This window comes from Phragmites australis, chromosome 3 (genome assembly GCF_958298935.1).
Source record: "Phragmites australis chromosome 3, lpPhrAust1.1, whole genome shotgun sequence".
In the NCBI taxonomy this organism is placed as follows: domain Eukaryota; kingdom Viridiplantae; phylum Streptophyta; class Magnoliopsida; order Poales; family Poaceae; genus Phragmites; species Phragmites australis.
This window is the reverse complement of record NC_084923.1, coordinates 9,757,840-9,829,928: the sequence shown is the minus strand read 5'-3', so window position 1 is coordinate 9,829,928 and position 72,089 is coordinate 9,757,840. Positions and strand designations below refer to the sequence as shown.

The 72,089-nt window shown below is 42.7% G+C and overlaps 4 protein-coding genes and 1 pseudogene across 4 annotated transcripts; 3 read left to right on the top strand and 2 right to left on the bottom strand.

Annotated features, from left to right (window-relative positions):
* Window positions 1–7,627: 7,627 nt before the first annotated feature.
* LOC133910959 (proline-rich protein 4-like) lies at window positions 7,628–9,110 on the top strand. The gene is made up of 2 exons (XM_062353197.1): window positions 7,628–7,842; window positions 8,319–9,110. Exons 1-2 carry the CDS (start codon window positions 7,680–7,682, stop codon window positions 8,912–8,914), a joined length of 759 nt encoding a protein of 252 aa, XP_062209181.1. The 5' UTR covers window positions 7,628–7,679; the 3' UTR covers window positions 8,915–9,110.
* A 2,341-nt stretch (window positions 9,111–11,451) lies between these two features.
* On the bottom strand, window positions 11,452–18,778 carry LOC133910481 (probable 4-hydroxy-tetrahydrodipicolinate reductase 2, chloroplastic; annotated as a pseudogene).
* Window positions 18,674–19,657, top strand: LOC133912036 (chaperone protein dnaJ 11, chloroplastic-like). Its single transcript, XM_062354572.1, has one exon. The coding sequence runs from the start codon at window positions 18,815–18,817 to the stop codon at window positions 19,289–19,291; it is 477 nt and encodes a 158-aa protein (XP_062210556.1). The 5' UTR covers window positions 18,674–18,814; the 3' UTR covers window positions 19,292–19,657.
* A 24,329-nt stretch (window positions 19,658–43,986) lies between these two features.
* Window positions 43,987–46,459, top strand: LOC133912034 (uncharacterized). The gene has a single exon (XM_062354570.1). The coding sequence runs from the start codon at window positions 44,358–44,360 to the stop codon at window positions 46,269–46,271; it is 1,914 nt and encodes a 637-aa protein (XP_062210554.1). The 5' UTR covers window positions 43,987–44,357; the 3' UTR covers window positions 46,272–46,459.
* An 18,063-nt stretch (window positions 46,460–64,522) lies between these two features.
* LOC133910958 (auxin transporter-like protein 2) lies at window positions 64,523–69,408 on the bottom strand. The gene is made up of 7 exons (XM_062353196.1): window positions 69,049–69,408; window positions 68,746–68,931; window positions 68,511–68,623; window positions 68,119–68,302; window positions 67,872–67,969; window positions 66,534–66,999; window positions 64,523–65,070 (listed from the first exon to the last, which is right to left on the bottom strand). The coding sequence occupies exons 1-7, from the start codon at window positions 69,226–69,228 to the stop codon at window positions 64,732–64,734; spliced, it is 1,566 nt and encodes a 521-aa protein (XP_062209180.1). The 5' UTR covers window positions 69,229–69,408; the 3' UTR covers window positions 64,523–64,731.
* Between the last annotated feature and the right edge of the window lie 2,681 nt (window positions 69,409–72,089).

Here is a 72,089-nt window from a genome sequence, read left to right as displayed (position 1 = left end):
TTGTAAACTTTTGTACTTTGTAACCTTAATAATCATGTACGAAGTTTGACTGTGATACTATAAATATTATAATATGTGTATGAGCTACTTAATCCAGGGACTGGTACTGGAGGCACAGGAGAACCCAGGTTTGGGGTCCTTACACAAGGTTACTCAGGGAGACAAAATGAGAGGGTATATATAGGCTAGAGGTCCAAAATTAGATATTGCCCAACCACCTATATTTTTCGTGAATGCCGGATGATCCGGACCATCCGATGTGAATCCTCCACCCAAAACTAGTCGTCACTGCACTGAATCCTCCGATGTAGCCTCCGACACATATAACGAACCATCCGGCGTGTATGAGTCCAACTTCCATTGTACCGAAAGAAATTCCTCTGGACTTTACTCCGCCGACGCCTCTCATATATGTGTTGAACCATCTGACGTGTATAAATCCATTTTCCACTCAATAGAAAAATATTATGAACTTTACTCCAGTGAAGTATCTGGTGTATACGCCAGACCATCCGACCTGTACAAGCTTGAAGTTCATCTTCTAAAATATACTCCGGTGTAGCCAACCTCACACCATCGGATCATACGGCGTGAACAAGAGTGCCAAAATAAAAGCACCGACGTGTATAAATACCTCAGCGCCGGACCATCCGGTGTATAGAGTTTTTTCAGAACATGTCTGATTTAAGCTTCTTTTAAGTCATATATTCCCTTCAAGTCATTCATGGATTTCTCTGAGCCACCTAGTGCTAGAATTTCATAAGTGTGCATCTAACTAAATCTAGACTCAATTAAATCAAGTTACTGCCCTTAGCTCCTCTTTATAGTATGATCAAACAACAAAAAAAAGCCTATACTACTCTAAGGGTCCTTCATCTCCTTGTGACACTTAGAACAAAAAAAGTCCTTAATCTTGATGTTCACATTATTTGATCACTCAATTATTCAATTAAAGGACAAGATCACACAACAACATTGTAAACTAATCTTTTAATTATCTTTCAAAATAAACTTGTTAGTTACAATGATATAGTTATCAGTAATCACTAAAACACTTATCACTTATCTAATGGGCTAGATGCTACAGACCGAATGCAAGGAACGAGTGCATCATTGCCGGAAGGGAGAGAGAACATCAAAGTCGTGTGGAGAAAAAGAATACTAAGTTTGAATCAAACTCAAGTGACAACACAATGATGCCCTATGAAGATGCCTGATAGAGGCGAAGTTGCGAAGACCTACTCATGAAATAATATACACTGCTATCTGAAGACCGTCAGTTCCTCTTCTTCGTTTGTTTGGATCTGATAACAAAAGGAAGAAAGAAAGGGGAAATGCAATGAATAAGAAGAAAAAGACCAAGCATCAGACGTGCATGTGATGGGAGAGAATATGCATGTATGCATTCACGCGTGGATGCATGCAAAAGCATGAAGCTGCTGGCATGTGCACGGAAAGATGCGTAAACGCATTCACGTTTGCATGTTCATGAGTGTCAACAAGGAATAAGAAAAGTTGCGACAATCAGATGAAGGCTGCGAGAGGCAAGTTGGCTGGAGAGAAATCCATTGGCAAAAGTGCAAGAGAAGAAGACGATCCCAATGAAACCCAAATCTTTCTAGGAGCATCTGAGAGTGGCAAGTTCGAGCTGGAGATGGACGACGGGGCATCCTATAGGTCTCGACATGGAGAAGCCTCCTCCAGCGATGAACAATGACGGCTTTGCTCAGGTCGGTGCCAGTAGCAAGCTGACAACCATACATCACTCCATCTACCACTAACCGTAAGATTAAGGCAGTTCTTACATCAGTCACATGCACATGTATCACACTCTTCGGTTCGTAGACTCTACTAATTATTCCAGTTGTGCAAACTATGAGTGGTTATTCCATATGCTTGGTATTAGTTTTTGTATATTTTTTAATTGAAGGAGATACTATACCAAAAATATATTGTAGCAAGGCTAGTTGCGCAATTGTACGGGCCAATTTGCTAGTTATCTTAATATTTGTCCTAAAAAAGAAGACATCACGTTCGATCTCAAGGTCACGAAATTAACATATTAATCCAAAAAAAGAAAAGATATAGACAACTCATTGTTATGAGCATCTAACGGTTTAGATTTAGACAAATTCCTTATTTGCTATCAAAATTTTTGAATCTTCCCTCCATGATATAATTTTTTTTATCCTTTCTTATTTGCCATCGATTTTATCTTTATTTTCTTCCTCGCCACTCCATGAGTCCTCCATCAGTTCTTACTATGAAGAACACTGTTCATGTTTACTGTTCATAGGCCGTGGTCACGTTGGCCACTGTTTGCAATTATTGTTCAAGCGGCTACTATTTATGATATGATAAAAAATACTGTTCATACCTTTCTATTAAAAAAGAGTGATTTTCTGTTTCTCTAAAACTTTTAGAATTGTTTTTACATGTTCTGTAATCTATTTGCAACCTATTTTAATTAGATTCACCAAAAAACTTATATAGAATTTAAACTAAATTCTCCATAAAAACTACTTTTTGACTTCTAACAATTGTTAGGGCCTCAAATAAAATCATAAAATCTGGTAAAGTTCATTAATATTCTTATTATGTGATGGACTAATTTTTAAAATTATTTTCAGCCCTAGTTTATACATGAAAAAGTGAAATCTTTTGTAATGCTCCGTAAAATACATATAAATGGAGCATTATTTCACCGTATAACCTATGATTGGAAATATTTTAGAAATTATTCCATCACATAAGAAGAATATTAGTGAACTTTTTTAGACCTTTTGGGTTTTATTTGAGACTCTAACAATTGTTAGAAGTTATAAAAATAGTCTTTTTAGGAGAATTTTAGTTTAAATTATATATAGGTTTTTTGGTAAATATAAATAAAATGGCTTGCACATGGATTATGGAACATGTATAATTTTTTTTAGGATTTTTAGAGAAACAGAATAACACTAATTTTTTGAGAAACGGAAGATGGTTGTGCACTATGAACAATACCCGGGAACAATAACCGGGAACTGTGTTTTCGGATAGGAGAACTGCCGGAGGACTTACCGAGGGAAAGAAAGATAAAATTGATGCCAGATAATGAAGGGTAAATTTTTTGATGGCATAGAGGGAAGACTCAAAAAAATTTATGGCAAATAAGAAATTTGTCCTCTAGATTTAACCAAAAAGCCCATATTAAATATGATTAATAAATAGTTAAAATCAGAATTAAAATTTATAAAAAATTAGTAGTTTGATTTCCGTATGATTTGAGAAGCAAAATATCTAAATAAAAAATCCAAATAAAATAAAATAAATAATAATTGAAATTAGGGTTAGAATAAAAAAATAAGGAAGGTCTATATTTCAACGGTGTAGATTTAGTCATATAAAGTCCACCCAATCCGTCTAGGTTACAATTTGATGTGAGCAAATGGCTAAAAATTATCATGTTAATAGGTAGGAAGAAAGAAAGATCTACGCTATTGATTGTCACGGGCCTTTAGTATAACGGTGTGGATTCTGCGTAAGGTTTTACAAATTTAAATAGAAAACAACAGATAAGGAGTCCTAACCTTTACACGACATGATTTGTTATAGATACAGATAAAGTCTGTTTGGAAACTTGTTTTTACAGGAGCAAATAACTGCGTTGTATCCGCATACGAACCGCCCTTCAATTCCCGTACAGGAAGAAACCAAGCGGTGCCCAGCGTCCCATGAACGTAGGAGGTGGCAAGAGGTCGTTAGCCGTCCGCCAAGGTGCCATGGCAGGCGTGACCGCGGATCGTGTGGCCAGGTGTGACCGCGAATCATATGGATCACGAAGTAGGCAGGGGCAGGACGAGAGCGGCGCACGGGTGGCGAAGGCAAAGCAGGCGTGCGCGGTGAGTGGGCGGCGAGGGGAGGGCAGGCTCTCGCGGCGCGGCGGCGCAGAACTGGAGGCTGGCGATGTAGACAGCGGCAGGGCAACAACGCGTGGGTGACGAAAGCAAAGCAGGCGCGTGCGGTGAGTAGGTGTAGAGGGGAGGGAAGGCACACGCGGCGCGAGGGCACAGAACGGGTGGCCGGCAGCCTAGGCAGCGGCAGGGCACCCGCGCGGGTGGAAAAGCCATGGTAGGCGCGCGCGGTGAGTGGGCAGCGAGGGCAGAGCTGGCGCTCACAGCGCGGTGGCGCGGGCAGTCGCGCACAGGCGGCGCGCAGAGGAGCAGGATAAACCGTGACACCGCTGGTCAGCAAGCCTAAGGTAGGTTAGCTAATTTGCTTGCCTTCACAATTTGACTTTGTCCGGAGACTTCAATTGGCTCTAGTTCATAAGAAGATGAAATCAATCTGTAACTCATGACTAGAATATTAAGTTGCCCCCCAAGTCCTGGCTATGTCACTGCATGGTGCACTCTAGCTCTGGAGAGCCGCGCTTGCGAGACAGAACGAGCGAGTCGGGCGGCGTCAATGTTCCTGTTGGATCCTTGGCTCGGCCATCTGAACCAAGATGGCCTTAGGTTGGAGTGTGCGTGCAGGCTACGCCGTCCTTCCGGGATTTAAACTGCCTGAAAGTAAAGGCAAAGCTGGGCTGGGTCCGCGGAACGTGGGCAGAAGCGTTGCAACATCTGGCCACAGAAGAGATCATACAAAGCTTTCTAGGAACGTTTTGTACATGGGACATAATCTGGAAAAGACGGCCGGAAATCCATACTCTGATAGCCGTAGGCCGTCGCGGTTTGTTGCCAACTCACTGCAGCAGCGATGTCTTATTGCGGCCATTTTGTTGTCATCATCGACCTTGCTTTAAGCGAATAAAGCAAGACGGAAAGACCAGAGGGACGTATCATAAGCGTTTGATATCAGAAGATGAGGTACCTGCCTCGGTTGTAGCATAAATCTCTCTTGGCATCGATGCACAGATTAACAGGATTTCAGATTGGAGTACTTGATGGCCGTGAAAGCAAATTGTGAAGGAAAACATATGTCGATTTTTGTCAGATAATTTTTTTTTTTTGAGATGGTTGAATGCCTATTATATTTTATTTTCATCTTTGTATCGATTGTTCAAATCGGAAGCAAATGTGTCCAAATAGATATGTAAACACATTTACAAGGCCTACCATGATCAATCACTACCTTTTGTTAACAGTTCAATTGAGTTATGCTTGATTAGATAAGTTTTCTAGATACTAATACACTAAATTCCTTCAGTTGTGAGCATAAAATTGGTACCTAAAAATTAATATTAGTGGATAGCAAGTCAACATTACAAATTTTAAGAGGAATGCAATTTACCAGCAGACAAACATAATATAAAGCTCAGTAAAACTGAGTTTAATTGTGTATTAAAAATCTCAATTTTGAGTGTATCTTTAATTTTTTTCATTCATCAATTGTGTGCCACTGCCCTCATAATTTTCTCATCCATTGTGTGCCATTGCCGTCAACTTTGGGTTGATGACAGTGGCACATAGATGATGAAAAATTGAATTGGTGGCATATGAGAGATCAACACTTATCCGGTGCAAATGAAGAATCACTCAATGGCACGTAGAGAATTATCTTATTAACATTAGGTTGTTAAATTAGGGAATATAAGCTTAAATAAAATTAATAATAATTTATATTAGGGTTAGAATAGAAAAAAGATATATCCATATCAAATATAGTCTTAGAAAAAAATTAAATTATTATACAAATCAAATACCTAAATAAAGAGTCCATGTAAAATACATTTAATAAGTAGCTAAAATTCATAATAAAAGATAATGAGTTTTTTTTTCAAAATTTATATTAAGATAATAGCTTAAGAAGCATCGTGTAGTTCAAGTTCGTCGTATCAAGCAGACAACACGTAAGTTCACAAGACGCAGGTAAGGCAAATCTATTCTGATTTTAGTTGGATCGTCTACACCTAATATACGATTTTGGCAGTTGATCAAAATGTATACGAATCAAACCATTAAATGTGTACAGTTTCGGTACAATCCTGGAGCATAAATAATTTTCTCTTCCACTAACATAATTTTATCTCTTCTTCTAATTTTATGTGTTTTGTAACTAAATGACACTAACCTCATAAAAAAGCTAAAGAGACTCATTTTTAATCAAAGGTTATTGTAATAAAATATTACAATGAAGCTAACCACGCTAATAGCGAGGGAGTTCAAAATGATTAAAGCTAGGGAGCCACAATGGGGGAGCTCAAAATGAAGCTGCATCATTTAGCTAGGGAGTTTTTTTACGTCTCTCATCTCGGTACAGTTTGTAGTATCTGAACATGCACGCAAACACATACATATTTCTCATACACGCATACCTATTCACACACCATATGCATATATCTAGACATATAGACTATACACACGCATACCTATTCACACACCATATGCATATATCTAGACATATAGACTATACACAGAGACAGTAGTATCTCTAAGGAGATCGACGGAATCATCCAAGACTCCATAGACGACGGGCATGTCATAGTCTCATTGTAACTTCATGCTTAAGAGGCCTGTAGCGGAATTAATTATGAGGATATACTCAGATGAGGCCCGAGTTCGATGCTAGGGATCGAACCCGAATAGCAGCTCTCACACCTGCCCCTGGCTCGTTCTCATTTAGCTACGGAGTTTGTTCAATGGGCTGACATGTTTGTCCTCTCTTGTTTTTCTCTCTTTGATTATTTCCTTCACCGCTTCACGGACTGCGACCAATTCCTGCAGTACTCCACGACAGTGTGAACCTTCCCTTTCAGCGACTCTCCAATGGCGACTCTACGAGATTGCTTCAATCAAACGTACCTTAGCAATTCATAGCACTCACCAATTCACAGTTGTTGGACGTGCAGTCACGAACCAAAATGTTAAACGGCCATTATGTGCCTAGCATGTTCGCTTAACTGCCCACTATACATGGCACTGTCACCTCTTATTTCCATCGATGCTTTTCAATTAACTCGAGCAATCGTACGTACTGCATGGTGCATGCCGGTCGATATTGTTTTCGTGCTCCATCGGTCATGGCACGCACATGGTTGCTGCAATCCACCTCTCCTCTCTCATCATGCATAAACCATGCGCCGTGCGAGGTTTATGAGCCACCCTAACAGATGAAGCACACCACATTAGTGAACTGTACCGTTGGTCACTTCAAATTTCAAACACCGACGAACAGATTTCGAAGTGAGGCATGATATATGGGGGGAAAAGGAATGAAATATTATTCGTAGCAATTTTTGTTAAATGATAATGTGTACATGTGAGTGACAGAAATTGTCGCCTGTTTTTCGAGCTTACATCTGATAACATTTTCTAGCACAAACCTGAACCTCGATTCAGTTTCTCTGTCAGCACAAGTTCTTCAACACTAGCTACAGCGATGCAAAGTTGGGCGTAATTGCAATACAGCTCGGTGGTACGAAAAAGTAGCATCACGGACGAAATGATCAAATCAGTACTGAAACTCCATTGGAAATTTGCAAAGCCATTGAATCGCTGTAAACCTTGAGCTGGTCTCATGAACACTAACCAGTACTTGTGACTTGTCCCTCCACACTTCAATAGCCGCGAGCCGGCCATGGTGTCACCCCCGACACTATATATACGGGTGCACCCAGCTCCTTCTCTCCATCCAAATTCACAAGTGTTTCTTCATTGGACATCTGATACCTCCTGCCAAACAAGCAGGGCTCCAGCATGGGGACTCGTCGGTTTCCTCAAGCCCCGGTTCTCGTCGGTGCTTTCGTTGCGCTCTTGGCCGTCGGCCTCGATGCGGCGGCGGCGGCGCCCGTCGTGGTTGGCTCGGTGAAGTGCTTGGACTGCTCCCCAAACGATGTTAATGCTGAAGATGCTTTCAAAGGTACGTGAACTGCTTGCTTACATTCTACAGTTCTGTTGCGGCCACGAAAACTCGACCTGACTAGAGCTGGCTACTTCCTTTGTAAGAAATTCTGTGGTAATTGGTAACAAAATGAAGACTTTGGACTAATAAAATGTCAGAATTTTTTTAACTAAAAGTTCTTCATGAGTAACTCGAATGATCTATTCTAATCTTAGTATAAATGTGCAACAAGAAACAATATCTTGCAGTCTTCAGTCTTCAACAAACTAGAATAACCCAAATTAAATAGCTTCTATTTCTAGATTCTTGCTAAATACTACGCCGTTTCGGTGAGAATTGACGCCCATTAGATATAGCAAAATATGGGCCAAAACAGGCTGCAAAAGGGCCCAATTACTGTCTGAAGCAGGTTCGACTACGCTTAGCAATACTAGAGACGGCCCAAAGTATGGCCAGCCGCAACACTGAATTTTTGGTCCCTTGGCGCTTTGCAGGCCTCCAGGTAGCCATCAAGTGCAAATCCAGCGCCGACGATACCTACGAGACGAAGGCGCTCGGCCCCCTCGACGACACCGGGGTCTTCAGCATCCCTCTGGCCGCCGAACTACTCCGCGACGACGGGGCGCTGGACCGTGACTGCTTCGCTCAGCTCCACACCACGCCCGACACGCCGTGCGTCGGTCAGGCGCCGCCCAGGATCGTGCCGGTCGGGCCAAGCCAAGAAGGCGCCACCACCAGCAGCGGCACCACCTACCTCGCGGCCGCGGCCGACACGGTCTTCTCGCCCGTCGCGTGCAAGTGCGGCAAGTTCAAGAAGAAGCACTTCATGTTTGGCCCGCCGCCGCCGCCGCCCAAGCCGGAAACCCCGAAGCCGCCGACGCCGACGCCGACATATGGTCCCCCCACGCCCACTCCCGTGCCGGAGCCCAAGCCTCAGCCTCAGCCGGAGCCGGAGCCGGAGCCGTTCTTCCACAAGCACCCGAAGATGAAGTTCATGCACAAGAAGAAGCCGTGCCCGCCGCTCGTCGACGATGACACGACTCGGCCTGCAGATGGCGGGCAGGGCAAGGTCCCCAAGAAGCTGAACTAGGGTGCGCATGCATGAAGGCATCGAGTGCTAAGAAGTTGACGCCTCGATGGTGTTTCTGTTGTTCCGTGATGATGTCGTTGCATCATCGGTGATAGTTTGGTCTCGTTCGTGCCGTATGTTGTGGTGGCTTTGGTGTTTCAGTTCGTTGGCTATTGTCTGTGACTTGTGAAATAAAGATTGTGATATCTAAAACAAAGCTTTGCTTTTGGGGATCAACGCTGATGGTTTGTTGGGTTCTAATTCATTCAATTTTACTGGGTTTCAGTGAAGATGAAGTGCTAGTCTCATGAGAAGTACTTCAATTCATTACCGTCACTGACCCGCAGCTTTCAAGAAGCTCTTCCCGTTCTTCAAGAAAAAAAGCCATTCCTCTTCAAGTTCCCTTTCTTCCCTCCTGTCGCGCAGGGAAGCAAGCACTGGGAAGCAGAAAACCGACAAGGAAGAGTTTTCAATATTTCAAACAACTTCTTTTCAGCTAAGAATATGATGATGAATACTAGATAATTATCATATCTAGGTATTTCAGAATTTTCTATAATTATCGAGACATATCTCTAACTTTAAGAAGGAAATTTCTAAATGAAAGTAAACTACCTGTAGGCACCTAAGTCATCCCATAAACAGTAAGATTTATCTCCAAGAACAGAAAGTAGGACTCCAGAATACGTATGACATCCTCATATATATATATATATATATATATATATATATATATATATATATATATATATATACGGAGCCAGGGGCCCTGTGGAACACAAGTCGAACAAGAGCTAATAAAAGTCGAAGAAGTCGCTCAAACCTTTCGACAAACTAAAATACACCCAAAGCCAAACAAGGAAGTCGCCGATTAGGTTTAAATCTATCTAGACTAATCACATATCCCCATGTAACATGCTCATATCAATACAAGACAAATATTTTGTAGGGTTATTATTCTCAAGGAGACTCGAACCTGTATAAAACCTCACGTGTGTTCTCATATGATTCGTCTACTCAAAGCATCCCCTACCTCTTCAACAAGTTCATTAGATCGGCGGTTCACAAATTGTCGACAGAATATTTCCAATATCTCTTTCCTAGTGGTTATACGACACTTGAATGAAAAGTCAGGACTTGATGAAATCAACAAAGAACTCATGCTCAACCATTGTAAAATGGTATTCATGCATAACCATTGCCAAATAGAACTTCTTCAGACTAACATCAGGATCATACTTAAAATTTTGAACAACCGCATTGCTACCTTCACTCGTCATAACTTGGAGTAGTTGCCGCCCTTGCTATATGGAGTGCTTTGATAGCAAATGATTCCAAAGAGACTTCATGCCTTTGGTGGACTCACCGAGAGTTTTGAAAACACACTTATTGCATTTTGCCCAAATTTATTTCTCTATCTCACCATCATCTCTCTTGTGTGTCACTGTGGACTTGGTGAAGTATTCCTAAACCTTGGAGGTACACTTTTTCTGTTTCTCTATTGCAGGCTCTACTTCTATAGTGCAAGTCCCACCATCTCCAGTTTCTTCAACATAACGACCCCTAACAATTGTGGTTGTCTCCTTCACCACCAGATCACGGGAGTTTGGCTACATTGGCTTCGGCGCCGATTAACCCATGCCAACGGCTGTAGTAGTAGCAGCTGGGGATGCTCCTGTACATGCACATACATTCCCACTTGCAACCTAATTCCTAAATCAAATAAATAGAAAGAAAAACAATCCAATAAATAGACCACGAATTGCTCTTGCTCACACTGGCCGGCGTCACGGGCTCACGGCGAGGTCAATGTTGCGGCCTGGGAGGGCTTCAAGACGAGGTCAAGGCTGGGACGACGACATGACGAGGTCGAGGCCAAACGACGCATGTGGCGAGTAGAAGGGCTTCACGGTGGCTCCATTCAGTAGCGAGGATTAAGGAGTGAGGAGTCTTGGGCTCTTGGTGGCAAGGATCAGGGGAGCTGACAGTGACAGGTGGGATGGCGACGCGAAATTGTTTAGATTGGGGATTAACTTGGTGGGTAGGGTTAAGTGTTAAGCGAGCGGTGGGCGAGGCATCGGATACTTCTTCCGATATCCATCAGATGTATCCGTTAATTTATCGAATATTCGATATAGATATTTGACATATACCAAGCTTCCCATATCCAGCTTCGAAATCCAGAGTCAGGTATCTAAAATCCAATCTGATATTCAAGATTTCTTTCGAATATCCGACATCCAAAATCTAATTAGCATCCAAAACAGGCGATTGGGCTGTCGGAAAAACACTGGCCACAATACAAACAGGGGCATCATTGCGCAGTTGTGGCATAACATATTGGCGCCAGGAGGCACAAGGTTGCCGGCCCCTGCTCCCTGCACATTGCCATCACTACATCAGCATCTCGAACTCCCCACCCACGGCTGTTCAAGCCATTGGATAAAGAACCATCTGCAACGATTTTCAGAAGTTCACGGGTACGAGGTTGCCATTTGGCCTGAAAAAAAAAATACAGTACAGTGCGCTTATATTTATGAACTGGTAATCACTTGACTTCATTGCACGTAGCCTTCTCTCAGGATGTCATCCATATCATAGATTCTCTTAGAATCCTTTGATTGAACCTACATTATAAAAATACGGGTAAGATACCAGGAGTATCCGTAACTCGGTACCATTACAAAAATAGCCAAATATTGCAGCATCAATATTCCCTTCAGTGTAGATTGAACGGCCACAAACATTGTGCTGGAACTCAAATGAAACACTGAAAGGAGAACATGACATAATCAACAGAAGCGTAAAATAACTTGCTCGAAATTGCTCTGATGTAAGTATTACATTTAACAAACCTATAAAAATAGCCATGATTTAATAGAATTGCTTTGTTGTAGTAAGTGTCATCATTTCTCAGGAGATTGGTTCTTACCTATCATCAGGAGAAGTGAGATGGTACAAATGGAATGCATGCCCTTCAATGTGCTCTTCAGGGACACCCACCATCCCAAGCTGCTGCTCAGGATCCCTAATCTTAACTATCTGCTAGCATAGGAGGCAACAAACATCATTTAATAAGAACTCTTTTTTTCTTTTGAGGAGAACATGTAATAGAGTACAAAACATAGCTTTCAGTAGTTGGGCGAGTACCGCTGTTCACTTGCAACGATTCGCAACAGCCAGGGAGTTGGTAACAAGATAGGGGAAAAACATCAGTAAACCAAATTAAACAGCATGCTAAGAGAACTACTTTGAAAAATGAAACTTGGATTCGTACTTTGTAAAATAATGGTAACATGTTCTTCATGGAAACCCACATAGTTCTTTTCATTCAGTTATGTATATATTATATACTAGTAGTGGCAGCATTCAAAGACATCATCAGGCATTGGTTGAGGAGAATTGACACCCATCAACCACATCTACCATCAGAACCATCTGCCGACCAGGAGGATGCAACAGAGGTAAATGCAAAAACTTTATTGAAGGCAAGATACTACAAAGATACACCTATATACAATTACCAGATATTTGTTATCAAAAAGAGTTCAACCATTTGAGTGGAGTGGCAACAATATTTCTTATTGTTTAACTTTTTATGAACATATAGCAATAAGATGCATGTATGACCACATGGACAAGACTAAGCTTCAGAAGATATCCTAGTTAAGTTCTAGCTGTAACAACATTTTTTGTCAAATTTTATGGTAGTTCAGAGTTATTACACCGCAATAGCCTCATATCAACAGAGTCATCCAAGAATGTAGATATCAGTTATTATTATTAGTTTAATATCTGGAGCCTTAAATCTGAATAGTCAAGAGTTCATGAGAAGACCAACAATAGTTACATGGAAGACATCTTGTTCCATGAAAATATTTATGTAGTTTAACTGCTTTGATGTGCTTTTCAGAGCACAAATAGCTATTTTCTCAATAAGATGAATACCACATATAAATTCTCAATCATAAAAGTATAAGGCATACCTGGTTCATGTCATATGACACCTAATTTCTCAAAACAAGCAATTACATCTTTAGCTGTACCAAATGTGCCCCGCTTGCCAGCTTGATGGGATTCTAAAACCTGCAAAGAAAAATCCTGACACTCTGAATTGAAAATATGATTGATGGTGAGTCCAAAGATCATAATTCAGCCACTAAAAATGTCTTTGGCCTCATAATCTAAAAATAAGTCCGAGGCCAGACAACTAATTGCAAAACCTGCAAAGCAGCTTATATAACTGAGCATTTTCTCTAAGACATATGTTCAAGGTAAACAGATGACATGCTGCTGGTTCTAGTAGAAGCTTAAATCCTTAAACACAATCAAAGCACTTCCTTCCTGAACCTCAAATTCCTAAATATTCAAGGTAGAATGGTACCTCTAAATTATAGCCTGAAAAGGCCCCGGGAAACTGCTTGGCCATGATTTTCATTGCAGCAACAAATGCAACCACCTGATCAAGAATGATAGGAAATGATACAAGTCGTCCATGTTTTCAACATCTTGAAGTATAATAATAACAGTGTTAAACTTGGTTTAACTAGATAATTCTATTTTTGTCATACCTGTTTGCCCATCTGTGGAGATATAAGTGCACAGTTTTGGGAATCTTGCACTGACTTGTAGTGTAATTGCTTGTCCCCACCAGTTGTGCCCATCACAAATGACAAACCGAGCTTGCAATAGAGATCAGCATTAACTGCATAATGCAAGAGTATTTTTATGTTATGAATCAGAAGAATAAGGATTAAGTACACTCTTGAAGACAAAGCAACAGAAGCACAAAAGAAAAAAAGATCAAACATCTGTAATTTGCTTGGATGTTTTTTCCTTGGCAATGGAGGTAAACGCAAGAAATCAAGGCTCAGCTAGATCAAACCCATTTTACTAGTTTAGATATTCTATGTGAAATATGACAAGAAAAAACAATATTGTTCTTATTGTAGTTTTGTCATGTAAGAACTGAAATGTAATCATTAATGTAAACCTAACAAAAAATATGGCATAAAAGTTCCTGCATATATATTTTAAAGTGAACGCAGCAGCTACGCGATACTAGACAAACGCAAGCATGTTTAGCACGAACTTGCAAGAAGACTTATAAATGAATTCCTGAAACTGCAATCTCATGATAGCATTAGAAAATGTGATGATAGTTTATACTAAGTATTTATCTAGCATATTGTGAAAATCACATGATTAAACTGTTTACAGTTCACAGAATCAGGTGATGTGTAGTCCACAACAATGACATCTGGGAATTCATCTATGACAGATGAAAGAACATCTTCTCTTGCAGAGGGACCATATATCCGAACGTCTGTATGACAATTTGTATTGTTCTATCTAGCTTCTCTCTAGTACTGAATGAAACAGGAACTAGGTGAAGACCCCTAGAAGCAGCTGCCTCAGCAACAGTTACCCCCATTTTCCCAGTGCAGCCATTCACCTACATAATGGAACAAGTGAAAAAACTAAATATTAAAATAATCAGGTCCCTTCAATTAAGCAAGATAGCCTAAGTACAAATCTGAACAGCTATTCTAGTACAAAAATGCATCCAATTGAAGAGCTACAACATTGACATTGAACATGCATCTAAAATTGTATTACTTAATGTAAGAACTGAGAAGCGTTGAAAAGTTTAGATGATAAGACTGCTGTAATATGAGGCTAAAATATTTTATTTCCTCTTCTAAAGTATGAAGTTCTTTCATTAAAGAAAAGTGGATAGAAACTACCGGTGTAAAATATTAACCAAGTTGGCCACCATTCCCCATTTAAATAATTACACATGGACATAGTTGATCAGCTATGCTTATGTCTTCAGATTGTTTTTTCTTTTCAACTGCAGTTTATTTAATCATTGCATCAAATTCTTATACAGTTCTTATACTTCCGATGACCCAGACATATCACTATCAGCATAAGATAATGTTGAGCAGGATTGTCCTTGAGAAAAAGAAAATTCTTGGGACCTATGTCACTTGCACTTGCTTTATGATCACAACGGCAAGCGCGATATCCAAAGAACCCTTCTTTGCAGCAAGGAAACCCAGCTTCGTATTTGACCAAGTCTTTTGCCTCAATGTGTATCAAGTAAAATCAAGCTTGTATAGAGGGACTAGCATGTGTAGGTGTGTTGTGCAAGCGGGGTTGTGTGTATTGGAGTGTGCTTTCTCAGTTGAATTCTCTTTAAAAAAGAGTGACAGAAAATCAAAAGGAGAAGTAACTGATGATAAACCTTTTCCTCGAATTGGGATATCCTCCCATTTCCATTGTTACACGTAAAGTATTACAGACTAAACAAGAAAAGATGATATACACGTAATCAAACATTTTTTCATGAATACTAAAACATTATATCTCCAGAAAGATATGCATGGCTGAAGAGACTGTCCTACAACATGTACACCTCATGAGCAGGGCACATTTGATCAGGCACTAGGCCTAAGCAAAGTTATCTTTCGGATATCCTAGAGCGCAAAAGACACGTATGAATGCAAACAAAAATTGGCTTCAATCGTCTGATTGCCCCCAAAAGGCCGTCCAAGCTACCGGCGTGGCCTAAGACAACGGCCAACCCCGCGGTGGCATTACGTCGAACACAAGGGTACTAGGTCGAAACCATTATGCAGAATAGCAGAGGCGATGGGTTTCCAGAGCAGCATTTGGTCAAACTGGTTAGTGGCATAGCAGGGACGGCCAGCTTAATGCCTACTAGAATCGGAAAGGAGACGCTCGCCGGCGGCGCAACGTTCAATGGGGCGGCCGCAGGAGCCGCCGCGCTAACACGCTGCGGCGCGGCGACTCCACCAAGGCGGTCCCGTCTCAGACACGGTGAGGGGCGCGAGAAGGTGCTGTGGGGTGGCCGCGAGGAGAGTGTCTCGTAGGCCCAGCTCCGGTGGCGGCGGATGGTTCCGAGCACGGCGCGGCTTGCTGGGTGGATACCGGACAGGACCTACAAAAACTACAGATCAATCATCTCGAGCGGAACCGTGCGCTTTCTGGCTTGGGCTGGAACGGCGACCCAGTGGGAGTACGCTGTGCAGCGTTCAGATCGACTGTGGAGTGTGGATGTGGTTGAGATCACGGTTCACCTTACCGAATTCCGACGGTAACCAAAATTCGTGATTACCATAGTTACTGGTCGAAAGTTAAAAAAAATCGGACAAAACTCATTTGTCAAAATTTGAAATTTGAAAAAAAAAATTGCGATTTTAGCCGTTGGACCGGTTACCGAGCGGTTTTTGCGATTTATCGAGCGGTTTTCTCGAATTTTTCGTATCATTAGTAATCTCTCGGTTTTCTCGATTTTCAGTGAAGTTCAACAAAAAAATCCAAAAATTATCTCAATTTTGTAAAATTAATAACTGATTCATCTGAGCTTCAAATTAAGTAAAATAAATTTTGTTGGTTTCCTTGTAACATGATCTACATGATAAAAGTATTTATGCGTATAAAAAATTCAAAATTTTCTGTGAGAAATTGTATTTGTTAAACCAAGTTAAATGCATAGTTTACTCTTTACTAATCTAAAAATCATGAAACTAATTTTGTTAGTCTTCTTACATGATCCTATGTCTTTTAAAAATACATGAACTCATGAATTAGTTATTTTACATGCATGATTTTGTAAATGTGTTGCGACTAGATTAATTCATAACTGATCCATCACACCTCAAAAATTAGTGAAACCACTTTTGTTAGTTTATTTATACTATTATTTAAGTAGGAAAAATAATAGTAGACATGAAAAAGTTAATTACAGTGCTGTTTCTTAACATATTCACTTTATGCTTGTGAACTTTGTAAAAATCATAAAGAAATTAATAAAACTCTAAATAAAGTTAAATTAATTTTAAAGATCCTCTTAAGATATGTTTTAAAAAAAAATATGTGTTTGCATCTTAAACTTTTCCTTAACATGAGTTAATAACTGAGCCGCACGTTTCAATTTTTTTCATTTTTTTCAAACTTCCTCCCTATAGAATATGATGCAAACGATATTATTTTTAAATTTTTTTTTATAAAAGGTCATATAATTGTGTCTAGTTTTTTTTTAAGATTTTTTGATTTTTTTTTGAATTTTTTTCCGAAATTTTTGAATTCAAATTCGATTACCGTTCGGTTTCTGAAACCGGACCGGACCGAGAAGGTCGGTTATCACGATTTTTGCCCGGTTACCATCGGTTTTTTTAAGTCCTGGTTGAGATCGAGCATCAGCTCCGCAACGTTATTGGCATGCGACCGAGCCCGCCCCGCTCAACGCATGTACTCACACGTCGTTTTAGGTCTGTTTGGCAGAGTTTTTTTATTTAAAATTTTTTAAAGTGATTTTTTAGGAAGTGATTCTGTGGTTGAAAATAATTTTTTGAATAATCTATATGGAGGAAATAATTATGTGCAGAAGTAAATTAGAAGCTATTTTTTTCAGCTCTCTAACTTCTAATTTATTTCAGATAGTCACTCATACGGATTTTACTCAGAAAATTAAAAGCTGTTGTTTGACAGAATTTTTCTAATCGTAGCCGAACAGACCTTTAGATTAAATCTTGAGCACATTCACTCCGGGGACTAGATCTTGGATATACTGTGGATATTCGTGTTCAGTTGTACTTATATGTTGCTCACGAATTAGATTATGGATGTGATTAACGGGTTGCCAGCTAACACACTGATGGAGGTGTTTTATCAAAAAAATCCCAAAGAAATGGTATAGATTTCGTACAAAGTAGAGAGACAAAGCAAAAGTCTAGATTACTAGGTACTACATCACTTTCAATGTATAATCTTAAAATGTGACGATATGCGTAGATTGGAACGAAGACACACTATCCTTTGTACATGATTTACATGCAAAACAAGATATTAAGTAGTTGATCGCTAAGTATATGTTAGATGGGGTTTTTCCGAATTCAATCAGGCTACTAAGTCTTAAGGTCGATTGTGACAACCAGCTACACTTCCACTAGACCTAAGCAAAACGAGGGTGGGGGCAAAGCTCCATTCCTTTTGGCCCTAGAATCTCTCTCCAATCTCCAAGAGAACGCACTTAGCTCAGCGATAGTGCTCTCATGTGTGAAGTACCTGTTATTTGTGGAGTCTTAAATAATTCCATCGATCTCATTAGAGACGTGATTATCTAAATTGTATATACTGTGCAGATTTGTGTGTATGCATAAGTGTGAGTATATAAGTATATATGTTTAGATACTATTATTGTACACAGTTGAGAGATATATAAAAAAAATCTTTCTCTCCAAACTGACCTATTGTACCGATAAAAAAAAAACTTGACCTGTTGTACTTAGTCTGCCCGTTTCAATGCATCCCTTCCATCTTTCAAGATGACAACTTGGCCAGATTGTCATTTGAAGTATACAAAGCGATGAACCACAAATCGATGATTATCTAAAAGAGACAAACGATTGAATGATTGGTGACGCTAGCTGAAAAAAAATGTCATTCTTCCCTAACTTATTCCAGCGTCAGAACGGATCATGCATTCCTCGAACCAGACCCATTCAGATTCAGACCCCATTGGCCCCTTTGTCTCACAATCCGATCCGTTCATCATCCGTGCTAGTCCGAGAGTTGAGATCCCGTCCCTCGATCTCGGTTGCACTAAAGTCAACCAGCGCAGCGGCCCCCATAGAGATTTTTTTTAGGGAAACCAATAGAGAAGTGAAACCAACAGTTGCAGCCAATAGGAGCAGGCCACAGAGAAGCGTTGACCAGCACACAGCCCACGGAGGAAAGCAACCCAGTTGAAATAAAAAGGCCCGGGCCGGCTGCGAGCGAGCCAACCCGCCTCTCAGAATCTTCTTCCACTGCGCAGCTCATCAGCTCGGCCGAATCCCAATCCTTCCTCTCCATCCCAGCACAGCAGCACTCCACCACGGCACCACCAGCATGATCTCCCCGCGCCCCACACTCTCCTCCGGCTTCTCTGCCTTCCGCCCTGGCACGTCATCCTCCCCGGCCGCGTCGCCGCCCCCGTCCCCGCGCCTCCACGCCCCGCCGCCGCTCTCCGCCTCCTTCTCCTCCTCCTCATCCACCGTCGCCGCCGCGGCGGCCGACCACGCGGCCAACTCCTTCTACGACGTCCTCGGACTCCGCCCGGGAGCCAGCGCGCGGGAGATCAAGGCCGCGTACCGCCGCCTGGCCCTCGCCGTCCACCCTGACGCCGCCCCGCACCCCGCCTCCGCCGAGGACTTCATCCGTGTCCACGCCGCCTACTCCACGCTCTCCGACCCCGACAAGCGTGCCGACTACGACCGCCGCCGCCTCCTCTCCGCCGCTGCCGGCCGCCGCCGCGCGACGCTCGGCCGCTCGCCCTCGTTCCCGGCGCACCACCGCCGGACCTGGGAGACGGACCAGTGCTGGTGACCACCCATGACGTGATAGCGCGCTTCTTCGCTGCGGAATCTCCGACGTGTGCGCGCGTGGAGCGGCCCCTCGCTGTCTCCGGGGGCCACGGAACCTTCCCAATTGGCTGGAAAAACAAAGATCACCGCGGCCACTGGGCTCACTTGTGGCCGGGTGGAAACGCATAGTCCTGCACGCCTCGCTGCGACCTGTAAAAAAGTTAAGATCGTATGATGTGTGACGTCCTTTGTTTGGATTATGGATGTGTATGTATGACTTAGCGTGGTGATGTGATGTGATAGGAGGATATGTTAACTTAATACTGCTGGATCACTGGAGATATGCCTGATGGCCACACTGATAATGTAGTCGAGGTTTGAGAAGAAAGCGATTTTTCTGTCTCTTCTGCATACTCTTCCTCTCGAATATTGGGTGTGTCTGTGGTGCTTGCGGACGTGGTGGACAATGAAATTATCTGTTTTTTTTTCATACTCTTGTTGTGTGGTGGATGAAGACGTGGTGCGCAGTTTGTGGACGCTGAATCCTTCCGGAGTTTCGGGGACAAAATTGCTTATTTTTTTTCCTGGAGAGAATGGGTCTGGAATTCTGGATCCATCTTCCAAGTCGTCCCACGAGCGGCTCAAATGTATAAAACTTCATCGAATCAGTTTGATTCCTTTGCTCGTTTGTGTCTCCATGTACTGAATTCTGCAGTTTTGCAGTGTTGCGTGTGATGTGTGTGATTTTTACTATTTTATAATAGGTTATTATGGACGAATTTTAAATCTTATTATATATGGATATATGTTATATCTCTGTAAAAGTGTATGTGATATCAACCGTATTACATACAGTTTCAAAACTATATGTAATACACTTACATACAGACGAATTCTATAGATAATCGTCTGTGTGTTATAAGTATCACAAACAGTTTTTTGTTGACAATAGTCTGTAAGCAGTAAGAGTCACATATAGTGTTATTTAATTGTCTGTGTTAATTATCATAGACATAGTTTTAAAAAGAACCATATATGTCTCCATTTCGCCTATAAGCAAATTTGCTTTCTGATTGCATAATAGTCGTATAGATATGCACTTTATGATTTATAAATTAAACATATTGGTATATTATTAAAAACACCGGTCATATATTGTTCAGAACACAAAACACATGTATTTACATAAAGGTTAAGAACATTACGCAGATACACATCACGTATTGTTTAGAACATATAAACTTAGCTAGCTACATATAATCCCTAGCTATACATAAATAGTCAATTGACGCAATCTTCCAAAAGAATGAAATAATTGACATTATGGCAACGCCATCTTCTAAAAAGACGAAAAGTGATCGAAAAACTTGGACCGATCGACACCGGCTGTCAAAAAGATGCGACGATAGACATCATCTTAACCTTCTGCGTTTCAACACAATGTCAACCCAAGCAGTATCTTCAATGAACAGCTTGCAGTCTTTCGGATCTGACTGCACATTGACTATCTTACGCATGAGTCAGAACTAGACTGCGTTGTTATCAAATTACCAGCCATGATTCAGCAAAAAATGGGCATCCAAGCCTGTCTTGCAGTTGACGAAAATATTTCCATTGTGACGAACAGCAATAAAGAAAGTTTCATTTAGTAAAACATAATAGAGAATGCGGTTGACGATATACATAGGATCGATGGAGGAGACCTTCACAATAGTGAAGAAGATGAAGTCCACTCGGCCGAAGTTGACACCAAGAATTTGCGCCATCGAAGCTGCCATAGGAACAACCCCATCTTGTCACCTTCTAATTGTCGTGAACTGTGGCACTGTAGATCTACAACGGAAACAAGGTTGTACTATCAGTTACATAGATCGAAGCAATAAAAACCTAACAAACTCTAACTAAACCGCAAAGGAGACCATACGATACTCATCTCGGTACAGTGAAACACTTGGATATGGCGAGTGAGGAAGAATAACACTTCTAGTCGCCTTATATTGAGGGGAGACGAGGGGCTGTGTGTGTGGAAAGCCAAAAGAGATAGGAGAGACGGGTGTTTAAATTTAAAATAGTTCGCGGGTCTTTAAATGCAGACGATTTTCATTAAATTTGTCTATGTCTAACATATAGACATAGACGGATATAACAAGAAATCGTCAGTGACAATATCACAGATGATATTTTTTAAACGTCGTATATATCATTATGATACAAACAAACGAATTTATGAAAACCGCCCGAGTTCCGTCACACTGTGATGACTGTCTTATTGCAGACATATCTGTCTTATCAACCGTTTAAGAATATCTTATCAGTGATGGATCTTAAAAAACCATCTATGACATATCATCTGCTATCAACAGTTCTATGATAGTGATTGTTGGAGAAAAAATTGATACTTCTAGTAGTTATTTAGTATAATCTAGGTGACATTGTTTGGATCCTTGTTTCTTTAGACGGACAATTATCGCTCGTACAGGCTAATCCATTAGTATTGATGTGGATACTGCAGTAATTTTAATAATAAAAAATAGTTTTTAGCATCTACATTATAAGATCATGCCCAATGGATTTTTTCGTGATCTAGAATCTCTTCGCGAAGGGATTTTCGTTCCCTTCAGTGCTCAAACAATTTTCCTTCACGGTTTCTTTTATGAAAAGATTTTCAAGATCATTCTCTCCAGAATGAGATTTTATCTCTATTTTTTTACGAATCTATTTGAAAAAAAATTATTAAAGATGAGAGAAAATAAAAGGAATAGAAATGAGAAAGAAAATTAAAAAGAGAATGAAATAAATGGAAAATAGTTAGGATGCTCTAACTCTGCAGGATGAGATAGGCCAATCACGGATCTGTTTCGTTCTTATCAGCACCCAGTTGAGCAGTCACTGTCTCACCTCATTTTCTGAAGCGCAACAGGGACGACATATCTTGATTTTGTGTGATGATAAGTGGATCCCACAGAGGCACAGAGTCCGCATCCGTCCATAAAAAAATTATGGATCCAATCCAAAACAAGCAAATATCAGATGGAACCTTTTCCGGGCAAGTATGGGCCGTAAATTGGTCGGTGACGTGTGATAGTTGAGATACGTTTTTGTAGGGGGTTTTTTAGTAAGGAATGTATTTCATTAAACATATGAAATTGTTTCTATCTTCTGCATTTTGCAACGCATTTGGCCGGATATTATTATAAAGTTTTTGCTAGTTGTGAACTCCGAATGACTATTAAGTGGTTAGATCATATTCAGCAGATACTTAAAATCTATTCCTTATAACACTATTATAGCATCCCTAACACTATTATAATATCCTCTACTTTTTAATCTCCAACAGATACTATATTTCCTACCTTCTATTACTCTCCTCCTCCTCTTAGACCCACATGTCAACCTCAGCAAACAGTAATAAGTGGTGCTGCTTCCATCCATATTTTTGCCGGGCGCTAGACCAAAGCAGCTTCACTGTAGACCTCGATGCTGAATCTCTGGAGCGAATTGCCACTCGCTTCGATCGACAAAAATACTCCCATACTGCCAGCACAGTGATTTATGGAAACCGTTTCTGATGAAGCATCGACTTCCAGAAAATTTGTGGCCCAAGTACAGCCCATTTACGTCGTTACACATTATGAGCCAAACATTAGTCATCACAACTTTGTTTCGCCAGAGAAGGGAACTTAATAGGCCGTAGTTCTCTCTAAAAAGAAAGGGTGTGGCCCATCCACTGCCTTGATCCCCAGCCGCGGTTTGATGGTGCGGCGCCTGCACTTCTCCCGTGAAAATATCTCGGAAACACCGCTCCGTGCTCCGGCCATGCAAAACTTGTTGACACGGCGGCGCAGGAGGGAGGCGTCGCTTCGTCACGGGAGCCGATCGCGATCCGGAACCGAAAGGCGGCATCCGTCCGTGCGGCTCTGCCGGTCAGGTTTCTTAGACATCCGTCAAGCCAGATCCTCGGCAACCAATCCGCCCCTTCGCCAGCCAGGCGATCACACGACCAAAACCTTTTCGCTCGGTTCACGTCGCCACCAGACAGAGCAGAATTAAGAACAGTTGTATGAGTGCATCCCGAGGCGATTAAGATTTCCGTGAGCTGTGACAGGCAAAAAGGCTGCGACCCCCCAGCTGGTGAGGCAGCCTTCCAGCTCCAGACCAGGGAATTTTCCTCGCCCACTACTTTCACAACAAGGAGTTGTATCATGGCACTGCATTTGTGATATGGGGGACCACTTCTCTCTGCAGCGATAACAGAGACCGCGGGAACTAATGGAGCATAATATGCCAAGAGCCAGGTTCACACCCTGCTCCTAGATGGAGAAACAGAACATGCCATAAATGCATGCATCCTTGAGCGTCGTTAGCTTTCGGCGTTGCCCAGCGCTTTTATTTGGATATTCGTATATATTATTTTAATCTGATATTAATTTGCTCATAGATGGAGAAACAGAACATGCCATGAATTCAAGTTTCTTTTACAGCCTATCTAGCGGATGTAAGCTCTTGTATCTTAATTTACTTATCAGTATCATAAAATCATCTTAATATAAGTAACAAATTACAATTTCAACTCTTATCTCTATTCATACGATTTTAGATTCTGTTAAATAAATATAAACTCAGTTCAGTCTATTCATAGATATACAACCAACCAAATACTATTCTTTTCAATAAATATAACTCTACTCAATTTATTTCACTTAGCCTGCATATACAGTTTATTCAGACAAAATTATATACAGACAACAAGTCACACCCCATGTAAATCTTATCGTCCTTATTCATTGCTAGGCTGCTAGCCACTACGCGTGTAGCTATGGCTTGTGATTGCTGAACGCTGAGTGAACTATGATCCGACAAACAGCACGTACCAGAAGCCGTTCGTTGCACGAGGACGCACGACATGTGGTTGTTGGACGAACTGATCAACACTCTTGGTTGCTGGAGCTCAGTTCGTAGCGTCTTGAGAGAGAAGTTTGTTCTTAGCTGACCATTATTTGGTTTGGTTATAGATTAGCATGGGCCGAGGTTAGTGTGTGGATGTTCTCTATACGCCACTATTAAATTCATGTAAGCAAAGATATTGCTTCCACTGTTGATGAGGAATGTCCCTATAAAAATAAGGCCGGGTTTGCGAGGAATATAGATATAAGGTGTAAGATATTTTGCAGCACAGCTCCCTGCCACATAGTAATGAGAAATCAGGCAGCAAATGCTGGGGAGAATATTTTGTGCTGGTGCTGTAGATTGTTTCTAATCACTAGAAGCTGTGGGCGCGCCACTCTCTCTCGGTCAGGCTGGGTTGCTATTTCACGCATACCTAGGTAGCAGGATACATGGGTGTTCATTTACATAGGCAGCCAAATGACATGTCGTTAAGCATTGCTTTTCTTTATACCAAATTCAATGATGAACCAATTCATTAGTGAGTGCTTGCCAGAAGTTGTTGAAACCTTAGTGCAGAAGGCATTGAAACCTTAGTGCAGAAGGCTTAGGTTTACACACAAATCAAAGGTTCTAAACAAAATCTTCCTCCAAAGCATCATCTTAGGGAGAAAAGACTAAAGCCAAAAAAAAAAGCGCATCAAACAACAGCTGCCTTCAGCACAAACATACAACTAACTAAAAGAAGCCGCGGTGGTGGATTGAGGAGGAATGCACACATCTTGCAAAGGTAATCAAGAACCACTTGTTCAAATCTCCATCTCCTGCTGAGGACTTTGCTGATCTGGGCGCCGTGGAACCGGTCTCAGTCAACTCACTGGTGAGGCGTTGTGATCGAGACCCAGAGGTCTGGCCGGCGATCTCTTCGACTGGGGTGGCAGGTCCGCCACCGCCATGGTTGGGGTTGGGGGAAAACCTAGCAAAATCATACTGAAAGGGGACGAGCTCTCCAAGGGGCCCAGCCCAGCCCAATGGGCCCTAACGCTCATAACATTTTGATATTCCTTCATAGATATTTTCTTCCACTCCTCTTATCTGGCGCCACACACCTGGGTCTGGGTTTCCAAAGCCAGTAAACATATTGGGAAGGGTTTCCAGCGAAGAACGTAGAGGTCAGGCGATTTGGCGCTGACGCGAGGAAGGTGAAGGTCGTTGATCTCCATCCACCTCTCCCGACTTCGTTTGCCCAAGTGGTGAAGGAAGGATCCACGGCTTGCCATTCGGATCAAGATCAAGGGAGATCTTGGGGGAAGAGGAGGCCGGAGGAGTCTTGGACGGAGGAAGACGATCTCCTTGGAGAGGATCTTTGAAGGGAGCGCGATCTTTGTCACAAGCTACAAAGGAACTTTGTCATGCATAACGAAAAGGGGAGCTCTCGAACCCACGCGTGGGAGGACCACCACTCCCGGGGCCATGGTGGCCGTGGGGGCGGACCCAGTGACCCCATACCTCATCCCGATCATGGATCAGGGGCCAGAAACCACAAATCTGAAAGGGGGTTTGGTGGTCCACAGGGCAAGCTCGAGGTGAAGCAAGAAGGGAGAACCTCCGAATGGCAACAAGGAGGGCAATAGCAATGGGGTCAGAACCGCTAAGGCTACAAAGATAAACAACCTAAACCAACTAAACCCATAGAAAAGACTTGCAGCTTTAGGTGCGAATAGGAGGGCCATCACCAAGCAGACTGCACCAATGAGCCAGTCTGCTACAAGTGCAAGTAGACTGGCCACATGGCGGTGGATTGTGCAACTGGGTTTGGAAGGAGCGGAAAAATCCAAATGTATGGATTTGCCACTCATAATCTTGGCTTCTATTCTATCCATATCTCAATAGAGAAAGCTCAGGTGTTTCAAACTATTGGTTTGTTGTCCGTCCTCATGGGTGAGGCGAAAGTGGAGAAGATTGAAGTTGAATTGAAGCATTTGATTGATCCAAAATGGGAGTGGGGAGTCAGGGAGTTAGATATGAATGAATTCACGGTGGTGTTCCCTAACAAGGAGTCCCTGATAACCTTTTCTAGGTTTAACTCTGTGGAATTGACCCTCCATAACTTGAAGGTCAAGATCATTACTCATAGGAAGGACCCAAATATTACTGATCTTTCCAAACATACATGGATCAAAATCTATGGGATACCTGCCTTTACTAAGGATGATGAATCAGTCAAGGAGATCACTGCTCTAGTGGTTGAGCCTGTCGTGGTGGATGTGCTCAGCTTGCTCAAAAATGATCCTGTTAGGGTCAAAGTGTTGTGGAGGATCCCTTACAAGATAAGGAATTTTATTGAAATTTTTTCAATGGGGAAGGGCATCTAATTAGATATATAATGGAAGGTTTCGATGATAAAACCTCTGCTGATGGCCCTTCTAACAAACCAGATGATGACAAAAGGTTTGGTGATGACAAAGGCTCTGATGATGACATCCTGAGTGATTTTAATGATGAGGCTAGTTAGGGTGATCTAGGAAGAAAGGCTTTAGGAGATAAACACAAGAATCAGACTGCTAGGATACATAGGCCTATGAAAAAAGGGAAATAAGTGTCTTGGGAGGTTACCCTTCCTCCAATAAGCTAGAAAGATATCACATCCAATGCCTCGTTCGACCTAGTCATCAGAAAACTGGAAATATATAGTGATGTGGAGGTGGAAGAGAGCCAGATAGGAATGCTCAACCAATCAATCAACTCCAATGGTGGTGACCTTCTGTGCCAGTTGACCCATGATATGGAGGATCACACTGTTTCTACAGGCATTTCCTTTAGCTAGGACATAGGACTAGTTTGTGCCATAGAGGGACATACCTTACCTGATTAAGGACTTCTCGAGGAACAAAACATCATGGTGACTGAGCTTGGACATCGAGTCCCACCCTCACAGCAAGCTGATGTTCCTCAAGGAATGACTCTTGTCCACAATAGTGAGGGACCCTACACGGGGGCCAGGCTGTACATACTTCTGGGAGACCATGTAATGCCCAGGCCTCTGATGAACTTCAACCTTATGAGGATATGGAGGTAGGGGAAGAGAACTTTGACAACCTTTCACAAATCAGCTCCAAGTCTAAGGAGGATGATAATGCCCAAGGGTGGGTGCCTGTCCTCAAAACTCACAAGATCAGGACCTACAAGAGGAGGGGCCTAGCAGTTGCTACCAGGGCAAGTACCAGGATCTCTAGGGATGGAGTTTCCATTCAGGCCAAAGCCATGAAGATAGCCCAGCACAAGAACTCGACTGCAGGTACTTCCTCCACCCTTAACCGGTTTACTATTCTTAGTAATACCCCAAATGATTGTATTGTCAATGTTATCTTTGGGTTAGGTCTAGTTACTGATAATATGGATACTCAAATAGAAGCTATTAAAGCTGAGAAACTAGCTAGAGCTAAAATTACAGAGGCTAATTATAAATCCTTCATTCAAAAACAAACTGAGAAGGAAGTGACAAGGGTGGAGGACATTGAACAAGATATGACCAAGGAAGTCATTGACAACTTGGCTAGAGGTTTTGAAGCCCCTAACATAGTAACAGAGGAGATCACAGGCGGTGGCCCTGAACAAAAAGAAGGGAGAGGCAAGACAAAGAAGAAGCATAAATGAGGAGATCACATGGAATGCTAGGGGGCTAGATAAGTCAGTTAGGAGTAAGCAGATTAAGGACTATATTTTGCAGGAGAGATTGGATATCATAGATATCCAGGAAACTGTGAAGAGAGATTTCATAGGGAAGGAGCTCAGATAAATTGTTGGCAATGAAAGCTTTGCTTGGAGTGTGCTTCCTGCCTCTGACCACTCTAGGGGGATTCTGGTTGGGGTTAAGGAGGACCTTTTGGAACTAGAGTACTGTTCTATCCACCAATTTTGTATACACATTACTGTGAGGATAAGGATCACTAACCTTAGATGGGAATTCATCACTGTCTATGACCCTGCAGATCACAACACATCAAAGGATTTTATCTGTGAATTGGAGGGCATCTGTAATAAGGTGGATCTTCCAGTTCTACTGGTAGGTGATTTCAATCTCATCAGGGAGTCTAAGGACAAAAATAATGACAACATAGATAAGAACCTCTTAGACCTCTTTAATAGCATCATTGGAAAATTCCACCTAAAGGAAGTGAAAAGGGTTGGCTCCAAGTACACCTAGACTAACAAGCAGGTTAACCCATTTATGGTGAACCTTGATAGATTTTTTATATCCAGTGATTGGGAGCAGCATTTTCCCCTGTGTTAGGCATGGAGCCTAATTAGAATCAGCTCTGACCACACACTGATTTGCTTGGACTCAGGGGAGTCTGGGGTTCAAAGGTGCAACTATTTCGCCTTCGAAAGAAAGTGGCTCCTGGTTGGTAACCTCAATGAGCTGGTGTGTGAGAGGTGGTTGGAAAAGAAAGCTAGAAGATTTGTTAATGGCTACTTTATGGATCTGTGGCATGACAGCCTATGTGACACCAAAAAATTGATGGGATGGTGGCATAGGCAACAGGTTGGTGAACAGAACAACATCAAACTTGATATGTTGAGATGCTGGATGGGAAAGCAGACTCTGAAGGTCTGTCTTCGGTCGAATGGAAGAATAGATACAAGTTACAAGAAATTCTTGAGAGAATCCTCTCCATGAAGGAAATTTTTTGGAGACAAAAATATGGAAAGACCTTGGTAAGAGAGGGTGACAACAACATAAGATTTTTTCATCGGTTAGTAAATGGGAGGAGGAGGAAGAACCTGATCTTGTCTATGAAGACTGATTAGGGCCAAATCAACTCTCAAGACCAAATCAGGAAGCACATTTATGACTTAAGGAATGTTTCAGGGACCAAATCAGGGCCAAATCAATTCTTAAGACCAAATCAACTCTCAAGACCAAATCAGGGAGCACATTTATGACTTCTACAAGAATCTATTTGGGAATGACTCAAGATGTGGATTCAATCTTGAGGAATCTTTCTGGGACAACCAGAACATCATTTCAGATGAGGCCAAGAACTCTCTGACCAAACCCTTCTCTGATAAATAAATTGAAACTGCCTTCAGAGAGATGAAAGAGGACTCTGCCCCTGGGCCTAATGGTTTCACTTCCACTTTCTTTATGGTTTTTTTTGGGACTATGTCAAAGAGGATATCCGTGCCATATTTAGTGACCTTCATGCTGGTAAATTAGATCTGAAAAGGCTGAATTATGGGGTTATAACTTTAATACCAAAGGTCAAGAAGGCCAACACAATCAAGCAGTACATACCAATATGTCATCTCAATATGGATTACAAAGGTTTCACCAAGATGCTTAATAATAGACTGACCCCAATAGCTAAGGAGGTGACTAGTCCCAGTCAAACTGTTTTTATCAAGGGAAGGAACATTCTAGAGGGTGTGGTGATTCTTCATGAAATAATTCATGAGCTAAGAAGAACAAAACAACAAGGACTGTTGATTAAAATTGACTTTAAGAAGACCTATGACAAGATAAAATGGAGTTACTTGTAAGGAGTCATGAAAGGGAAAGGATTCCCCCCTAAGTGGATAGAATGGGTCATGCAATCTGTCGAGGGGGGCAGAGTCTGAATAAATATTAATGGTTAGAGGGGGCCTTTTTTTAGAATATACCAAGGGCTCAGACAGGGGATCCCTTATCCCTCTTGCTCTTTAATATTGTTGTAGATGTGTTTAGTGCCCTGATGGACAGAGCAATATCCAAAGGTTTGCTCAGGGGGGTTACAATCCACTTAATTCTTGGAGGGATCACTCATGTTCAATATACATATGACACCATTTTGATGATTGATGGTTCTGACAACTCTATTCTCAACCTCAAAATTATGCTTTATTTCTTTGAATGGTTGTCTGGCCTTAAAATCAACTTTCACAAAAGTGAGATCTTTGCTTTTGGGATGGAGCAGTCTAAGAAGGAAAGGGTTACAAACATGCTTTACTGCAAGCTATGACAGCTCCCTCTGAAATACATGGGTCTCCCAGTTTCTGATCACCATTTAGGTATTGCTGCCTCAAGAAATTCTAACAAATATTATCAAAAGGCTTGAACCATGGAAGGGTAAAAACCTGACATATGGGGGCAAATTAACTTTGGCAAACTCCTACTTAACCAACTTACCCATGTTCACCATGGGGTTCTATCTCCTCCCCAGAGGGGTTCACAAGAAAAATGGACATTGTCATGCCAAGATTCTTTTGGAGGGAAGCTGATGATGTGAATAGATACCATTTGGCTAATTGAGATGCTATTTGTAGGCCTAAAGACTATAGAGGTCTTGGTATTTTAAACACTACAGTTATGAACGAGTGCATGCTGGTCAAGTGGATTTGGAAGATCTACTCTGGATCTGAAGACACCTGGCGCAAACTCCTCAAAGCCAAATATATGCCAAATGATAGTTTCCTCACCTCCAGGCAGAGAGGCACGTCTTTGTTTTGGCAAGCCCTGCGTAAGGTGAAACACCTTTTCCAATAGGGAGCTGTTTACAAAGTGAATAAAGGAAACAAAGCTCTCTTCCGGAAGGATGTTTGACTGTGTGATATTCCATTGAAAATACAATTCCCTGGCCTTTTTTGTATTATCTCTGATTCAGATTCTCTAGTTTCAGACTGCTGGGTTAATAATGAGTGGGAGATGTAGTTTAGGAGAAGTCTGACCTCTTGTGATATGCTCCAATGGGATGTCATGATGCACAAGCTACAATGCATTCAGCTAAATAGTAACAATGACGAGGTGACTTAGGCTCTTGATAAATCAAGGAGGTTTACCACCAAGTCTCTCTACATGTTCCTCACTTTTGAGGGTGTTTCTAGCAAGGATGCTATGAAGATTTGGATTTGCAAAATCTCTCTCAGAATTAAGGTGTTCGTTTGACAAATGTTGCATAATAAGCTCCCAGTGGCCTCCTCTCTAAAGAAAAGGGGTTGGAAAGCGAGTCCAACTTGCTGCCTATGCAATATGCCTGAGGATGTCAACAATACGTTCTTTTGGTGTGTGTTGGCACGTTTTTCTTGGAGTGCTATGAGAGACTCGTTTGGGTGGAATGAGTTCTCACTTCGGCAGCTGACTTATGGGCAAGATGGCTTCCGGTGAAATTCAATATCTCTCAAAATCTAGGTCTTTTCCTCTTTGTAGGTATTGCTTGGGCTCTGTGAAGGACTAGGAATTCATGGCGATTGAGAAGAAGTTCCCTTGCAAGCCTACTGATGTTATGATGATAGCTATGTCATTCGTGCAGAAATGAAGCATCCTCCTTAGAAATGATGATCGACTCAAGTGGACAGTGCTCGTTCGCATGTCTGCGAGTGGCTGATGGGCATATCCCCTGCTGTTGTTCCTATCTCGGATGTTTGGGAGCTTTAGGCGTTTTCTTAGGCTCTGGTGCTCTCTGTGTAATAGTCTAGTTTTGTTTAGAACGTGCTGTTGGTATACTGTGTCCATGATCAATAGTTTGTTGGTTGTATCCCAATTGCCTTTTGTTCTCCTTTTTTCTTCTTCCTGGTTTGTAAATCTGGTTATTGACTTTTAATAAAAACCGAGGTAATCTCTGTTAAAAAAAAGAGAGACATTGCTAAAACACGACACCAAGAAACCAACATCACATAAAAACTAAGGCACTCTTGCTTTGTGAGCACACACCCTTGCGCTTTGCAAAAAAGGATCACTGCGACCTCTAGCCTTTCAGCCCTGCTGTGCAACAATTTGTGATCCACTTTCTGCCAAACAGACTAAAATTGAGTCAATTAGCAAATTTAACAATAAGTTAAGCTGGATTTGGAAGCATGTCGCAGCGTGTTTTCCAAATGGACCAACACAAAAGCAGCATATCCAACAAACACCAATTTTATATGCTTCTTATGAAACAAAGTGAACCAACTCCCAAAATGATGATCCATGTTGAATAGGTGATACTCCGTACATGTGTAGCAAAGAGCAGGCGAGTTATTATTGGTTGCCCATCTGAGTAACTTGATGTGCCGAGTGCATTACCAGGAAGGGAAAAAGAGAAATTACTTGCGAACGACTTCTAGCCCGGTTGGCAGGAGCGCTTGGTCTGATCGTGAAGACCCGGGCTTAAGTTGTGGTGGGGCGCTTTTTGGCACGCGTCCCGCCTGCCCCAGGTTCAGATTTTAGAAGAACTCAAGGTGCGCATGTGTTTAGATGGTAGAGGGTGTGTATGTGCGTATGTATTAAAAAAGATATTACTTTTGCCTGCTACTAATACTCAAACAGATGCCTTGGCCAACAGAAACATATTAGCAATTAAACTTAAGACCTATTATAGATTATATATCTTGGGCTGTAACCAGATCCACCACATAATGGCCTGTTAAACTAGTAAACCACCGAGCAAAAACCATTTCACGATATGATAAATTAAACACTAGAGCATTTCCATATATAACTGCATCTCATTCAAGATCTATCTGGATAACGCTATAATATATAACACCAATTATATATTTTACACACAAGAATAATGAATAGATAATTGATAGCTAAAAAAATATACCATTCCGCATCCGAATAAGAAAGATAATACAAGAAGCTGTACCTCTATTACAAGATAAAACCTTTTTATGTTCTAATGTTACTTTGCAAAATAATGGCTGAAATTTATATCTTCTCTACCAGCACTGTTTCTAAGTGAAAAAAACAACTTGCTTAAATTTTCAATTTTTTTGGTAAGCTCTCATCTGTCTGCCTTGAAGATGACACAGTTCAAGTGACAAAATAAATTAGTCAGCCCAAGGTCGAGCGAGAGGACAATAGGAATGAAGTAGCACCCCAACCTTCATGATGCTAAAAAGAACTGCAAGCAGGGTTAAAAAACCGTCGGTAACCGCCCAAAAATCGTGGTTACCGAACTTCTCGATCCGGTCCAGTTTCAGAAACTGAACGGTAACCGAAATTTGAATTCAAAAAATTTGAAAAAAAAAATTCAAAAAAATTCAAAAAAATCTTAAAAAAACTATACACAATTCTAAGACCTTCTATGAAAATTTTTTTCAAAAATAATGTCGTTTGCATCATATTCTATCGGGAGAAAGTTTGAAACAAATGAGAAAAATTGAAGCGTGCGGCTCAGTTATTAACTCACGTTAAGAAAAAGTGTAACATGCAAACACATATTTTTCTTGTATAAAAAGTATTTTAAGAGAATCTTTAAAATTGATTTCACTTTATTTAGAGTTTTATTAAATTCTCTATGATTTTTACAAAGTTTACAAGCATAAAGTGAATATGTTAAGAAACAGCACTGTAATTAACTTTTTCATGTCTACTATTATTTTTTTCTACGTAAATCATAGTATAAATAAGCTAATGAAAGTGGTTTCACTAATTTTTTAGGTGTGATGGGTCAGTTATGAATTAATCTAGTCGCAACACATTTACACAATCATGCATGTTACAATAACTAATTCATGAGTTCATGTCTTTTTAAAAGATATAGGATCATGTAACAAGACTAACAAAATTAGTTTCATAATTTTTGGATTAGCAAAGAGTAAACTATGCATTTAACTTGGTTTAACAAATAAAATTTCTCACAGAAAATTTTGAACTTTTTTATGAGTATAAATACTTTTATCATGTAGATAATGTTACAAGGAAGCAAAAAAAATTGTTTCACTTGATTTGAAGCTCAGATGAATTAGTTATTGATTTTACAAGATTGAGCCCTTTTTTAGGTTTTTTGTTGAACTGCGCTGAAATTCGATAAAACCGCTCGATAAATCGAGAAAACCGAGCGGTTACCGACCCAAACCGCTCGGTAACCGACCAAATCAAAAATGCGAGAAAATCGCTCGGTAACCGACCCAAACCGCTCGGTAACCGATCAAAACCGAGCGGTTACCGAGAGGGCAAAAACATGATTTTTTCGCAAAAATTCAAATTTTGCCGAATGAATTTTCTCCGAACTTTTTTGAATTTTTGACCTGTAACCGCGGTTACCGCGAGATTTCGGTTACCGCCGGAGCTCGGTAACCGAGCTCCGGTCGGTAGCGTGAACCTTGACTGCAAGCAACAGAAAGGGTTCGTCTTTTTCCATTTCATGAAGTAAATTAGGTTGTTTACTCCCTTGCTGATCAACATCAACCCCATTCCAAAAATTGAAACGAACAAAAAGGAAGTGTGGAAAGATGTGTAATTGGACCAAGACCTGCAGCAGGAAAACATCCCTAAGAAAAACTGCTTTGAAGTAAACAACCTAATTTTTTTTATGCACATATGCAGTGTGCAGGCATATCCCTATTTAATTGCCTGGATAATGGAATCAGATCCATAATATCATGACATGTCTGATGCCCCAGAAATAATTACAACATGCTGCTTGTCAAAAGTTCCAGAGATAAAAACACTAATACACTATAGTAAGCTGGCAATCGTGGTGCATGCGGATCAGAGCATCTTGAGGCTTAAGAGTGTCATTCATGGGTGCAGCCGATTCACCATCATGCCAACAGTATTAATTTCCAAGGTAAATGAGCGGTCAACAAATTCAAAAAAAAAAAAAAAAGAGGAACATACTCCACACTTCCAACAAAGGGAATGCAAGGACTGTACACTCAACTCTGATATTTGCTCAAGTCTCAAGTAAGGCATATTTGGAAAAGCTGTGACTATCATGCAGGCTGCATTGTTACATAAGATCATATCAAACCTCTACCTAGAGAACAATCATACACGCACAACAGAGTGAATGTATATCAAGTAGCCTCTTGTCATCAAAGCGAATGTAAATCAACTGATTGTAGGAGATTCTAGCTACACAAAACACGGTTGCTTGCTTACTCTGATATTTGCTTTATTTGTCATCCCATAAAGTGCTTGAGCCAGCTCATTGCTCCGAAAAGCTGATTTACATCGTTCTACCATGAGGTGCAGCTACTAGGTGTGTTTCTATTAAAATGTCTGAAATTGGGCTGTGTAGTTATGATTTTCTAGATTGTTCATGCGACTGTGTTTTGTGCTATATTCTAGCTACACAAAACACGGTTGCTTGCTTTCACTAACAACAATTATCATAATATAGAAAAGGTATGTAAATGAATAATTTGGAACAGCTGACCTTCAGGAACCTAAGTAGTGAAGGGTTGCGGGTAGACTACGCTAGCACAAAATAAATTTTCTCTACCGCATTCAACCAGGAAGCCATGCGAGTAGGGGATCATGAATCGTTACCACTTGACGAGCAGTGCAGCGGAAGAAGAGTTGGAGCAGACCAATCCAACGTCGTGCGTGTCAAGTAGTCGATCGTCAACCTCATCCCGAGCACATCCCGAGCACCTTCCGAGTACTCGCGGGTACGTCCCGAGTACTCCCGAGCAGATCAGCACCGCAATAGTAGCAGCGCCTCTACGGTATCCACACGTACAAGGATGGAATTACCGTGCGCCGGTGTGCTAGCACCGCGCGCCCGGCTAGGGTTTCGAAGGGAGTTCGGGAATAGGAGGCGTCCAGGGTTTTTGGTGGCAAGATCTGTTTTTCAGAAAAAACTCAATGCGCCTTGACCCCTGCCTATTCTTATATAGAGCACGCTAATGGGCCTTTAATCAACATTAAAGTCCATTATGACTCTAAACCCTAATGGTCCTTTAATCAACATTAAAGCCCATTAGTAGATCCAATCCGCAAACTCGATCGTCTCTAGAGCATATGCCTATGTGAATCTTCTATTAAACAATTTAACAAAAGATACTCCACTATATGTGTTTTCCCTCTAACAACATATAGAGGATCAAGATCCATATTCAACTAAGTTCTAGTGAGCTTTGGCATCACTGCTAGAAACTTAGCGATATAGGTAAGCAACGTCTTGCTAATCACATCCCTATGTGACTCTTGTTTGTTGGGTGGCATCGAATGCCCCGGCGCCCAACACCATGCCCCAAAGCCCAAAACCGTTTTGATAGCTTTATCAAGTAAACCAATACTATGCGTGTGGATGTCCGACATCTACTCTAACTGGTTAAGATAAATGATGGCACCCTGCTTTGGCAGACCTACCACACAATGATCAAAACCTTTGTAGGTGCAGCTATTGGAAGGGCATCAATTACTCTCGATTTTTCTGAGGGAAACTACTCTATCATGAAAATCATATCCACCACATATAAAACATGAAAGAATAGTATGACAGGAACATAAAAACATCACAGGTAATCATATTAACTGTGACATAGTATGGCCCCTTCACATGGTGATCTTCATCGCCACGGTTCCTGTCCTCCGGGTCATCATGCTTCAAATCTCCATGATCTTGTTCTAGTCTATTACACCTAATAGCACTAGATAAATTACATGAGAAGAAGCATCATAAGTCGACACGCAGGTCGTTATACAATAACATGACAGCCTTGGGCTGCAATTAACCATGACACGCAGGCCATGAAAAATTACACACATGCATCACATATCACAAGGCCATACCAGTCACAACATTCTCTGCAAAAACGAGTTAAGCGTAGAATCGAATTCTAATGTCGTGATGGGATCAAGTTATTACAACAATCTATGCGTGTACGCGACGGCGGTCCCAATTCCGAGTCATTCATAATGCCTCAATTTCCATTAGATCAATCCCATTGATCATCGCGTGAGGTTTTTCCAGAAACGATGACAGCACACACGACCTCGATCTGCTGTTCTCCCGACCATGTCGCGATGCACTCAGTTAGCCCCGATGGTGATTCCAGCCGGTAGGGGCAAGTCGCACGCAAAACCAGGTGGGAGATCGAGCTAATCTTTTTGGCTATGTGGTTTCATCGACTGGCATCTCATCCGATCTCTAATTCACCTAACCAACCGCGCATTGATCAATCCATCATATGAACTGATCAAAAATAATAGATCTAATCTATTTCTATCACATATCTTCTATATGTGACTGATCCAGATTGAAAACTACGCAGGATGGCTCTGATACCACTGAAGGGTTGCGGGTAGGCTACGCTAGCATAAAATAAATTTTCTCTATCGCATTCAACTAGGAAGCCATGCGAGTAGGGGATCATGAATCGTTACCACTTGACGAGCAGTGCAGCGGAAGAAGAGTTGGAGCAGACCAATCCAACGTCGTGCGCGTCAAGTAGTCGATCGTCAACCTCGTCCCGAGCACCTTCCGAGTACTCGCGGGTACGTCCCGAGTACTCCCGAGCAGATCAGCACAGCAATAGTAGCAGCGCCTCTACGGTATCCACACGTACAAGGATAGAATTGCCGTGCGCCGGTGTGCTAGCACCGCGCGCCCGGCTAGGGTTTCGAAGGGAGTTCGGGAATAGGAGGCGGCCAGGGTTTTTGGTGGCAAGATCTGTTTTTCTGAAAAAACTCAATGCGTCTTGACACCTGCCTATTGTTATATAGAGCACGCTAATGGGCCTTTAATCAACATTAAACCCCATTATGACTCTAAACCTTAATAATCCTTTAATCAACATTAAAATCCATTAGCAGATCCAATCCGTAAACTCGATCGTCTCTGGGACATATTACCAACAAGTAGGCCTTAATTGTATGACAGAAGGTTGATTAGCTACACCCCTGCAGCGCAAATATCATCACCTATTCATAAAGTTTGATATCAAACAATCTTATATTGAAAGAGATGATTACAGGGTTGGCACTGCAGACCTTTCGGTGGGTTCATGAATGGACAGTAGAAGTAGAACCGCCTAGATGCCTTAGCTATATTCGGTTTTCTGAGGATTGCTTGCCACAACAGGGTTAACACCCGAAGAGTCCTCATACAGGAATTCACCAATAGTTCCATCTACATGCATGTAACGTCAAATTTTGAAGTGTTTTTTTATCCTAATTGACATAAACAACTGGACTTTACTCTTCAGATTAGAGGCGGGATTCTCCAATACAGAAAATTAAAAGGTTAGTGGACCGAATCTGATGGTCTCATGGACTCAACAAGGCAATGAAGCAGACAGGGAATATATGAGCTGCTGCGCGACGCCACCAATTGCGTACATCCGCGGTGACGACGGCGAACGGGAGGGCAGTGCAGGGAGACGGAGGGCCCTCATGGGCCAAGACCAGGAGGCAGGGGCGACACTAGGTGCGTGTTGTAAGCTGTATGGTATAATTAGATTGAACGGTAGTAGGTTGAGTGGAGTCATATGTATTGAAAAGAAAATGTTTGGTTGTTTGTATCTGTTTAGATAGACTAAACTGAATTTCTGTTTATTTGACTGAATTTGAGTCCGTGTGAGCGGATACAAGAGTTGAGATTGTGATTGGTTACTCATATGAAGGTGATTTCGTGACACTAACAAATGGGTCAGGCTGCATGAGCAGATACAGAGCCTGCATCCGCTCAGTCAGAATAAGGTTGTATATTCGTATCTGCTTATGCAGATGAGAATAGTAGATACAGGCAACCAAACACACTTATTTCTGAGATTATACGCATCCAAGAGCAAAGTTAGAGGAATACAATCAACCAAACACGCCCTAGTGGTGATAGATAGTGCTCATACAAGAAATAAATTTTGACCTATATATCCGATATATCTGATATATCATATCTATCAGTGGACCAGTAGAAAAATTATCATATTTATTAATATTTTATTTAAACTTTATTTAAATTTATTTGAATTTTAGTCTAGTATATACAATAAATCATGTTTATTAGTGACTATAAATTTTGTTTTCGATTTAAAAATCCGTATAGACAGCTTCTATTGACCGGAACAACCTGTAGAAGGAAGACAAAAGTAGTACAGCGTATTGCTAGTTTGCTACCTCATGTAGTACGATCTGCCAATTTTATTTCCAACCCCAATTTTCCATTGCCCTCAATTTCTACGGCCCACTTGTTCATCCCAGTCATATCGCTGCATGCATTGAAAGAGGTAGGGTCGCTTGGACGGTTGGTCAGTCGCGTAGCGCCGGAGTCCCGAGTCAGCAGCGCTTTGCCTTGTTCGTTGCTACCAGTCGATTGGAACGTACCAAGGGTGGGGGAACTAACCGGTGGAGCAAGTCAATACGTTCTACTTGGACAAACACCTCGCAGTATTTTTGGACGAATCTGGAGTTGCATGGTACATGGGGTTTTACGAAACCGCAGGGAAGCTTCTGATCATGAAACTCATGCTAGAATTTGAAGCCAACAGACTCTGTAGCGATGGCACTGTTCATGGGATAATGTGCCGATTTTTATTATATTAATATATCCAACTACTCACAATAAAGTGAAATCAGCTGGGAAGACGAGATTCGGATCCGTAAAGCGCGAGACATGAAGTAAATTGTGAGGTGTGCTAGAGTGATCTGACATTATATAAGTAACCATATAAATAGTATTGTAATTAATTATTAAATTAATTATTTATCTAATCATGATTTCAATGATTAAATTAGAATACTGATCCGGTAGTTCCGACATGTGTTTTGTATTTAAGATCTAAACATATGTCTTTTCCATATTTAACATCACAACACAGTTTAATAAAGATAGAGTAATTAATATTAAATTATAAGTTCTTAAGCATTTATCAAGTTATTACAATTAACAACAAAAGAGAGCTAGGAAGAGACAAAAATCGACTCAACTTCTAAAAAAAAACTACACAACAGAAGACTAAAAACTATACAACAAAAGAATGACAGAGTCATATACCCTTAGGCTCCATCACAAAAAACACGATCTCAAAGTAGCATGCACTACTCATGCATGTCAACACCATCGGCAGACACGAAGTAACCAAAAGCTAACTCCTTCTCACCTGCAAAACATGTAGAGCAGCTGAGAACGAAGATACTCGTAAGACTTAATCCATAATTGACACTTATTAATAGTCTAACTCCAAAGATTATGTATTTAGATGTTAGCAAGGAAACGACCACATAGTTAAGTAAATTATCATATGCGAAAGCAAATTGACATAAATATGTGAGCAACTATATCATACCAAATTGATATCACTCTATTCTAGAACTAACCACATGAATATACCGGTAATAGTAACCATAGTAAACATATGTGTGGAGAAACCATCTTGATATATCCACCATATCATCCCAAAACTCGTAACTTTACGATCGATGCGAATTGACAGAAGCATGCTCATGACCGAGAGTGTGGCAATTCGAATTATTTTTACACCCTGCAAGGATACTCCTGAACCCACAAGACTTGAGTGCCATACGACTTGCATGACCATATAGGTCCATACAAGAGGTACGCATATCAACCTTTCCTAATAAACCCCAACCGTCTTGATCGTGCATCGCTCGGTGTGGAGCCCACTTTGATTAACTCCCGGAGCAACCACAAGTGTCTCTACTAGCCCTCCCGCTCACACCATCGATGTTCATGCACAAATGATCATAGCTACAAAGGTACGGCGTGCCTTAGCATTATATCGGCATGTGGTGAGCACGAAAAGTGCTAAAGCCAACAACACCAACTAAGGGAGTTTAAACGATGCAAGCGATCTACGGCACCCGAGCTACTCCCCCGACCTACCAAGGGACATCATCCAAGGTAGGAAGTACCCCTAACTCCGCCCATATCTTGTCTCGTACTCACCACTCATCCAACCATCAACATCATAACCCACATTATCATAATGAACAATAATTAAACCTATAGCTCGCGAGCGATGAAACATTCCACCAGTCGACTTCTACTAGTGATTAATGCATTACTAAGTATCTCGGTTAACCTTTGAATTAGATGATATTAAAATAAACCTCAGTTACAAGGATATGGATCATCATTATCTAAGACAGAGAATGTAATGCATCAATATAGGTTCTACCCATTTGAAACCCGATCTCAACTCATCATCATGCAAACATACATAAAGCGTAATTTATCATATTAGACACATATTATCTAAAGTACTGGGATAAATATATTTAGATGCTTGTCTTGCTACTCAGATAATCGCCAAATACTACTCGCGCAGCACTCACAAAAATCGGGGAGATTAGCATCGCCTTCGACCGCGACTAGGTCACGTGCTGGTTCTTTGTTCACTAAATAAGAACGCGTGCAATGATGAGCATGAATAGAGTGCAATAAAGTATGTCATAATATGTATAAGATGAAATGCTATAAAACTATGCTTTATAATGTATGAAAATATTTTTCCTAGATGGCACTAATCATAACATAAATTGTCCAAATAGTTTCACAGTTTTAGACATGATATCAATTAACTGTGATTTCATTAAGCTGAAACACATTTATTTAACTAATTAATTCTAACAAATCATTTAATGAGTTTCAACATTTTAAACATGTAGTTCATACTCATACGAAGCTAACTAGTTTCATGATTTTTAGAGTTTGTATGAATTAATTATGAATTTTAGAAACTATCAGCATAAAAGGAAAATGGCTAATAAACAGTAATCATGGAGTCACCACGAATTTTTGCTGACACTCCCCACTGCGCAGTCTCTGTATATTTTTGCGGAGTCTCTGGACTGCGGAGTCTCCAGAGTTCTGCAGAAAGCATTTCTTTGCGGGGAAAACGACTGATTTGATTTTGCGAGCCTCTCCAAACCAAAGGGAGACATGTTTGAGATACTTTATGGAGTCTAGAACTCACTCATCAAACTAGCAACTCAATTTTCTAGCTCAAATTCATCTAAATTCCTAAATTGCTCTGAATCTCAAGAACTCAAGAACTTTGCTCCAACTCGAAATCAAACACCAAAATCACGCATTCTCGCCGAGGGAAGTCTAAGGGACTTAGCCACGGTGCTTGTAGAGGTTAGTGACCGTCGAGGATGAAGGAAACAGAATGAAACACTTGGGAGGGGAAGAAATCCGGTGTTCCTCGAATTTCAACCCTAAACACCAAAATGAGTTAAAACCGGCTCGAATCCATCGGGAGTGAGCAAACATATTGGATGGATGCGTAGCTTAGGAGCTAGTGATCGTGTGGATACCACATGCCTAACTCGACTTCGCTTATAGATAGAGGAATCTGAGAAGAAAGTGAGAGAACTTGAGAGAGAGGGAGAGCAGCAGCTTGGTTGCTTGGGTGGAGAGGGAGAGAGCGCAAGGAGAGAGAGAGCAGTGGTGCTACCCATTTGGAGTGGTGGGTGGTGGGGTCACATGTGGGGCCTATGTGGAAGAGAAAAGAAGTCCATTTTAATTGTGAATTCAGTTTTTTCTCTGCTGAATTTCTTTCTCTTGTCCGAATAATTTTTAAACGAAGTGCTCTATTGTACCAAAATAAATTGCTCACAATTAAGTATGATGCTAATGATATATAATTAAATTTAATCATGCAATTACGGATTGCAGGACGTGCCATGTTAAATACTGTAGCACCAAACCTAACCTAACCTAATCTACCACACAACCCTCATCAATCTAACGTCAAAACTGTGAGGTATGCTATAGTGACAACCTACAGGCAACACTCGCCAATCTAACCTAGCAAATAACATTCGCCAGCTCTTCATAATCCATCCCTCTGTTCCTTTTCTTTGTGCATGACTAGTACAATTTGTGCTGTTCTGTTTCTCTCCACTGCCATCGCTCCATTTTTCAGGACATGTAAAAATACATACAGACATTATCCAAGCATCCATATCTCCTGCACCGATGACACCCAACAACTGATGAATGTTATCACCTTCTAAGTCCAGGGTTTGAAAAATTGTTGAAAATCACTCGGTATTCGTGAATATCGGTTAATTCGATCCGCATTGTATGTAGAAATTGAATGGTTTTTGAATTTGAATTTAAAAAACATAAAATTTTAAAAAAAATCCTAAAATTTCTAAAATTACTTAAAAATAATGTTATTTGTATCATATTTTATGGAGAGGAAGTTTAAAAAAATGTTGAAATGGGCCGTACCAACATGATGATTTGGCACATCACATTAAGAAAAAACTTAACATGCAAACACATATTTTTTATACATGACGTATCTTAAGAGCATCTTTAAAATTAGTTTCACTTTATTTAGAGTTTTATTAATTTCGCTATAATTTTTACAAAGTTCACAAACATAAAGTGAACATGTTAACAAACAATAGTGTAATTAACTTCTTTATATCTACCATTATTTTTTTACATAAATTATAGTATAAGTAAACTAATAAAAGTGGTTTCACTAATTTTAGAGATATGATGAATTATTTATGAATTATTCTAGTTGCAACACATTTACATAATCGTGCATGTTACAATAACTATTTCATGAGTTCATTTATTTTTAAAAGATATAGGATCATGTAAGAAGATTAAAAAATTAGTTTCATGATTTTTAGATTAACAAAGAATTAACTACGCATTTAACTAGGTTTAGCAAATCCATTTTCTCACAGAAAATATACAACTTTTTTTATAAGTATAAATACTTTTATCATGTAGACCACGTTACAACGAAAAAAAAAATGTTTCATTTGATTTGAAGCTCAGATGAATTAGTTATCAATTTTACAAGATTGAGTTTTTTTTCCTGAAACTTGAGTGGTTTTCAATAAAACTGAGTGGTTTTCGATCACAAATGAAATACGGGAAATACAGTCAGTTTTTGGTACAATTCGATCGGTTTTCGGTTCAAACTGTTGATTTAGTCATCTTTTGTTTCCGATTTTCAAATTTGACTGACTGGATTTGAGCGAATTCTCACCGATTTTTTAACGGTTTTTACGATATTCAAATTATGGTTTTGTGAACTTAAACGGTTTTGTGAACCTGATTCCGTGTCTCACTAGTCACGACTGGCTGGCTGATTACTAAACCACAACAGCAACCCGGCCCTCACCTCGCAGTCTCTCCCGGTGAACCCCTCCCCACGTTCGGCTGTGTCGCCTGTTCCCGTGCTCTCCAAGGGACGAAACCGAAGACGGCAACGCCAGAGCACACCACAGCAAAGCCAAGCGAGCCGCTTAGGAACCCACGCGCCCATTGCCTTCCAAGTTCCAACCCTTTCCATTTTCCGGGCGCGCGCCAACACCTCATAGCAGCAGGGTCCCCCCCGAGTTAAGCTCAATTCGAGAGGGATTGACGCATCGAGCCCTGCCGATTGCCGAGCCGCCCGCTCCGCCCAAATTTGCTTGCCTCCTCGCCGCCACCGCCGCTTGCGATTGCGAGAGCTCAGCCGTGCGCTTTTGTTGCCTTTTGAGCTGAGTTTTCGTACCGCGTGGTGCGAGGAAGATGGGGGAGGGGATCAAGGCGATGCTGGCGACGCCGATCCAGCTCGCGGACCAGGTGACGAAGCAGGCCGGGTGGCAGTGCCTCCGGACGGAGTGCACGGACCTGCGGGCGCGCGCCGAGCAGCTCGCGGCGCTGCTGCGGCAGGCGGCTCGGGCCGACCTGTACGAGCGCCCCGCCAAGCGCATCATGACGGACACAGTGCAGGCGCTCAACAAGGCCGCGGGCATGGCCGCCCGGTGCTTCCAGAGCCACTCCCGCCTCCGCAGATTCTTCACGCTCAACCCGGTGTCCGGGCTCCCGCGCACCCTCGCGATGCTCGACACCGCGCTCGAGGACGTCGCCTGGCTGATCCGCCTCTCATCTCCGCACGCCGACGACGACCTGTGCGGCGGCCTCCCCAACATCGCGCAGAACGAGCCCGTGCTCGGCATGATCTGGAACCACATCGCGCGGCTCAACACCGGCGGCCTCGCCGCGCGGGCCGACTCGGCCGCCACCCTCGCCTCTCTCGCCCACGACAACCCCCGCTTCGCCAAGTACATCATCGAAGAGGACGGCGTCGCGCCCCTCGTCAAGTTGCTCAAGGAAGGCACAGATGACGGGCAGGAGGCCGCGGCTACGGCGCTCGGGCTTCTCGGCCGAGACGAGGAGAGCGTGGACAAGCTTCTCCACTCCGGTGTGTGCTCCGTCTTCGCCGCCGCGTTGAAGGAGCCGCCGATGCGCGTGCAGGCCGCGGTCGCCGAGGCCATCGCGTCGCTTGTGCAACACAGCCAGAGCTGCCAGGACTTGTTCGCGCAGAGCAACGCCGTCCGGCACCTTGTCAGCCACCTCGCCTCCGGAACCATCCAAGAGCACAGCAGGTACTCTGTCGGTGGGAGCGGCTCCAGGAATAGCACTCCTCCGCTGGCGGCCATGACGAACCTTCACTCCATTGTGCTTGCGAAATCGCTCAGCGCGCGCCAAGGCGGCTTTGGTTCCTCAGCCCCGAACTCGTCGGAACCTTTGAATCGAGCAAGACCGAACCAGATGCAATCGGTGGTGCAATCCGCGATGGCAGCCAACACGACGACGAATGGAGTCACGCCTCCACCCGGTAGGCCTCAGCCGAGCTCGAACGGTGCGAGCGGCCGAGGATCCCGCGAGGCCGAGGACCCGGCCACCAAGGCGCGCATGAAGGCCATGGCGGCAAAGGCTCTGTGGATGCTTTCCCGCTGTCATGTGGGAGTCTGCAAAAGCAATACAGAGTCTCGCGCGCTCCTCTGCTTCGCCAGGATCCTCGAGAACGGCGACGGCGGCGCTGGCACGCGCCTGCAGTTCTACTCCGCAAAGGCGATCATGGAGATCGCCCGCGTCGCCGAACACAACCTCGCGCTGCGGCAGTCCGCATTCAAGCCCAGCTCCCCGGCAGCCAAGGCCGTCGTGGAGCAGCTCCTCCTGATCGTGCGCAAGGGAGACGACGACGACGACCTGCTGTGCCCGTGCATCACTTCCCTCGGCTGCTTGTCGCGCACGTTCACCGCGAGCGAGACCCGCGTGATCGGCCCACTGGTGCAGCTGCTCGACGACCGCGAGATCCCGGTCACCAAGGAGGCCGTGGTCGCGCTCACCAAGTTCGCCTGCACCGAGAACCACCTGCACGTGAACCACTGCACGGCCATCGTTGATGCCGGAGGGGCGCGGCACCTCGTCCAGCTCGTGTACCTCGGAGACGAGCTGCAGATTGAGGCGCTCATATTGCTGTGCTACATAGCGCTGCATGTCCCGGAGAGCGAAGAGCTCGCGCAGGCTGGGGTGCTCGCCGTGCTTCTGTGGGCGTCGAAGCAGGCACACATGGCGCAGGACCTGCGCGTCGAGGCACTGCTGCCGGGCGCCAGGGCTCGGTTGGATCTCTTCCAGTCCAGGGCATTCAGGTAACGATTGCAGCAATCAGCGGTGGAGATGAGCTAGTTCGTCGTGCTTTACAAAAATCAGATTAGATTTGTGTCTATTGTTCTTTGTTAGTCCAAATTCGATCATGTTAGAGTGTACATATCACGGTTCTGTTTGTATCAAAGAAAATGTTGAGTGATGTAGTGCCTTATTCTTAACTCCTAATGCGCTCATGTCGATGATTTCTGTATGCGTAACAATCACAAAGAAAATGTTGATTGGAGAAGTGAAGAAAAAGCACGTTCATATTTAATAACAAGGGATCAGTTTGTCAGGTAGCAACACTAAGTTTGTATATAGTTTCAGCCATAAAGCATGGTTGATTTGACTCCAATGCACTCGAGTCACTTTTTTTTTATACTGCATCATAGTATTGAACTATTGCCTCGTTTTTACTTATTGTTTAGGACATCATACAGCCTTCAATAAGTGACTTTAACCATTGTTTTTCTAAGCATTTGTTATAAAAAAAACTATTGAAAATATAACCATTTGAAAGTACTAGCGCATTAACCCGTGCGGCTGCACGGGCTAGAAATTTAGCTTACGGCTGAATTGTAGATATTTGTGTTAATAATAGTTATATGCTAAGATACATCAATTATTTATATTTAAATATTAGAATGTAAAATATAAATATAATTTTTGTTCATAATATTGAATCATGTTTATTATTTGTAAATAGATCTAATTTATAATTTTCATTTTATGTGTTATGCAAATTGATTTTTATTTGTTTCTTGATTTTTTGAAATTATTATTATTTTTAATGTCATCACCTTATCTCATATTATTTTTTTGAAATACATTATAAATTCTTTGATATTATTTTTGTGTGATAATCCGTAATATATGTTTGTGTTCTGTTGTTTTAATTTTGTAATGTTTGATTATAATTGATTTGGAAAAGTGTGTTGATTGCTAACGTAACTAAGTTGGAGTTTACTAATGTAATCTTATTGGGCAAATGATATCTACAACAAAAAGAGAAGGAAAGGCAAGGCAAGAAGTAGTCTTGAGGCTGGACTCTATGATTTATTTTTTAATTTTCTATATTGTTTCGTCTGGTTGTTGATCTATGATTACAGTTAGTCAATCAATTAATTCGACGGTCGGATGTTTTGTTTTTTTATGAGAATTTCTAAGATTTTCTTAGGATTAACGTGGAGGCACCAAAAGGAGCATCCAATTAGTAAATATAAGATTTACCATGACAAATATACTAATATCATTTTTATGTAACAAATTTTAATATTTTTTCTACGTTAGTGATCAAAGTTTATGAAGTATGATTGTACGTATCCCTAAACTACGTCTATCTAACAACAGAAGCAGTAGTAGGTTCATTGTTCTATCGTGTCCATTGTTCTGTTTAAAACTCAATCTGCAGAATATTTTGAAACATGGTTTGGTGGTTTATAATGTGAGTTAATTTCTGCTTCATCACTATGCAGCATAGAATGTCCATTTTTTCTTTGAGATAGCAGGATATTTTGCAAGAGCACTGATGAAGTTTCTGTCAAAGCTATTTTATACTTTTATCCTTGTCCTTCAACTTCTGGAAACAAATTGACCTCATTATCTTCAAATATACGTTTGTGGACTATACTTTCTGGGAAATTTACTACAGCTCGTATATGTCTGCTTCCATAAAGTCTAAACAAACTCGAGGTCAATGAACATCTTGCAATAGAAGCCCACACCTCAGTTAGTTTATCATTCATTTTGAAGTGTTTAGTTTTATTCATCCTGCGTATACAAGTCAGAGTTAGGCAGACATCTAAAGAATGGACGGCTGCTGGTTTTTGACAAATGGGCAAACACCTCCATGGCCCTTCACCAGGATAGTAGTTAATACAAGCCTGTCGGTCAATGAGGATCTTGCTGCTTGTGCAAAATAATTTTTTAAGGGAGGGTCTATTCATCAGGAGACTGAAAATAGCCTACATTACAGTCGATGCATCTCAGGCTCTCAGCCCTTAGATCGCCATTGGACGGCTAAGATTGTTTTTTCAACCTCAGTCGATGTATTGCTTATCTTCCACCTCACGTTCTGCTTTCTCTGACTCTCTGCGTTCACCCCAGACCCGCCCTCCCCCCCTCCAGTCTTGGCGTGCCCTCCGTCTGGATTAGCATTCACCATCCATCACCACGCTAATCAATCTATTTTCATCGTCTCTCCACCGCTGGTGCCACACACCAGTTGGCTTTCGCCACCCGCGGTAGCCTGCATGCCATCGCCTCGCCACCACGGTCGCCCGTCCGCCCCCTCCACTGGGCCAGAATGCCTTCCAAGGAACTCTAAGCCCAACATTTATGGAAAACTCCAATCTTTAACTCTCAATCCTGAAACCCTAACCCCACACCATTAAAGCAGGCGTTGATTGTAGGAAGAGCGAAATTCAGTCGACCGAAGAGTAGGAAAACTTTTTTTAATCATTGCTCTTGGACAAAAGAAAATAGCACCTGGTGGTAGTTAGCTCTGAAGATTAGATTTAGTACTACTGTTCTGAATTGTATTTATAAACAACATGATCAACAAGAACAGGGAGGTAAAAACAACGTATGGCTTATCTCTTCAGTCCGTAACTTTCCAGGCAGTCTTCCACTTGGTTGGGAGTTTCCCCGGGTGGTGGGGAGGTAGGGGGCGCAAGGGAGCACACATTTACTGAGTGAATGCTGACCAAAGTTTCAACATTTCGAAGCAAAGCTATGTGTTTCCTTACTCGATCTGCCATCTATCTAGTACTGCTGTAGTACCATTGACCAACTCAGTCAGAAAGCTTGATGGCATGCAATTTCGCGCAGATCTTGGTCTCCGTATCAGATTCTTTAGCTGCTTATGGTTCGTGTTCCGAATCTTTTGATCCCATGCTATGGCAGGATCAAACTCCGGACTTTGTTTATGCCCTTGCTGATAGTGATTTAGGGTATGTTTATTTTTTTATTTCAGGATTATGATTTCAAAATTAGAATTATGGGGTTAGCTTTCAAATATAATTTTAGTGCACCGGTCGATTGGCGTGTGAACAACGTTTACGATGTGTGTGTTTATGATAAACTCAAGAACACAAGAATTATCTAGGTTCAAGATTCTTTAAGAATAACAGTCATATGTCATGTGTATTTTGTTATCAGAGTTTGTGAACTGATTATCTATCTATCCTCCTCGATGCTAGACCCATTCTTCTCTTTATATACAAGAAAAAGAGAACTTATAAGTGGATCCTTTTCCGTTGACCCATATTTTAGCTAAATCTTTCACCCTCAGACTATTATAATAGGCAGGGCACGTGCCCCCTTTTTGCTCCGATGAAGCTGCCAAGCCCGTTCCAACCATTGGACACCTCCATGCTCACCCCAGTCAGCCGGTCTACCCTGTCCTATCACCAGTCTCACATGCACGCCTGTGAAGCAGTCTGACACGCCTACAAGTCTGTTTCGTAACGCTTAATGCTACGGGACAGGGCATAGCACTACCGCGCCAGCCACGACCTGTCCGCCTGGGAGGAGTGCCTAAGGAAGGAAAACACTTGAGTGGAATGTATTTAATGAGAATGGACTGGTTTGATGAGTACCTGTCCCACAACCAACGAAGGCTGATCGTGGGAATCCCATATGTGGTAAGGATCCTGATCGCGAAGATGCAAATTTGTCACACGGTGGGACACTAGTCCGAGAAAAATCTTCTGTCAACCTGTATTGGTTGGTGTAGGCCCTCAGAACAGGGGACCCCCTATTATACATTGACAGTAGCCCTCAAGCTCCCTCGCAGATGCGATAGCCTGAGCGTTTTGTCGTGTGGTCGGGGGTGGACTTGGTCGTACCACATAGGCCCCAGGTCAATACGAGTTCACCCTAGGAGTGGCCATCAACGTATTTCACTTTCGTGGTAGGTTTTAAACTCTCAGAGAGAGAGAGAGAGAGAGATCATGGGAGAGAGACAATGATTTTTGCTGGACCTGAGGGAAATTCGGCCCCCAAAACGCGGCCTTTTGAATTTCGAGACGGCTGAGCTCCGCGCAACAGTTGGGATATCACGCTGGCCCTATAAATTGGAGAGCCAAAGCTTGCCCATGAATTCTTTCGCCCTCCCCCCACAGCCTCCAAGCCCTTGCGCTCAGAGCCCATCGTCTCCATCTCCAATCGTATTTCCACAGCCACCCCTGCCGCTCCCAATGGCACCGCGCACCGGTAAAGAGCCAGACTTACCCAAGTCCAAGTGCACTGCAGCGAAGCTGAAGTAGATATACGACAACCTTCTACTCCCTCACCGCCTTTCTTTAGGGTACCGCCTGGGGGTGGACGTGACTGTTCCCTGCAACAGGGAGATTGTGATGTTTGCCTCTTTATTTTTGGTCGGCCTTGTAACATTCTTTTTCGAATTCTTCATCACTATCATATCCTTCTACTATATCTATCACCTCCACCTCAATCCTAATTCCACCATCATATTGAGCATTTGCTTACATGTGCAAGAACTTCATTAGGGTCGAGCCATGCCTCGATCTCTTTAGGTATTTTTACCCGGCCAGGTTGCAGACCGGGCCGACCACTAGGAGTTGTGTATTCTGCCTTCGCGATGGCATTGCGGGCTCCTATCTTGAGATGGGCCTTAAGTCGTTGTGGTCGAGCTGAAGGGAAGAATGGTTCTACCTCAAGACAGAGGATTCCTTAGACAGCATCTGCGTGCCGAACAGACCGGCACAGGTCTCCGAGAGCTAGGGGAACTCCACCGTGACCACTCCGGAGCTATTGAGCATCGCAACCCGGGTCAAGAACCTTGTGAACGTCGTCCTAATGAGATCAGATGTTGCATGTGACTTCATGAAGCGTTGGTTGCGCCCTTTGCAGAAAAGAGCACATCCGGCATATATGTACACAAGGAGTGACGACGTCACCAGGGAGAGCTCTCTAGGTAATATAGCAACCGTTTTCATAGTGCTCTTTATTTATTCGTGTGGTGTCTTAAGTATCCCTCTTATGCAGATCTCTCTAACGAGACCATCAACTCGTGGGTCAAATTCCTCATGGCGACAACCCCGAGGAAGGATGGCCCACCGCGAGACGCTCCTCCATTTTTTGACCTCTCCCTGTCGGAGAGGGCTCGACTCAGATCGGTATTTTGGCCTTTTCTTGGAACTTCCATAGTCAAGTCTTCTCATGGGTCATGGTTTTAGGATTTGCGTCACCGCAGGGTCTTCCTAAGGTCGATGTCTTGCGTCTGATAATCGATGAGATCACGGAGACCGCCAGGGTAGTTAATCTTGCTGACAGCATACCTTCTCTGCCGCCCAGCGTCGCTCCAGCCAACCACCCATCTGGTCATGATGTCGGCCCAGCTAGTCAAGGAGGAGACCAGATTGCTCAGAGTCATGTAGCGACCGCAAGCAGTGGTTCTGTGAGCGGCACCGGTCTGTAAAGGGTCAACCAGCATCACCCTGACCAAACTCGCTCCGACCAGACACCCTTACTAATCTCACTCCGGGCACGCACGCCCCAACTAGTCTGACCCTGACCAGACCGGGAGAGGTCAAGCCGCTGCCGGCCAAGCGCTGATGTAAGGGGGGAAAGATCGGCGGAGGGCCTGTCTACCGCGGAGGCATCCAAACGTGCTCGCGGGACGCCGAGCTCTGGTGGCTCGACTGCTTTAGGCATGTGCTCAGCACTCCACCACCAGGGTAAGGTCTCTGGTAAGGCGCAGATACCTCGAGTTTTCTTTCTTTTCATGATTTTGTAAATCAGTTGTCAACGCAAGTCCTCGACCCCGCCCACGGCCCTAGTTATAACTCCTCCACTAATACCTCAACAACATGTTCCGGCCCTACAGCCTACAACAGCTTTGACCTTTGTAGCATTGATTGTGGCTCCCGTGCCTGCTGAGCCGATCGTGGAGCTTATTTCAACCTCTGACCTGCTCTCTTTGGCCACCCGCTTCTCGGCCTCTATCCGCAAGTTGATTGATGATAAGGAAGCGGTCACCAGCAGGTGCACTGAACAAGAGGGGCATCTGACCGAAGAAAAGGAGGTTTGGCTCGTGCTCTAGCAGAAGTGCGGTGAGCTCCAACAAGGAAAAGTTGTGCTCGCCACCGAACACACCCAGCTTAAGGAGGACGAGAGCACCACTCGTAGCATTCTCCAAGATACTTTTAAAGAGTTCAAGGAGGCCCTGAGAAGCCTCGAGCTGGAGATCATCGAGCCGAAGGACCCCAGCATAGCTTAGGCTTGGGCCTATTGAAAGGACAATGATGTTGCCTAGAGAGGGGTGAATAGGCGTTTTTACAAAAATTCGTCCCCTTTTGCCGTTGGCCTAAACTTGCAGTAGAATATAAATTAACAGATTTTTCACAAGTGAAAAACCTAAATATACTAGGCTCAACTATTGCACAATCACCCTAAATAAGTGTGGAAGTTACAATCCTAAGGTGACAAAAATTATTCAATTCTAGCAAAAGATAAGCAAGAAAACATTAATTGAAAAAGGCTGAAAATACTGTTCACCGAAGTATCCGGATCAATCCAGAACTGAGCTCCGGATAAATCTGGATTCTCCGGGATCTGTACAGAACTGAGCTCGAAACTGAATTTAAAGTACGCCTAAAGAGTTATAACTCAAACCAAGTGATGTCGTGTGTTCCAAGTGACGATTTCGAGTAGATCCACTGAGAACCTACAATCAAATACACATGAATAAGTGGATCGAGCAAAATGCACAAATATTAAGTAAGAACTCAAATGAAAGGGAACAATAGAGGAGACACAAGATTTGTTTTCTGAAGTTTGGATTCACCACCGTGGATCCTACGTCCCCGTTGAGGATGCTCCAATGAGTCGGGTCTCTTTCAACCGCTTTCCTCGATCCACTCTTGATTTCTTCCCTTGCGGAGGCGAAATCAAAGCCTTCACAAACTTGCGCGACACACAACAACCTTGGGTGCTCGCCGGCAACACCTAGCCGGCTAGGAGCTCTAAGATCCAAGAGTAACAAACGCGACAATAAACTTCTTGCCGATGAACTCAAGTGCTCAAGATTGGATTTAGCTCACTTGCACTCAATCTTCCAATCTCACAACACAACTCACTTTTCTTCTCAAATCTCTCACTAAAATGGAGTGAGAATGAGTTCTTTTTTCTCTAAGAGGTGTTCTTTTTTGTGCTCCAGCCGTCCCAAAGGAGTGGAGGTTGAGGGGGTATAAATACCCACCTCCAAAAAACTAGCTGTTGCAGACTTTTCTGGCCTGACCCAGAGTATCTGGGGTAATCCGAAGTATCCGGGTCAACTGAAATAGCCCAACCCGAGACTCTCTGGTGGAGCCTCACCCGGAGACTCCAGACAACCCGAAGTATCTGGCCCAACCTGGAGTATCCAAGTTTAGCACAGCTGACATCTGAAAAAACGGCGATAACTTTTTATCCCGGAGTCCGATTTCGACGATTTTGGACTCTATGAAAAGCTTACTTAGAGGGCTACACATCTCAACTGAATTCATGACCTAAAATATATAATATCAAATTAGGAACACTCTAAAATCCAATTCAGACACTTCCACACTTTTCGCTCCGGATTTCTAAAATGAACTCTCACTGTGGGTTTGGTTAGAAACTCTTGATCACTGAGACACGACAATTAGCTCATGTTGCATCCCTCTTAATAGTTCGGCATACCTATACTCAAATTCAAAGATAAAACTCGTTTGAACCACTTTGAGCATTTGAAAACTTTTAACTACCACTTCTTTCTTTCAAACCTTGAGGGTTGCCAACTTCCATATATTTTTCACTCCATCTGTTCTTGATTCTTCATATAATTGATGTGAATCATCCATAGCTTCCCATGGCCTCTCACGGTTCATCGGCGCAAAGCCTTCACTCGCTCTTCACCACCGCCTTGGTCCTTCGACGCCAAGCCATTTGCTTACCCTTCACCACGGATGGTCCATCACAGCTGAGTCTTACTTGCCCTTTACCGTCTTGCCATAGAAAACCACTTTGTATTCGACATCTTCAAGGAATTCATTTTATCAAATATGGAGTCCACTCTTGTTCTTCACTCTTGGCATATATGATTTCAATTTAACTTATACCTTCTTATGGATCCTAACCCCAACTCACTCTCAAGCACAAAGTATATGGGTTAGTCCATAAAACCTAAATGACAACTTTTATATCTTAAGTTACTTGATCTCCACAAGTAACTTGTTAGCCTTCATGCATATTATCAATCTTCATATAGAACCTAACCCCACTCATTCTTAAACACATAGCACACGGGTTAGTCCATAAAACTCTATTAACAAGTCATACCTTTAGTTACTTGATCTTCACAAGTAACTTAGCCTTCAAGCTTATTGCTAATCTTATTGAGCTGCTTCTTCTTCTTATGAGCATCATTAAAATCTCAATGATTTTTGATGCAATTCTTTAAACTCTTGGCATTTCTCAAAGAATCTGTGCTTCATAATTTATGCATCTCCTATGGAATAATCTAATAGCAATTCTCAATATGATTGTTAGTCCATAGGCATTGTCATCACTTACCCGAGCATCACATAGAGCTCATTCATCTTGATGCATTTTCAATCTCCCCATTCACCTAGAGCTCATGCATATCTCTCATCCATGCATCACCTATGAAACAACCTACTAACAAACTCAACACCATTGTTAGTCTATAGGTATTATCATTAATTATCAAAATCACACATATGGGCTAGATGCACTTTCACCTATGCCACTAAGGTTCTCTCAGAAAAATTTTCCGATCACCTGGGTATTTTGGCGGCGAGAGGTGTCAAGGATGTGGCGCAGGCGGTGAGGGATGCGGTAGGGTACGTCCTCCGGTGATACCACATCCACAATCCTAACTTCAACCTCGACCTCATTCGGGAGGGGGTTGTGGTAGCCAAGCCCGTAGCCGAGGAGAGACTTCAGGAGGAGTGCCAAGGGGCGGTGGACTATATGGGATCCATCTTCCAGGTGGAGGCCACCGAGGAGTAAATATCAAACTGTAATTTAGGTTATGTATTAGATTTGGATAAAACTTTTTGATTTCTCTGATGAGTTTTGTTGTTGCCGCCCTGGTCGTAGAAGCCCCGAAATGACTGAAACTCCCTCCCACTCTGAGCCCCAGACCGCACCTACCAACAACGCCCACGACCAGTGTTGGCTGGAAGTGGCGTGACCAAAACTGGCCGACCCACCTGCTCGTCCCGAACTCCTGATAACGCTTATTGAAGATTCAATTGACCGGCGTATTCGGGAAGCGATGGCCAAGTGTGAGTTGGGATTTACGGTCGAGCGAGAGAACCTATAGGGTGATCTACGAGGTGCATCGATCCTACCACCACTTAGCCATGTGTTAGTCCTAGGCTAGCCGAGTGAGACCCAATCAGCTAGCTTCTGTATGATTTGCGAGCTATTTCACAAACCTGCATTTCAGGATGAGCTACTTGCGGCGTGGAGAGACCTGGAGCAGATGGCCAGAGAAAGTGACTAGCAACGAGAATATTTTTATGATCATCTTAGCTGAGCATTTACACCCTTCAACTCGCTATTGTGGTCCGTCGGTGTTCAGATTCGTCCAACACCTAGAAGCACCATGACTGGTCATGTCGACTGGTTTTTAGCGGCCTCCTAGGAGGCGAGCGGCCTTGAGGATAGACTACGCATGATGGTGGGCGACCACTTGCTATATTTATTAGCCACCGGTGCGGGCGACCACTTGCTATATGTATTAGCCATCGGTGCCTATCTTGCCCTAGCCCGCGTCAACGAGCACCTTCCAGATACAGACCTCACCCCAACAGTCTCTGAAGGCTTTGTCGACGCCACGGAGACCACCGAGGAGCTTCATGAACATGCAAACTCACACCTGCCTGTTGTCTGCTCCCTTCTATGGTCTGTCCGATTCAATCCACTGCCATATGTTTTTGGGTCTTGCGTGTATAGAATAGACTGTTTAGATCCAGCCCTCGGGAGCTGCCCAGGTGGTCGTTTTATAATAAAAGGATCAATCTTCATGTAATTTTTTTTTTGTGTTCGAGTGGTGAGTAGGTTTGGGGTACTCGGTAGCAAGGTTACTGGCGTTTAGAATGACCCTTAGCACAAAGAGCTCTTCGGGGACGACTAGCGCTCGATCCGATCTAGGACTTGTGGCCTCATGGTCGTCATCCCTCGGATTCCCATACCTTTGACACTGCTCGAGTAGCAATTTTGACTGCCCCCCACACCCAATATGATCGATCAGGTAGAACAAAACATGTACACATTTCTCAATACCGTTCATATTTGAGTTATCCTGAAAAATAGAGTCTATTTTTGAATTTGAAAAAACTTAGAAACCATGTTCCACGCTCGTCCAGAAGATCCTGTAATATAGAAAAACAGGCTCGTCTTCGAGCAGCCTTACACATAGAAACTATATTCCGCGAGTTTGTGTAATTTGTGGCCGGTCTTTGGCCAAGTCGATCGTGCCAGGTCAGGAAAAGTAGACCACTTTGTAGGACCCCTCCCCTTTGGGGAAGAGCTTATTATGACCTGTCCTATTCTTAGATTTGTCTGAGGTCGAGGTCGCCTACGATCAGTATCTACTTTCTCACCCTGTGGTCGCGGTAGCGCCTGAGGCTCTGTTGGTATCAAGCTGCCCGAATTTTTAGCATGTTCACAGAACTCTTCGCTCGAGCTTGTATTGTCCTCTCACTGCGCCTCCTGGTCGTCGCGCGAGTAGTAGGTCGTGCGAGGCGACATGCGTTCCTCAACTGGGAAATTGAGTCCCATTTGTTCATAATTATACGGTTTGGATGACCAAATCGCACTACCACTCCTTCTGTGAACTTATTTGTTGTTGTGGTGTAGAATTTACTAACAGGCTTGACCTTAATCCTCTTAGTGAATTTGTCGATTGCCAAGAACAGTAATTCAAAACTGCCTGGGGCTTTTAGGGAATGGTCCCATGATAACGAGCCCCCAGATAGTGAAAGTTCAAGAGAGTGGTACGGTTTGCTGTGCTTGGGCTGTTACGTTGGCATATCGGCCATGGTTCTAACATGACCCGCATCGTTTCACCGGCTTGCAAGTATCCTTGAGGGTTGTGGATAAATAGAATCCTTACCAGAATGCCTTCCAGAGCAGATGCGGTATGAAGCGTGGCTACCACATATGCATCTTAGGATGTCGGGGAACGCCATGCTGCCCCTTTCTGAGTGATGTATTTTAGTAAAAGATTATTACTCCTTTGGTGGTAGAGGCATCCCCTTACCCAGGAGTATTTGTGGTCCTGCCATGTGACCCTTTCTGTTGACCCATCATCATCAAGGGCTGCTTGATTCTGACGATAGTCCAAGATCTAATCCATTCAAGTCATACCCAAATCGAGCAGGGTGACCACATGATGGCCACCAGAAGTCGATGGCACCGAAGGAGATATTGTCTCCAAAGGTGTTGCCTCTAGTGCTCCATTTTCAAGCGGAGCATCCCTTTCACGTTGGCACAAGACCGCGATGGGTGGTCATGTGAATCTTTTTTCAAAGACTCTGACTGGGACATGTGCGCAAGAAGAGGTAGACGGACTAGCTCATTAGCTATAAAGTTATCCTTGCGAGGGACGTGCTAGACTTCGAAACCAAAGGAGTGTCGCTCTAGCTTTCTCACTTTGGAGAGGTATGTCATCATCGTTTGGTCCAAGCATAGAAAACCCTTCATACTCGGTTTACGGCCAGTAGCGAGTCCCTCATCGCTAGTGGGCATTTTACCCTTGTGCAGATGCTGTTTGTATTCTAAATAAGAGGTTTTCATACTCCGCAACATTGTTTGCTGGCCTGAAAATTTAATTGAAATGTGTACCTGACGGTGTCGCTAGCTTTTGGGGTCGAGATCGCTCCATCCCCCAGTCTATTCAACATGCACAGCCTATCGACATCTGTGGTCCTGTGTCTATTCGTCTCTGGTCGCAGAAAACCCTCACCGCTCGATGACCAGTACCGCTCCCGCGACCTGTGGGGGGTAGTTGCAAAATATGGCAACGACTCCTCGTCTGGTCGAGGAGTGATCAGAACATGAGGAGAAAAAAGGTCACCTGTTGAGATCATGGAAGGTTGCTCCCATTCCAAGTATCCGACGAAAGAGGTCGTTCTTTCTATTAGAAATTTGAAGAGTGAAAGACCATTTTTCCAGTCCTCGAGATGACCCTGCCCAAAAGGTCACACACCCGATTAGTTTCAGGGTACCCTCTTACTAGTTTGGTGATTTTGCCTGGTTGATGGCTCTGGATCACGTTGTAGAGGTCACGTTGGCTCAGAGAGTCACATAGGTCAGTGGATTGGCTATGCCGACATGACGAGGGTCTCCGAGCGCTCATTGTTGCCAAGGAAGGACGGGATCTTTCCTTCCATGGGGCCTGTGTGATTCTTAGTGGTCGTCACCATCACTAGTCCTACCGACGTGTGTGGATCTTGCCGACGCAGTTTGGCATTAGACTGCCTCAATCAAGAGAGTGAGGTCACGCAACTATGGCGCTAACAGCGAACCCTCCGATACGGCTACCGGTGGGTGACTAAGAAGTATTCGCACGATGCGTAGATTCTATGCAGGCATCATGGCCTCATAGTCGAGCTGTCAAGTGTAGAGTGGCGGCATATAACGAGGGGGGAGCCCCTGGAATTTGTTCAATGTAACGGCCCTAACGACAACACCACCAAAGAGTGCGTCATCCACGGCAGCTCCTCCGGGCGACGCTATGGTGGTTGGGGCTATGCCAGAGCGTCCCTATGTCCGACAACGGTCTGGTTCCCCTCTGGGCATGTGGCCTAGGGATCATCGCTAGAACCCGAAACACGAGAGCCTCCGCTGCCCCCCCCCCCCCCCGGTTGCATGAACTGTCATGTAAACTTCCGGTTGAGCCTTGGAGCATTCGGACTCCGATTCGGTGTCCCATACCTAGAACACACTAGGCTCATATGGGTCGTATACCATGACGAACAGCCCGCGGTGGCCAGGGTCCTCAGAACTGGACTCAGCGGTTGCCGTGGATCCGTCAAGGGTAGCCCAATCTAATCTCCAACACTAACTGAAATGTAGAAACACGTCCTCTACCTAGCAGGCCAACTGTCGAGGGTTAGTTCCTGACAATGATTACATGGTGTACCGGTCGATGGGCGCATGAACAATGCTTGCGGTGTGCATGTGTTTGTGATGAACTTAAGAACACAGGGGTTATCCAGGTTCATGCCTCCCTAAGGATAACAATACATCATGTGTATTTTGTTATCAGAGTTTGTGAACTGGTTATCCATCCGTCCCCCTCAATATCAGACCCGTTCTCCTCTTTATATACAAGAGAATGAGAACTTACAAGTGGGTCCTATTTTGCTGACCTAAATCTTAGCTAAACCTTCCACCCCTAGGCTATTAAAATGGGCGGCGCCTGTGCTCCCTTTTTGCTCTGATGAAGTTGTCGAGTCCGTCCAAACCGCTGGACACCTACATGCCTACCTCACCACGGCCATCCGATCTGCCCTATCGCATCACCGCTCGCACACACACCTATGAAGCAGTCTGACACGCCTACGAGCCTATCCCATAATGCTTAATGCTATGAGATAGGGCATGTCACCACTGCGCCAGCCACGACCTATCCGCTGGGGAGGAGTGCCTGGGGAAAAAACACTTGAGTGGAATGCATTTAATGAGAATAGATTGGTTTGGTGACTACCTGTCCCGTGACCAGCGGAGGATGGTCACGGAAATCCTATATGTGGTAAGGATCCTGGTCACGAAGATACAAACTGGTCGTGCAGTGGGACCCTGGTCCAAAGAAAAATCTTTTGTCAACTTATATTGACTGATATAGGCCCTCAAAACATGGGACCCCCTATTCTATAAACCGACAATCTAGATTATAACAATTCAAATTTTAGATTGTGAGAATCATAATCTAAATTGCTAGAATCACAATAAAAAATAAACAGACACTAGTTGTAGTAAGAGGTTAATGAAAAGATTTTCCGTCTCAAAAAAGAGAGAGAAGGTTCTGAATCGGACACGAGTAACCAAGCCATTCGATGATAAAGCTCATTTAACATTAGGGCTTTGACTTGGGAAGCTGACGTATTACGAGTTCTGCAGTTCCCCGAGCCTCGCACCCGGGCCTAGCGATCAATGACTCAAATGCCCAACCTTATGGGCTTTCGGTGCTTGCACCATACCAGCATGGGCCGGCGACTTCGACTTGGGAAGGTGGCATATTGGAGCCTTTTTATTTTTATATTTTGAAAATAAAAAAATTGCACAACTAGATGTTTGTTAGAAAAATTGTAAAAATACGTTATTGTTGTCCATTGGAAGAATGACAACATCACATTTCCAACGAATGACACCTTTAAAAAATATAATTGATATACATTAGTCAGCTAAAATAATTTGTGTTCTCAGTCAAATCTCTCTCCGTTCGATTGGTGCCACGATTCGTGTTCGCGGCCACTACCTCCCGCTCGCGTGCGCCTCTCCGCACATCGTCGACTGATTACGTTTGTTATTTGTTTCAGTTCATGGTCTTTTATCTTGTTGTTAACCTAGTTATTTTAGTTAGTTTTGCAAAACAGGCTATGCTATGGAGACCCAGTTAGGGGAGGCCATGTAAGATGAGAGAAAAAGACAAATTTTAGAGATGTTGAAAATTGTTTCTCTTTTTTTCATATTATATAAGTAATTATTTGAGTTAAAATTTTGTGAAGTGCTATATTACAACATCCTCTATATGACAAATATTTTTCTAGATTTTCCATGACTATTTCGATAGTATTTTAAAGGTTGAGAGTATTTGAACGCAACATTTTTATGATTTTAAATTTATCACCCGTTGGATAGGCAACAACTTTAACGAAACTTCTATACATTTGTCAGCTGTTTTATTTTGTGTTTATAGTCAAATTCTCGTCCACACAATTAGCTAGAAGATTCGTGTAGCGGGCTCCTCAGCCCGAGTTTGTGGGTTGTTTGTTTCTTTATGTTGTATTGATTTTTATTTTTCAGTGTCTATTTTGGACCACCTAACAAATCAAAACGGGTTGCAGACCCATTATGAGAGAGGAGAAAGACGATCGGGTGTTCGTTAAGGAAGAGGGAAAGGTGAATTGCTGAGTCGATTTATTTCACTCACGATCTGTCTTCATGTGAGAGTGGAACCATTATCGATGTCACTTCAAATCCCTGTGCTTTTTGTTTCTCGCGCCGGTTAGTGCAACTCACCTCTATTTAATTTTTCTTTGTATTTTCCTCGAGCCGCTTACCCTTTTTTGTATTTTCCTTTATGTTGTGTTTATTTTTTTTGTTAGCCTTTGAAATTCACACTCCAATAATTTTGCAAGCAAAACAAAACCTTGATTCTGTTTCTACCTCAATCCATGATTAGTCCTTTTGTTGTATTTGATAAAAAAATTTATATTTCAGATGGCTTTTTTTCTATTTTCAATTTCTTGTTTGTTTGTTGCAACTCCTATTCATCCAATGAATAAGAAATTCAAACCAGTCTGTAGAAACACTCCATACATGAATCTGTTTGAACCTAATAATTTATTTCAATCATTGGATCCTGAAGACGAATGTTGCAACAATAATTCTACCAATGACAACAATAACATTTAATCTCACAATAGTTCTCCCCATGAAAACAAAGGACAGTTTGTTGACAACAATGTCATACTATTGTTAACTCCTAAAGTACCAAGAATACTTTCATTAAGTAAGCACAGTTATAAAATGAGGTAAGTATGTTTTTAAATTATACCCCATGTCAATATTTTTTGTCTGTACCTTTATTTTATAGTATTAATAATCCTGCTCAGATAATTGATGTTGACTTGCAATTTGATCATCTTTCTAAGAAGTAAGACTCTCAGGTATGTTATTCCAAATGGTATATTTTTATATTTACATTAGAGTCATGTTTCTAAAATTTATGCTATATACTTTGTATTTTCATGTATTCTAAAATTGAAACCACTATATGGTCTTTTATTACAACATTCTGGTCAACACATGGTTTATTCCAATGTCCCTGCAACTTCATTCGATGGGAAAAAGGTTTCACTGCTATACATTCAATTTTTTTACCCCATCAAGTGGCATCCTATTATTGCTTTGTCTACCAGATACATCTGATGCTATTTCATCTATTCTGCTTGTTGTCATATACATTGAGTTTTGTACACATATTTTACAAAATAAATTACAGTTTTACTACAAGCTTTAAGCACTTGACAAAGATCAACATGTAATCATGTGCACCGCAGTAATCAATATTTGCATTAGATGTTTTTTTAACTTTCTTACCTCAATATTTGAAGCTCCTTGCAGGAGGAGCTATGTGAACCTGCATTGCATCCCCCGGAAAGACAATATATATAAGTAAGTTAAATTATTTTTTTGTTTTATATTGTTAATATTTAAATAACTATTACTTGTAATTGATTCTTTGCATAAAAACAAAAATTGACTGAAAACAAACCAAAAAATAGTCACAATTTTTTTTAAAAAAAAACTATTACTTGTAATCAATTCTTTGAAAAAAAAACAAAAACTGACTGAAAAACAAACAAAAAATCAGTCACATATTCATTTACAGGAAATCATCTGATTCATGACGTGTCGCTTTTTCATTTGTTTAAAATCTTACTATAATCAGAAAGAAAAATAGCTAGCTATCAGGTACTCATTCCCTTAAAAAAATAACATGTCATCCTTCCAACGGACGAGAGGTTAAAAAAAACACTACAAAATAGTCTTGAAAAATACTAAATAAAGTATACTGTAGAGGATGCTATAATCCATCTTTTAAAAAAAAATCAACTCAAATACTTGCTTTTACAATGAGAAGCAAAAAGTGCATAAAAATCATATTTTTGTTTGAATTTTTTTATAGCTAGATCATAGTATCCTCTACAACATATATGGTTTTTTTAGATTTTTTTATGATTATTTCGATAATGTTTTGAATTTTGAGAGCAATAGAACACTATGTTTTTTATTTAACCTATCGTCTGTTGGAAAAGCGATATTTTTATTTTTTAAAAGTGTCATTCATTGGAAGCGCGATGCCCGACAATAACCTATTTTTGTAATTTTTTTCAATCAGACAGCTAGTTTTGCAATTATTTGATTTTGAAAATATAAAAATAAAAAATTCCTCATATCGCGAGTTATGTGGGCCGGCAAGCCGCACGGCATGTTTATTGCAGCCACGAGCTGGGTCGGGTCAGGCATGGAAAGGGCCGATCTACTAGGTTGCAAAAGCCTAAAAAGTCATCCTTGGACCAAAAATCAAACACCAACATCTTCTCGGCCGATTTTAAATGCGGACCGTGAAACTAGGCTTGGTAGAACTTTTATATTTTTTAAATAAAAAATTGCAAATATACACGTCCAGGTTTGAAAAATTGCAAAATCTAGACTTTTATCGCTCGTTGCAAAATCTAGACTCCTCCAACGAGCGACAGGTTTTAAAATCAAAAAATATTGCATTTCAATGCTCTTAGTATTCAAAATATTATCGAAATAGTAATTAAAAATTCTAAACAATATGTATAGAAGATGCTATCATCTAGCTTAAAAAATATATCAAGTCAAACAATTACTTGTGCAATAAGAAACAAAAAAAAAAGAGACAAATTCCATGATCCATGAAATCTGTCTTTTTTTCTCATTATACGCATCATATTTTTAATTAGAATTTTCTAAAGCTAGATGATAGTATCCTCTACATACTATATAATTTTTAATGACTATTTCAATTGTTTTTTGAATTTTCAGAGCACTGGAACCTATTATTTTTTTGATTGGGTGACTGGTAGCCTGTAGATTTGTAATTTTTCATAATGGACATATATATTTATATTTATATTTATATTAAATATATATATAAATAAAAAATTCGCCCTCGGTAACTCGAGGAACAAAGCTGGCTATTCACCGGTTCACCCAAACGGCAGTATTTTCAGTCTATACGGAGTAGCTAGCTACGGCCTACGAACAATTCACATTGGGTGGGAGTAAAGTTCACAGCAAACAAGAAATCGGGCGAAGAGCTCCTGAACCATGAGCCCTGACTCGTCAGTGCATCGGCGCGGAGGTACTGCCAATGATACAGCACTGGATGGTGGAATACTGCCAGACTGCAAAGGTGACGAGTTATGCACGAGGATGAGAGAAAGCAGAAGCAGACTTGGCATCTGCAGCCACAGTAATATTCCATTCCTCTTTTTTTAACTCCTCGCCAGGACACAACGCACAGAACAAGAGGACTACAAGAGGCATGCTACTGATACACTCATCGGCCTCTAAACCCAGAAAAGCAAGTGACAAAACGCTAGAGAAGATGCTGGTGCTAAGCTAGAGAATTAGCTGAAACTAAAGCAGGGTCATGCATGCACGCGCAGCTAGGCTCAGCATGTCTTCAGAGCCCGTGTCTGTGATGCCGGTGGTGGTGGAGGAAATGCACCGGCGAAGGAGCAGGGGCCGGTGGGAGTCCGGCAGTACCGTTGAACAGCATCGTGATGTTGCCGATCCCGCCGGCCGGGAACGGCAGGGAGGCGCCCGGCGCGACGGGAGGCGGCGGGCACTGGTAGCACTTGGTGAAGAGCCCGAACGTGTCGATCTGATGGACGAAGTTGGTCAAGCTCGCCCAGCCGCCGAAGCCGAAGCCGACCACCAGCACCCACGCCACCACGAACGCGTTGATGATGTACGTGCCCGTCCACCGCCCAACGAACCGCGGCGGGGGCTCCACCGCGTTCTGCAGCGTAGCATTGACACAAGGATTAGTTCAGGGCTTGTGCGTGCCAAAATGTCAAATCGCAGTTAAAACATCGAGAACGAGTCAGGATTGGGTTATCATTTGCGTGAAACTCAGTGCTAGAAGGCTTAAGTACTCTGTTTTATTCTTTCCGAGAGAGTACCAATGCTGTCCTTTTCGGACGCTTTTTTCTGTGTGTTCGTCCAAATTCCATTGTCTCTCGTACACTACTCCCATGGTTGTAGTACAAATAAAGCACCTTTGTTCCAATTCTTTCGCTTTCCCTCTAAGCTTTGCGCCACCCTTTCTCTTCTTTCTGCGTACTCCGCAGTAGTACTACGTTCAAAGACATTTTGACACTGCCACAGTTGTGTCTTATGTTTCAGTACTCGGTAGATGCAGAGGCAATGTTTAGTCCCCAAGGCCGTTTCTAATACAAACAATGCCTTAGTCTTCCTCGTCGTTTAGACACTATCACATAATGTAGATATAAACTCTCATACTTCTAGTGTCCAATAACAGAAACGATTAATAAATATAGATACAATTTATAGACAATATCTTTATAGCTATATAACGTGTGTTTGGTTGAAAGTATGAGGCCGAATCTAGATAGGATTGTCTAGGACGAGATCCTGTCCTTGAATGATTCAGATTTTAGAATATTCTGTCTAGATGCTAAACGGTCTTGTGCATGAAAATCGGTTGCTGTCAACTCCGCTAATTACTTGTGGTTAGTGATAATTAGTAACTATTAATGGTTATTAAGGATTTTTAGTTAAATATTACATACAATTAGATATTATTAACCATAACAAATTATTATGGTGGGTATTTAGTGATGATTATTGATGACTTAAGTTACTATTAACTGGAATTAGTAATGATTACTACTAATTAGTATAGTTTATTGATAATAACAAATATAAAAATTATTATTTCTGTAAAATAATTAAATTATATATGGATATAATACATAACTTTTAAGCAACTAAACACATTCTCATATCGTCTCATACCATTTCCATACCCTCACATATATCTAACAAAACAACTTATTTTTTACCACTCATCTAAAACAATCTGTTTCATTTAACTTACTAACGCTAGAGCTTTACGCTAGAGACACAATCGGAGTGGCCTAATGATATAGACCTAATCATGACTGCTAGACTAGAGCTTTACGTAGCAGCATATCGCCTTGTAGAAAGTGGGGCCCAATTAAACTGGTTAGGCTAGTCCCGTGAATATTTAGGCTGCTGCGCAAAGTGGCATCTACGCAAGACCTAGCTTGCATGGCGTGCTAATGTAATAAAGCAAGCGAGCTACGAAATGCCCAAAGAACATAGTCCTGCGACCAGCTACGAAACTCCTATGCACTGCACCCTGAAGTAAAACCAACGGGCAACAAAGAAGGTGAAAGAAATGTTTAACGAAGGCAGTAAAAATGCAAAGAAATATACCTCACGGGCGTTCGCGGAGCGGAATGTGATCATGTGAGCGAGAGCCGGGATGATGTAGACTGTGAAGCTGACGAGGAGTGACCCGACGGCGGAGTTGATGGGCCCGAAGAATGGGAAGATGACGGCGAGGAACCATATGGGCACGACGACGGGGAGGCGGGCCGCGGCGCGCTTGCAGAGGCTGCGGCAGTCGTGGAGGCCGATGAGCTTCTCCCACACGAAGTAGAGCGGCGTACAGGCGAACCCGAAGGTGATGAACTGATGGACGAGCATGAGCACGATGGCCGCGTCGCGGAACGCCGTGCGGGGGAGCAGCGCCAGCGCGTTGGAGTGCGTCAGCAGCTGGTCCCCGAACGCCCAGTACACGCTCGCCGCCGACGGCAGCGTCAGCGTCAGCACGTACAGCGTCGCCATCAGGTAGATCGCCTTGAACTTCTGCGGGCGCCACATCGCGTGCATGATCTCCCTGCACGCATTAATTCGCGCAGCACAACTCAGTCACGAAATGGAAAATAACAAATGCTTGAGTTGCATTGCTGGCTGATTTACGTTTTGTTCTCTTTTTCTCGTGCGTGCATGCAGATACTTGGACATCCGTGCCATGTTTGTGCAAGTTTCGTGTTGTTGTACGAGCAGATGGGTGTCGCCGTGTCGTATCGGAATCTATCAGGGCTCAGTGGTGTTAGTGCAAAAGTAGGAGCCCTCCTGAGGCAAAGCAGCAAATGCATGCTCCTAGCTAGGGTGGAGTGGATCGTTTGACTGTCCAAGCAAATGAATGAGCCAGAGCAGATAGCCCTGCCATGCCTGAGGTTTGTGTCAGTGGAAGCAAAGATACTTGTGTCAGTGTGTAACCTGGAAAGGAGCTTGCACGGGTTCGGTGGTGCCAAGATGGAACAGTGCGGAGAGGCTCTTGTGCCGTTGCCATTCGATCGATGTCATGCGTGTGTAAGGCTGTAGCTCACCACTTGCATCAGGTATCCAAATACCGAAATGGAGCAACGCTCTGCCATGCATTCTTCTCCAACACGCGAGAGGCAAGACTGTCGTGTAAACTTATGCATGGCTACATGCCTGGAATGTATGGCGGCGTGTATCAACCTCCTTGCAAATTGCAAGTCGGTAAGGTAACAGGGCTAGGATCGCTCTCATTTGGCTCGGTGTCATGCGGACCCCGAGTGCGCGTACAAATTCCTAGCTCAATCAGCATGGCATGTGACCGGTGTGTATCTTTTAGGAAACCAACTCATTTTATTCTTTGTTTTTGACAGAAACGTCCACATTTATACTATTGCTAGCTTTGTTCACACGGTGACATAAAAAGTGTGTTTGTCGCCTTACACAGTAACAGCGTGCCCGCCGAAGGTGTAGAGAATGTTTGTGGCCCCGGTGAAGTAGAGCACCATCTTGGTCGGCCCAGAGTGCTTCACGCCATCAACCTGCAAGTACACATTCATCCTCACATATCTACAAATGCTTTAACACTCAAAGTGGCCGATGTTAATGTGTGCGCATGCATGCCCGCATGATTCATACGTGCTAACTCAGCTGTCTCCATGGGTTCATTCATGTGTGGTGTTTCTCTCACCTGGCCATGCATGAGGGAGGCAATGGCAAGGTACCACGCCGTGTAGGTAGTCATGACAAGGCCCAGGAACGACCAGATCCGGTAGTTGTGGAACGACGGGATGAACACCGTGGTGGCGCAGCACGCGCCGAAGATGTACGTCCACGTCCGCTTGTCCAGCTTGTCGTTGATGTAGTAGATGTTGCTGCACGCACATCGCACGGCACCATACACAGTTAGTATGCATCAGCCACACCCTTTAGCCACAGGATCCATTCTGATACCACAAGAAAACAAAGAACTAGCAGGACGAACAAACTACCAAGCTAGGAAACAACTGTTCTGTGCATGTCCGTCCTTAACCAAACACCGACGAGAGACGAGTGACTATTCAAGGGCGTATAGTGTGGTACCTTGCGCAAGCGATGAGCTGGATGACGGAGCCAAAGAGCAGGAACGTGCAGTTGAAGGCCAGGCCGACGTTTCTCCAGTGCCTCCCGAGCAGCCCGTCCAGCACCTCGAACCACTGCAGATGGTTCAGATCAAAGTTCAGACGGACACAAGCAGGACGAGTAGCTAGCTAGCAGAGGGAATGAATGTGCGTGCGTGTGGGAGAGGGAGACCGATCAGGTCAGTGTTTCTTCTCACCTGGATGACATGGTTCCTGAAGTCCGCCTTCTCCCTCTCCTTCCTGGTCCGGTACTCCACGTACATGATGCTGATGAGGTACGCGGTCCAGCTGCCCATCAGACCGTAGAAGAGCTGGAACAGTATGCCACTGAGCATCCCCAGTTGCGAGAACGAGTAGGGCAGGGTCAGGAGCACCTGCGCCACCTGAAGAAGTACAGAGACCACCATGCACACGGAACGAACAAACAAGATGCATGAGCTCTACTAGTCAACTGCAGCGCGAACCAGCTAGCTGATCACAAGAAGGAAATGGCCGGTCACCTGGTTGGAGGCGCAGCTGAACCAAGCGTCGTAGGCCGAGCCGCCGTGCCAGAGCAGGCCGGAGAGGCGCGACTTAACAGTGTTGGGGTCACCGTCCTTCTCCATTTCCAGGTACCGGCCGACGCCGACCATCTCCGGCGCCTTCTCGTCGGCGAGGCTCCCGTTGGCCGGTGAGGCCATGATCGATCTCACTCGCCTCTAGATCTTAAAGACCCGGCAACCTGTCTTCTAGTGAAACTCCTCCCCTTCAGTTGTTGTGAGTGTATAGTAGAGCGATTGGCTTATGTTACGAGAGCCGTTTGAGGTTTGAGGAGAAGAGGTGCAGACTGGAGAGGATGATATATATGCAGATATGCAGTGAGGTGCCGGCCGGGTGAAGCAAGACTGCAACAAGTACATAGGTGGGGATAAAGAAAAATATCTGAGAAACAAGGTGCGATATGACTTAGTTTAATTGTGATGAGTCATGATAATAGTTGATTTGATTATTAGTTAATATAAGTGTATTTATTAATGATTTTACTTATAGCTAATCACCGTTGGAGAGTACAATAGAGTTAGTGAGAGTCCAGGAAAAGAGCGATCACCAGACAATACGGTGTGCGAAAATTTGATTTCACTGGATAGTCCGATGTTTCGAAGGAGCAGACACCGAAGCATTTTTTGAAGTAGCCAAAGTGGAGTTAAAGCACCACATGGTCTGGTGTTGTGCTGAAGCTAACGCCGGAGCATTTTGTCTCTGAGGAGAAATCTGATCAATACACTATATAGTTTGGTGTAGTAGCGTTGTGCTCACCGGAGCATTTCTTGAAGAAAGGGAATTTTGGCGCCAAATTTCAAGAGATCACCGGATGATCCGGCGATGGGTTCAAAAGAGCGCCGTGCTATTTCTGGCAGAAGGTTTGAGAATGGAGGCCTGGTGCAGATGCACTCGTCGAAAGGTCCGTTGTTAGACAATGTGAACACCGGATGATTGCATCAAAGCATTTCTTACAGAAAGCGAATTTTCAGTGCGCATGAGGACTTGAACACGCCGGATGATCCAGTGTTCAGTGGGTGAACACACTGGATTATCTGGTGTTCATGTTTTCAATGCAAGGTGCTATGAATCGAGGATTTGTGGTTCTGGTTTTGGGACTAACTAGAAATGATTTAGAGATGGTTTAGAGAAATATGTTTGCTTGTCTCGTGGTGTGCAGGTGATGAATACAACTTGCTCGGATCGATGACGGGATGATCAGAACTAAGCGGGGAGCTTGGTGCCGGATAATGAAGGAGACCAGACGGAGTCAAGGATGATCCTAACGATACACGTGGAGATCAAGCGAGGCATGGGACGAAGGTTGATGAAGATGGTGTGATGATAAAGTCAAACGAAGGGGATGTCGGTGCAAGTGACAAAACGGCATGAGTGATCGGGAGTGGGAGAGACTTGTCGGCGGTCAAGATCACAAGATGAAGTGCACGCGTCGACATCGAAACGTTTGCTTGAGGCAAAGCAAGTGGCAGCTAGTCACACTTTGAGAAGCATGCTAGGGTTTCACGGTTTGGCCACAAAACCGCGGGAGGACTAGATGATCACGTGGCATCATCACGAAGCTTGTGTCGAGACGAAATTAAGTCGTAAAAAGTCATAAACATTCAATAAAATGAGCAAAATCTGGACCAAAATATCCTCGTAGTATGTAGAAGTGCACTAGCAGTGAAGTGTATTTTGTGAACAAGGAAACTTAAAGACTAAGGAAGCTCCCAATGACTGTAAATAAAGGGGTAAAGCTGCGAGAGAATCTGGAGCTGGACATTTTGAGAGCCTAGTGATAGTTTTTGGAGGAGATAAGAGGGTATGCTTAGTCTTTATAATAGGCTAGACTTTTTGTGAGAGAAACAACTTTATAATCTGCTGAAAATAAGACTTACATCTGTGCTTAATAAAGTTTATTTTCTCGCATTAGCTTGTGTTCATCTGTTCTAGTATCCTTCTTTTGGTTCCTTTGTCCTTGGTATAAGTTTTTCAATTTTCTTGCTGATTTTCATTTTTACCTTTGTGTTATGTTTTTCAATCTTGAGAAGTTATTCTTTTTATTGCTAGTGGCATAAACGTTCATATAATCATGTATTTGAGAGGGACTTGAATCCTTTTGTCTCTAGACTATCAACTTGGAGAGTTACTTATTTTGGTGACTGTCTTTTAATTTTTTTCTTCACAAGATTCAAGTTTTTTGCATAAGGACATATGAAATGGTCTTGAATAGAGTCTATGGTTTATATTCTATTCATAGACTCATATTACCTTGGAATTTTTTCTCGATTTGTCTCTCTAGAATTTATACTTCTATTTGTATGTTTTTGGGAAAAGTTAGGTGAACAATAAATAAACCATCTATTTTTTTAAAAAAAATATAAAACACCTATTCACCTAGTCACCTATTTGAATCCTACAATGTTCTTCTCCTAAACACTCTGTTTCTTTTCATGAGCTCTTTTGGCCACATAGGCAGATGGAGATAGAGTGAAAAAAAGACAGAAAAAAGTGAGACGTCCTGAACTTTTTTTTTCACTCAAGCGTATGCCAGTGCTTCTCGGGGAAGGGCGTAGTTATAAAGGAGTAAACTCTTTAACAGACGAGTTTGTGAGTAACAGTAGCACAAAAAAAACTATGATCTTAAATATAAATCTATTAGAACATTAACATTTAAAAACGACTGCACATCTTTTCCTAGAATGCCCGGCAATAAGGAGCCCTTTGGTGCAAAATTGCAGCATGGCTGCACCTGTGCGCCTTTTCTGCACCCAAATGTACCAATCGCGGTGGAGTAAGCACATTCAACAGTCACGGGAAATGAAATAGTGCATCAAGACTTTGATCATTTTGGTGTTATGGGTATGGTGGAAAGAAAGAAACCGTAGGATTTTTCAGGGTGAGGAGACGATGAAATGTGCACTGCTACAACACTTGCAGGAAGAGGCAATGGTGGTCATGGCTGATGCAACGACACTGTCGGAGATTCGAGATAGTCACGAAAATGGGGCTTAATGTTGAT

Coding starts and splice junctions, on each gene's coding strand:
- LOC133910959 (XM_062353197.1), top strand. CDS start 7,680: ATGGGGACTCGTCGGTTTCCTCAAGCCCCGGTTCTCGTCGGTGCTTTC. Junction 7,843..8,318: donor TGCTGAAGATGCTTTCAAAG/GTACGTGAACTG, acceptor GGCGCTTTGCAG/GCCTCCAGGTAGCCATCAAG.
- LOC133912036 (XM_062354572.1), top strand. CDS start 18,815: ATGATCTCCCCGCGCCCCACACTCTCCTCCGGCTTCTCTGCCTTCCGC.
- LOC133912034 (XM_062354570.1), top strand. CDS start 44,358: ATGGGGGAGGGGATCAAGGCGATGCTGGCGACGCCGATCCAGCTCGCG.
- LOC133910958 (XM_062353196.1), bottom strand. CDS start 69,228: ATGGCCTCACCGGCCAACGGGAGCCTCGCCGACGAGAAGGCGCCGGAG. Junction 68,932..69,048: donor TCAGCTGCGCCTCCAACCAG/GTGACCGGCCAT, acceptor GTACTTCTTCAG/GTGGCGCAGGTGCTCCTGAC. Junction 65,071..66,533: donor GCTCCGCGAACGCCCGTGAG/GTATATTTCTTT, acceptor GCTACGCTGCAG/AACGCGGTGGAGCCCCCGCC.